Genomic DNA, 72,089 nt, shown 5'->3' on the forward strand with positions numbered 1-72,089 from the left:
GGTGGTGCCTTGAGACTCTCTGTGAGACTCACTGAGTCCAGTGTTTGGACGGGGCACCATCTGTTGTGAGTCGGATAGTATTTAACCTCTACGGGTGGAGCATGTTGATTGTTTTTGGAATGAGGTAGTGTCAGGATATAATAGTCCATGTGTTTGGTTAAGTGCGAATGGAGCAGTAGGTGAGTGGATTGTGTTGTATTGATGGCGGTAAATTCTCTAGGTCTCAGAAACCCATAAAAAGCCACGTAAATTGCTGTTTTGATGACTAGAGTTGTGTTGATGGAGAAGGGTTTTAGATCTAGTAGTTGTGATAATTCCTTAAAGATATGAAAATCTATAGGAAGCCTCTGTGCTGTATGCGGGGGTTCGGATCTTTGTATACCCCTAAGGATGTTCTTGATTTGGTATGATGACATGAAACTTGAGTTGTTGGGTTGTAATGTCAGCATGTGATGTTGGATGCCTGTAAGATATAGTTTGATTGTGTTGTAAGAAAGTTTGAGTTTGATGTGGCAAAAAGAGGCAAAACCTAAAAAAGATGTCATGATGAACGGTTGTAATATGTTGTGTTCCAAAAGGAATCTTTTGAATAAACTGAAAGCTCTGTTGTAGGTTTTCCGGGTATTTGTAGATAGAGCTAGTTGGGACAAAGTTCTGCAATGTTGCATGATAACGTCTAGTCCATTACTAGCTGATGGAACAGTGGAGTGGCCGTGGCTGTGAGCGTGGCTGATGGGAGAAGTTGATGAAAGGCCTGGAATTTAAAACGAGACAAATTATCAGCTGCCTCGTTACATATACCTGGAATATGAACACAATGCAAGAAGAAATTATGACATGCTGCCAACCAAGTGAGTTTCCTCAGAAATCTCATGATAGTAAGGGATTTGGAGCGACCTTTGTTAATAATGTAACAGGTTGCTTGGTTGTCTGAGTAACACCTTACTGATGAACCTGTCCATAGATGTCCCCATGCCACGGCAGCCGCCACGATGGGATATATCTCAAAAAGAGCTGAGGTAGAGGAAAAATGCTCCAGGTCCTGAACCTCTGAAGGCCAGCTGCCCCAAAGCCATTCGTTCCCAAATATCGCTGCAAAACCTGTGGTAGACGCCGCTTCTGTCCAAACAGTAGGAGAGGTGTCAGACAATTGAGGGAGGAACATGCTTTTACCATTCCAGGTGGTTAAAAAGTTTCTCCACATGAGAAGGTCTGCCGTGGCTTGGGTATCTAGGGATAATCTGTGTGCATCATGTAGAAACAGTGGGAACATGCTGAGGAGACGTGAGATGAAAGCACGGCCTTGAGGTATAATACGCATGGCAAAATTGAGTGACCCCAGTAAAGATTGTAATTCTTTGCGGTTACAAGTGTGTAGTTGTATATAGAGGTTGATGTTTGTCAGGATGTTTTCTACCTTAGTGCGTGGTAGGCTAGCTTGCATGTTGGCCGAGTCTAGCATGATGCCCAGGAAAGTGATGATGGTATCTGGGCCTTCGGTCTTGGTAGGGGAGACTGGGACCCCCAACTGGTTGAATAGGCTGACGGTTTCTTTGAGGCTACTGGGAGGGGAAGAATTCTCCTCAACCATTAGGAAATCGTCCAGATAATGTATGACTGTAGGGCATCTGGATATATTGAGTAGTAACCAGCATAGGGTTTCGGCAAATGTGTCAAATATGTCTGGACTACTTTTAGAACCAAAAGTTAGGCGTGAGAAGAAGTAGTAGTTCCCTGCCCACTTGATGCCATGTAGGTGCCACAGTGTGGGGTGGATTGGTAGTAGTTTGAATGCATTTGTTATGTCGGTCTTGCTGAGCCATGCACCGACTCCTGCCTGTATGATAGCCGTAATGGCGTGATCTATAGTGGAATATTGCAGGGAAAATTCCTCCGATGGTATTAGGGAGTTGAGGCTAGGAGTGGTAGAGGTGTGTGGTGCCGACAAATCGATAATAAGTCTCTGCTTGTTGGAAGATTTCCCTGTGACAACCCCGATAGGGTTTGTCCTCCATGTAGTGAAAGGAGGGGATTGAAAAGGTCCCAATAAGAAACCTTCTGTCACTTCTTTAGCTATGAGTGTGTCAACAGCTGTAGGGTTGTGTTGGGCGGATTGTAGATTTGGACATTCCAGGATTCCTGAAGGCATATGTATGATACCCATGTGGAATCCTTCTGATAGACCAGAGATTATGAAATCTACTAAATGTGTAGATGGATGCTGTGACAGAAATGTCGCAAGTAGGGATATGTTTATAGACGTTAGGTACTGTTTGGGATACATTTTATTGGGACACATGATTTTTGCATGTGCCCTGAAACATTTTGAGCATATATGCAATAAACGACAACCGCTGTAATTACATGTACCAACATTAAAGTTATTACATATCTGGGATTTGCCCAGAAACTTGATAGGTCTACCCAGTTTGTCTTTAGCTATTTTCTCCGTAGGACCAGCGGAGCTAGGTCCTTGCAAATGGGTATGCTCGTTAGCAGTGGTGGGACAAAAATGTGCCGAATGAGACATGGAGGAGCAGTATGCACAAGCCGGCTGTGAAGAAATGACTATATTGTTCGGTATTTTTTTTGCATAGTTCTTGCTTTTCTGTGTATTTTCATTCGGCAGATGGGACTGCCGAACAGAGAACACCCCTGGCTCACTTAACTTCAAAGCCGGCATCACTTTCACCCTCTATGTGTGCGGTCAGCGTTCGTACTGTCGAACGCCACGTGGCAGAGAAAACCGCGGCCATCTTTTTTTCGTCAAACAAAGGCAGCGGGACTTGGTCGTCGAGTGTCTGGAACTAAAATCAGACACTCGACTTCCCAAACACCGGTCTCAATCATACGAACGCTGGAACTAGTGATACCGATTAGCTAGGAGAGCGCTATTCGGTACAAATATGCACACGAATGAGGGGAACAATCGCTGCTAGGAGCCAGGGGAATTCATTCGGTACTTTTGTTCGTTTTTTCCCTTTTTCTAAAGTGACCGGCAAAACCTCACGAATCTCTGGAACTATTTTGGGCAGCCCACCCACAGTGAACCGGTCACAAAGGACTTCCATAGTTTTTGCGAACCCCTGAACCGATCTGGGTGAAATTTGGATATGTTGGTCACCCAGATCGGGGCTATCAGGGGACATAAGATTTGTGGGCATACCCCAGGTATAAAGGGGTGTTCCAGAAATGTCTGCTATCTTACTCCTGCAAAACAGTGCAGGCATCCCAACACACCGTCCACTATTTTAATTTTCAGAATAACGGTTTGAGGCTGCAGCTGCAACCCCATTTCCAGCCCTCCCATAATCGCCTGCGGTGCAACTAGCCCCTCGCCTGCCCTTTCTGGGCAACACAGCAGTATAGGTTCAAAATGAAAGTAATCATTGATATACTGTATGTAAATTGCTGGTCTTTCTCTGACTACCAGAAGGAGGCAGTATTATTGATCCTCCACTAGGGGGAGATCTTTTTCTATTTCTTTGGCTCAGAAAATCTTTTATTTTCTCTCAGTGAGAGACCTAGAATGGCGAAATGTAAAAGTTGACTAATATTCTTTATTTCCCCTGAGTATATCAAACACTTTCTTTACTGAACATTTGGCTGGCTGAATACAGAGTTCTTTTGGTGGCTGGCACGTATATGTATAATAAATAGTGGCAAAGCGTTGTTTTCATTCTGCGTTACATTATTGTACCTTACTGTAAACGAGTTTCGGATCCATTTGCTCTGCTTCGATGCTTATGATCCAATGCAGAGTGTGAGGTCAGCTCTATGGGCTCCGATAATGCATATTACAGGGACTCCGAACTCTGAATTGACGGAAGAAATGAAACATTTAACCATCTTATCCGAGTTGGAACAATTCCCTAACTTGTTTTTTTCTCCCCAACTTATCTGTTCTGTTTTCACCAATTTTCATAGCGAAAATGTCATTTGGACTGGATGGACACTAATGTCTGGCTAAACTGACTATTCTTTTTTATGCTATATTTTGATTTAGGGTAAATTGGCAAATTCTTGGTTTTATTTTGGGTAATGGGCAGAATCGCTGCGTGTAAAGGTAAATTGGTAGATCCTCATGATTTTAGGAGGAATTGACAGAATATTGGAGTGTTAGGATGAATTGGCAGATTCTGAGGTATTGGGGTAAAAGCTCCAGTTCTCAGGATTCAGTGTGAATAAGCAGGGTATATAATGGTGACTACATACCCCAAACTCCTGCTTTAAATCTAACCCAATTAAATATTTCTTCCAATCCAGTTAATTAAGAGTTTCCATGTGACAATAGTAAATTGTTGCAGATAATCTAACATTGGCTTTTAAAAGGGTTTTATTTGGAAGTTTTTTTTCTTATATATGTGTGTGTATATATATATATATATATTTGTGCTCGGAATTTAAATACGTAATGGATAGTAACTGTGAGCAAAGTTGGTTGTGGTGTGCCGAAACCAACGTACGAGTGGGCCTGTAAATAAAAGAGGGCCCACCAAGGAGAATGCAATTATAACAGGGTGTAGGTGGGTGGGAACAATCAGCTGAAAGGCAGAGGTGAGTAGGGGCTGGGAGTTTAAGTAGGGGACTTACTCCTCCCACAAATTCAGGCCTCCACAAGTTCAGGCCTTTTAACTTGTGCTCGGAATTTAAATACGTAATGGATAGTAACTGTGAGCAAAGTTGGTTGTGGTGTGCCGAAACCAACGTACGAGTGGGCCTGTAAATAAAAGAGGGCAAAAAGATAAATTCGAGAAATACACACTTTATTGCATTTTTTACAAAACCAAGTTCCTGAAAGCTTGGCGAAGCTCTTTCTCCGGCTGTGGAATATATGCAGTATATATGGAGGATTTCCACCGCCCCAGTCTCTTGATGATATGGACCGGTGTGTTAGTGCTAGAGGCTGCAGAGGCGGCTCCTATATGGAAGGAGTGCCCAGAGAATGCAGTTGGGTTGTGTCCGAGCTTAGATAACAGAATTCTGATATGAACCATCAATTTTGCTGTGGTTAACGGGTGCCCTTGTAGTGTTAAGAGCGGAGAGTCCAGTAGGTGACCGTGCAGAGTTGACCGTAGGTGGTCTAGTACTTTTACCGGACACCAGGCATTATCAGTAGGGAAGAGAGGAATTATAGTAGGGTGTAGTGACCGGTTGGTTTTAGTTGTAGGGATCGAAAGTTGGTAGTGATCCTCTATTTTAGTGAGGTGTGATATTTTAAGTCTTAGCTTCGTATCTCCTTGACAAATTACGGTGAACTCTCTAGGTCTGAGAAAAACCGTAGAAAGCGAGATATAAAGCAGATTTGATCACCGTATTTGTGCCGATGTCGAATGGGGCTGTGTCAAGGAGATTGCTAAGTGACCTGAAGATAGGCCCATCTATAGGTAATCTAATGGTAGAGAGTGGAGGTGAAACCTTTGATATTCCTTTCAAAACCTTTTTGACGGGGTATGAAGACAGGAAAGGTGTGTTGTTAGGAAAAAAGGTGAGGCTGTGGTGCTGGACCCCCGTGAGGTATAGTTTAATGGTGTTGTGAGATAGTTTAAGGTGTAGGTGGAAAAAAGAGGCAAAAGCCACCATAGTTTGAATAGAGAAGTCACCTTGTAAACCGAACTCTGCAGTGAATTTATTAAATATATTAAGAGCCCTATTGTAAGTGATAGCCGTGTTTGGTGATAATGCTTGGTACCCGGGATGTGAAAACAAACTAAGTGAAACTGGCCGGATGCTGCCAACCAGGTCAGCTTGCGAATCAGCCGCATGATGGTCAGGGAAGATGATTGCCCTTTGTTCACGATTTCGCAAGCTGCCGAGTTATCAGAGTAGCATTTGACTGTCTTGCCAGACCAGAGATGACCCCAGGTGTGTGCGGCCGCCACAATGGGATAAATTTCAAATAGTGCTGAGGTCTCTCTGAATCCTGGCAAGGCATCCGTATCAGTGGGCCAATGGCCCCTGAACCAGTGGTTCCTGAAAATGGCTGCAAAACCGGTATTGGCTGCTGCGTCTGTGTGGATGATGGGTGAAGAGGTGGAGAGAGGGGGAATAAACATGGAGATTCCATTCCAGTCCTTCAAAAACTTCCCCCACATAGCTAAGTCAGCCTTGGCGTGGGGGTCCAAAGAAACTGGGCCAGAGTCCGGAACTCCGTGCAGCAGGCAAAGGAGTCTGGATATGAAAGACCTTCCCTGCGGAATGATGCGCATCGCAAAGTTCAGGGATCCGAGAAGGGACTGAAGTTCTTTTCTAGTGCAAACATCATTCCGCAGGAACAAGTCATCTCCCCTCTCAAACATGACAGTTTGTCGTGGGGGAGGCTAGCTCTGAGGTTAACAGAGTCCAGTTCTATCCCCAGAAAGGTCAATTTAGTTGTGGGGCCTATAGTTTTGGCTGTGGACAAAGGGACTCCAAGTGTGGAAAATAGTGCAGTAGTGATTCTGATTGCTGTGGGTGAAGGTGACCCTGGCTCTATTAGTAAAAAGTCGTCGAGGTAGTGGATAACGGAGTGACACCTGGTGACGTTCAGAAGCAGCCAGCATAGTGACTCTGCAAAAATGTCGAACAGTTTGGGGCTGCTTCGAGAACCGAAAGTGAGTCGTGTAGAGAAGTAATATTTCCCTCACCATTTAACACCGTGTAAGTGCCAGAGTGAGGGGTGCATGGGTAGTAATTTAAACGCGTTTGTGATGTCCGTTTTGCTAAGCCAGGGTCGATTACCAGATGATATGATGGATTGTATGGCGTCGTCGATGGTTACGTACTGAAGTGAGAATTCGTCTGCTGGAATGAGTGCGTTTATGCTTGGAACAAAAGAGGAGTGCGGTGCCGATAAATCAATAGTTAGACGTTTTTTTTTTTGTTTTTTTTATTAGAATATTTGTGAATAGCAATACCAATGGGGTTAGTGCGCCAGGAGGAGAATGGTGAAGAGGTGAAGGGGCCGATCATGAAACCGTTGGTGATTTCAGAGGCAATGAGAGTGTCTATGGAGACTGGGTCTAAACGTGCTGACTGGAGATTAGGGCATTCTAGTGTACCTGGGGGAATGGCTACGATACCCGTGAGAAACCCTTTAGTGAACCCTGTGGTGAGATAATCCACCAGATGATTAAGCCTGGGATCCCTTGTCTTGAGCACCACAGAGATATCACCGTAATTGAATGCCTTGTTCTCAAGTACATCCTGTGAGGCTATGAGCAAGGACACCGGACACACATCCTTCCCGTCTATGATATCTTTCCTGATAGAGTCAGGGACGGAGTGTGCTGGTGACTCAAATGGTGTAATGGCTGTGCCCGTTGCTGGAGGGGGGAGTATAGGAGGGCATGTTGGTATAGTAGGTACAGCCGTGAAAGCGACTGGGACTACCGTGGTAGTACCTGGGGAGGAGATGGCGCTTTCCACCTTAGATAGCCTGCTATTGAGGGTCTGTAGATTGGCCAAGATCTCTGCCAGGGTATCCTGGGTGGCCGTGCTGTTGCTTGGCGGTTGTCCTTGAGAGCTAGTCCCTGGCCTGGGCTCGGGGGCTTGGTGAGTAAGTAGCCTATAAAGTTCAGCCTTCCTAGCTGTGGCCGGAAAGGGGATTCCCCTGAGCCTAAACTCGGCCGTAATTTTGGGAATAGTCCATGCTCTCAAGGACGTGGGGGTTGAAAGAGTGAGTGATTCGCCTGGAGACCCGGGTCTGGTAGGCGTGAATGGAGTTTCTTCTGTCAATTCTTTGGTTGGAATAGGTTCTTGGGACATTCTAAAAGGAATGATTATGTGAAAGATATATTAGAAGGGGCGTAAGGTAAGTAGGCGGGGTATGTGGGGTGGTGTATATGGAAGAACTGGACTGTAATGCTAGATGCCAAAGCGAAAAACTTAACTGTTGAATGTTTGGATAGGTGAGGCCCTGCTAATGCCAAGTGGCGGTGAGAGGCTCTACCTATGATTTGGCTTATGACGTAGTTGCCACAGACGTGGTGGCGGGATGTTGGCCTCTCGGTGACAGTAGAGAGAAATCAAAACGTGTGGCCGTGACAGGTGAGGCCCTGACTAGCGCCCTGTAGTAGGGCATGCGAGGCTTGTAACTATGATTTGGGCGTGGGGCCGTACCTCCGTGTTGAGGTGGGGCGGGATGGAAGGCCTCGCTGGGACGGGTTTTCTGATAGGGTGCGCTAAGGCATTAGCCTAGACCCTGTAGCCAGTTCGATTGTATATTTAAGGATAAGGTGAGAGGACTGGAATGTTATGTAGATACTAACCTTTACTTCTTGCGAATGGTATCTGGAACCTTCTGGTGGTAATAAGTGTGGTAAGTCTCGTCTTATGCTGTCCTTGAGGAAGAGTCCTGAGGCTTTAAGACAGATGTTGACGTATTTATGCGTATCGTGGTGGCGTATGATTTGAATTGGGAGTAGGTTGTTTGTTAGGGGCGCAACGTGAGATCCTGCATTGAGGGATCTGGAAGGTTTAAGTGTGTGACTGGGCTGAAATAGATATTTGTGAGAAGGCTGGATGAGGCCTTGGGGTGACGATTGGACGTATTTGGGTATAGACGTAAGTACCTGAAGGTATGGCTGAGTACCGGGTCAGGTTTTGGTGTTTTCCGGAGCCCGATGGCTGTATGACCGTAAGTCTGAGTAGAAATAATAGTAAAGAATTAACGTACCGTGGGTGTAAGCCTGTGGAAAAGTAGTAATGAACTTGAGACCGTGATAGGTTTTATATGAGGTGTAGTAACAAACGAGTTGTGAACTATACCTTGGTTTGACGTAAAGAAATTACGTTATGCGAAACGGTTTAACTGTGTAGAACCGGGGGAAGCCTAGAATAATACTGGAGCTAAGGGTTAACTGAAGAAAAAATTCCATAGTTAACGACAGGTGTGAAGGTAAGTAATAAAACCCAATATGTAAACATTTTAGGCCTATGGCTTTATAATGCAAAGTGATAAAATACAATACCTGTTCCTGTAATAAAAGACCTTGAAATAAACAACTTTAGCGCAGAAAAAGGGAGAAACCGATGCAGTCTGTAAAGCCAAAAATATGTGACAGCGTGATTATATGGAAAATGAATAGTACAGACTTTTATGTGCCGGATATTGTGTTTATAAACAGTATTTATTAGTATATGTGACAAAATGAAGTGTTTAATAGGTAAATATGTGTTGTGGCAAGGTCAGAGAGGCTTTCTATGTTAGTAATAGATTGGAGTGCTCTCTATTCCCAGCATGATGGGGTTAATTGGTGGGAGTCACCCCTTGAATGTTATATACCAGGTGAATGTAATTAACCAGCACTAGGGTTTTAAAAGGTTAGCCTCTGAAGATATCAGAGAGTCTAACAGCTGGGAGAGAGGAGGCAGTTAAGCCTGAGACAAAGGTACTGTGTGAAACCTGCTTAAAGTGCTGTATTTAATTTTGTTTAAAACTGGGAACCAGATTAGCTGGCCAGTTGGATAGTTAGTAACACTGTTGTTTAGTAAGTCTCCAAGTTGGAGTAGGATTTATTTCCTTTTTGTTTTATTTTGTGGGAGAGCACAACCTTGTATATATTGTGGAAAGTGACAAACTGCAGTACTATTTTATCCTGACTGTTGCATTTGAAGTTTATTGTGACGAGCCTGGCCATCCTGCCACAGTGTATAGAAACCGTACGTTTATGATAGACGTGGATATTTTAAAAAGTAGTAAAACAAATTAACTGGTTAACATAGAAAGAAAATCACAAGGCAGATTTTTAAACAAGCTAATTATATCCCCAAACTGACAAAAGGTATCAGTAGCAATATGACCGAACAGGGAATATACGTAAAGAAAAGTAGAATTCGTGAAATAGAACTTAGTGCATACTGTAGCCTATTTGAATAAGAACTAGCCGAATATGGATTTAGAGCAAGGTGTTTGTGTTTTAATCGTACGAAATAGATTGGTCCTGGGTGACCAAACGGAAATAAGAGAATGCCCGTAATAATATTACTGTGTATATAAATAATAATAGATTCGGTAGTTTCCGTATGAATATGTAAAAGCAGTGATAAAGTGCCGAGCGTTCGTCTGTTTTGGCGTGAACACTGAAATCGGTTAAAAAAGCGTGTATTTGTACGAATATGATAGAGGGAGCCTACCCCTACGTTTTTAGGCCCGAACGGCGGGAAATAGCGGGCGCTATTTCCTACGCCTAACTTACGTGAACGTGCCGGTCTCGTGACCGGAAACCGGGTACCTTGACCGGGAACCGAGTGGAAGGCCTCAAACGGACGGAGGACTGGTCAGGACGTCTGACTGCTGGAAACAGGAAAAAATTCTGGCGGGAAGCTGGACAGGAAGTGCTGGTTGCTATGGGGACAAAACAATCAGCTGAAAGGCAGAGGTGAGTAGGGGCTGGGAGTTTAAGTAGGGGACTTACTCCTCCCACAAATTCAGGCCTCCACAAGTTCAGGCCTTTTAACATGTGCAGTAACCCCACCACCACTATCACCACTTTGTACAATGGAATAAAACAGAGAGTTTGCGTTATGTTTTTCATTCATGACATCATCACACATGGGACCTGACATCATCACATCAGGGAATTGCATTACATTGGGGAAGTGATGTCATCCCTGGAAGTTACTAGTCCCGCCCCTCGCCCTCCATTTAACCCTTTACAACTTTTCCAGGCGTGATGATACAAAGCTTCTTAACTGCCTATGTGGGTGATAATAAGAGCTCTCTTCTGTCAGAGCTAATCAGAGAGCGGCGTTTTAAAGACAACCAGCCCATCGGAATCCTGAGTATCATGGTGTTAACTCTTCGCATACACTGTGCTGCTTCTACAATCATCTGAATCACAAAAATCTATAATATAAAGAACCATTTAGCTTGGTAATAAGCAGGAACATTAAACCAGAAATTATGCAAATGGTGTTGATGTCAAATAGATAAAATATTGTTTTTCAAAAATAGTAATTGTTATAACTCCGAGGTGTTTTTTGAATTTGGAAGAATTCAAAACTGAATGATAAATTTACTTGTGGAGTGGGGGGGAATTGTTTCTTCTCTGCTACTTTGGCCTGAATTGTGCAATTGGGTTACAATTCATTGCTTAGTGTATAAACTGTACACTGTATATCTCACAGGATCTGAAACTGTGTGAGTATATTGTACTGTCTATTTATCCTTTCTGTGTAAAACACACATTCACACTGTAATATACCGGGTAAGTAAAAAACAATGGACTTCTCAAATACCTGTACAATGTATAATGCTAGATAATGGTATTAAACCAGCATAATGCGCCTTACACGTTGTGTTCCTGACTAATGATTTACACTATATATAAGTTGAAGACCTATACCTACTTAAGGAAGAGATTTAGCAGCATATAAACCATGGTTCAAAAGCCAGCAGAGTCAGTTCCTCAGAAGGGAGCTTCATTAAGGGCTGACACATTGTATGGAGGGGACTTCATTAAGGGCTGATACACTGTATGGAGGGGACTTCATTAAGGACTGATACACTGTATGGAGGGGACTTCATTAAGGACTGATACACTGTATGGAGGGGCTTCATTAAGAGCTGAAACACTGTATGGAGGTGACTTCATTAAGGGCTGATACACTGTATGGAGGGGACTTCATTAAGGGCTGATACACTGTATGGAGGGGACTTCATTAAGGGCTGATACACTGTATGGAGGGGACTTCATTAAGGGCTGATACACTGTATGGAGGTGACTTCATTAAGGGCTGATACACTGTATGGAGGGGACTTCATTAAGGACTGATACACTGTATGGAGGGACTTCATTAAGGACTGATACACTGTATGGAGGGGACTTCATTAAGGGCTGATACACTGTATGGAGGGGACTTCATTAAGAGCTGAAACACTGTATGGAGGGGACTTCATTAAGGGCTGATACACTGTATGGAGGGGACTTCATTAAGGGCTGATACACTGTATGGAGGTGACTTCATTAAGGGCTGATACACTGTATGGAGGGGACTTCATTAAGGACTGATACACTGTATGGAGGGACTTCATTAAGGACTGATACACTGTATGGAGGGGACTTCATTAAGGGCTGATACACTGTATGGAGGGGACTTCATTAAGGGCTGATACACTGTATGGAGGGGACTTCATTAAGGGCTGATACACTGTATGGAGGGGACTTCATTAAGGGCTGATACACTGTATGGAGGGGACTTCATTAAGAGCTGAAACACTGTATGGAGGTGACTTCATTAAGGGCTGATACACTGTATGGAGGGGACTTCATTAAGGGCTGATACACTGTATGGAGGGGACTTCATTAAGGACTGATACACTGTATGGAGGGGACTTCATTAAGGGCTGATACACTGTATGGAGGGGACTTCATTAAGGACTGATACACTGTATGGAGGGACTTCATTAAGGACTGATACACTGTGTAACGGATCACCTGGCACCCCGACTTGGTACCTCCGTTAATGGATGCTCCTAGTGCTTCCTGAGGACTCCAAGCACTCTGGCAGACACCACAATCACCGAATCCGAGAAACCTTTTAAATTCTCCCAAGCATATGAATGCTGTAGACCATTGAATAGGAACCATACGAATAGGCTTGTACTCCTAGCAGTCAACTGGAACAGCATACAATAAATCCTTCCCCCCAATAATGAGACGACACATCACTTTGAGGGTAAAACAGGAACTCTCGACTGTCTGATCCAGCCTGGCTTTTATTACAATAATACACATACAGGCCACACCCAGGGGGAGGCATAAAATAACCAATCACATACATGGTTCAGCCCACACATCCTCTCCCCTCAGATAACATTAAACCCAATTATCCGGTACACTTTTCCAGCCAAGTTCTGGATGTACCCCAAAACCCGGGGGTACACCTTTAAATCCAGCATCACTGGATAGCCCTTATTCAGGGGGGAAACATATCCAAAATTCAAGTCATTCGGATGAATGGTTCGGGAGATATGGGGTTCCAAAGATTTGACCGACCGCATGGGTAAAGTATCCGAAAACAGTTCCATGCATTTTGGCCCTGCGGTCGGTCACAAACAAGGGAATGAAAACAGGCGAATTGCCTGTGTTATAGAGCCTGGAGAGGGTTTGAATGAATTCCCTTGTTTGAGGGGTTCTTTCTACCGAACGGCGGGCCATTCGGTAGTTTCTATACGAATTTCTGGAAGTATGGAGGTCTCAGCGGTGTTTGCCTAGTCAAGTGTCCGATTTTAGTTCCAGACACTCGACGGCAAAACACCGCTGTTCGGTAGTTTAAGATGGCCGCCGCCACGTGTTTGTTTCCCGAATGGCGGCCACCCAGAGGACAAAGAATACATTACACTGATTGCCAATTACCCGTTTGCAACATTGTTGCAAACTGTAATTGGAGGCACACTTATTCCTGGGTGGTCTGGTTGTTCGGTAGTTTCACTCAATATAATGAATGGAGTGATTCTACCGAACAATCAGATGAATGCTGCATACATATCCCAGGTTAAACTTAACACACAAATACACATATAATATTACAGGCAGTACACTAGAATATGTATCACAGTCTTAAAGGGACAGTAGTCCCAAAAGTCCCAATATGTCCATAGATGCTGTTAAAAGGGCCAGTAGCAGCAATATACAGTACAATATGCCCCAAATAACCCAGGGGCCATAGTCAGCAGGTAGGAGGCTAGCAAACAGGCTTCTCCAGGGCCCAGTGGCGAGGTTGGTTTCGCCACATTTCTCCCCTTTTCCAAACAGACTAACAGGGTACTTGACCTCCTGCCGGTCAGTGCCCTTGTTAGTCCAGCAGCCCACCCACAAGACAGAAACAGCAGAGCAGCCCACCCACAATAAACAGTTACTACACCTGGGTGAGGGAGAATCTTGTCCAGGTTCAGGTGCCTCACCACGGCTGTGTGGGGGACTGGTAGGCTGCCTTGGTAGGTTGCTGAGGGGGCAGAGACCAGCGGTACTCTGTCCTGTTGCCAGCACTACCACGGGAGTAGTCTGGTTGGAGCCTGGTTGCTGGAGACCGACTGTCTCCCCTTGAGTTACACCGCTCTGCTGCTGGAGACCGACTGTCTCCCCTTGAGTTACACAGCTCTGCTGCTGGAGACCGACTGTCTCCCCTTTAGTTACACAGCTCTGCTGCTGGAGACAGACTGTCTCCCCTTTAAATACACCGCTCTGCTGCTGGAGACCGACTGTCTCCCCTTGAGTTACACAACTCTGCTGCTGGAGACCGACTGTCTCCCCTTTAGTTACACAGCTCTGCTGCTGGAGACAGACTGTCTCCCCTTTGGCTAAACAGCCCTGTTGTGGGGGGGCAGGACCGACCGTCCCTACCCCCTGTGCTGGAAGTGCAGAGACCACGGTCCCATCTGCACAGGTGTGGGGCTTACAGTCTCCCCCTGGTACATTAAGCTGCCGCTGGGGAGAGGTGGTAACCAGCTCCTCTCCCATTAGAACACTCTGCCGCTGGGGAATGGAGACTGGGCTCTCTATTCCCTGTACATTAATGATCCGCCGCTGGGGAGAGGTGGTAACAATCTCCTCTCCCATGCATACTTCCCGTCTCTGCGGAGGGAGACCGACTGTCTCTCCTCCCAGCACAGAGTCCTGCTGTGGGGGAAAGGGGGCTGGGCTCTCTATTCCCTGCTGGATACTCTGCCGCTGGGGAATGGAGACCGGGCTCCCAATTGCCAACAAATCACACTGCCGCTGGGGAGGGAGGACGGCTCCTTCAGCTCCCTGTAACTTGGGCGCAGAGACCATGGTCCCATCTGCGCTGGTGTGGGGCTTACGGTCTCCCCTTGGTGAGCTGCGCTGCCACTGGGGAGAGGGAATAACAAACTCCTCTCCCTTACACACCTTCAGCCGCTGGGGAGAGGGGATAACAGGCTCCTCTCCCTGCACCGTAGACTGCCGCTGGGGAGCAAGAACGGCACCTTCAGCTCCCTGTAACGCACACTGCCGCTGGGGATCTGGGCCGACTGCCCAGCATCCCTGTAGGGCCGGTAGAGAGACCGCAGTCCCATCTCCACCTGCCATCTGTGGGTCTTCCCAGGACCAATCCGTGAGGCCCCTCAACATTTGTGAGTAAGGGCCACCTGCTTCCCCACCTGGCAACTCTGGCTGCTGCTGGGGATCTGGGCCGGCTGCCCAGCATCCCGGTGGGCCCGGTGGAGAGACCTTGGTCCCATCTCTACCTGCCTGTTGTGGTTCCTCACAGAACCAGTCTATGAGGACCCCCACTTCGGGTTCCTCCCGCCGCCTCAGGGAAAGGCGGCTAACCTCCTCGGATGCAGCCTCTACTCGGCTGCTGTAACGCTCCTGCTGCTGAGCATACTTCCTCTCTTTTGCCAACCGGAATTCTCGGTCCAGCCTTGTGTTTCGCTCAGCCATGACCTGGTTCCAGATCACCCGGCGTGTCTCCATGGGTATATCATCCCCATACTCGGCCACTCGCTGCCTCACCTCGGCCAGCCAATCATCTCCAGAGCCAGAACCTTCCATACTTGTCTGCTCCCAGGGGCGCTGCACGACTGCTAGCGTTGCCCTCAATTTGTAATCCAAACGAACTGTGTCTCCGAGCTGCTTTACCTCGCACTAGGACGCCATCCCACCGCTGCCACCAATGTAACGGATCACCTGGCACCCCGACTTGGTACCTCCGTTAATGGATGCTCCTAGTGCTTCCTGAGGACTCCAAGCACTCTGGCAGACACCACAATCACCGAATCCGAGAAACCTTTTAAATTCTCCCAAGCATATGAATGCTGTAGACCATTGAATAGGAACCATACGAATAGGCTTGTACTCCTAGCAGTCAACTGGAACAGCATACAATAAATCCTTCCCCCCAATAATGAGACGACACATCACTTTGAGGGTAAAACAGGAACTCTCGACTGTCTGATCCAGCCTGGCTTTTATTACAATAATACACATACAGGCCACACCCAGGGGGAGGCATAAAATAACCAATCACATACATGGTTCAGCCCACACATCCCCTCCCCTCAGATAACATTAAACCCAATTATCCGGTACACTTTTCCAGCCAAGTTCTGGATGTACCCCAAAACCCGGGGGTACACCTTTAAATCCAGCATCACTGGATAGCCCTTATTCAGGGGGGAAACATATCCAAAATTCAAGTCATTCGGATGAATGGTTCGGGAGATATGGGGTTCCAAAGATTTGACCGACCGCATGGGTAAAGTATCCGAAAACAGTTCCATGCATTTTGGCCCTGCGGTCGGTCACAAACAAGGGAATGAAAACAGGCGAATTGCCTGTGTTATAGAGCCTGGAGAGGGTTTGAATGAATTCCCTTGTTTGAGGGGTTCTTTCTACCGAACGGCGGGCCATTCGGTAGTTTCTATACGAATTTCTGGAAGTATGGAGGTCTCAGCGGTGTTTGCCTAGTCAAGTGTCCGATTTTAGTTCCAGACACTCGACGGCAAAACACCGCTGTTCGGTAGTTTAAGATGGCCGCCGCCACGTGTTTGTTTCCCGAATGGCGGCCACCCAGAGGACAAAGAATACATTACACTGATTGCCAATTACCCGTTTGCAACATTGTTGCAAACTGTAATTGGAGGCACACTTATTCCTGGGTGGTCTGGTTGTTCGGTAGTTTCACTCAATATAATGAATGGAGTGATTCTACCGAACAATCAGATGAATGCTGCATACATATCCCAGGTTAAACTTAACACACAGATACACATATAATATTACAGGCAGTACACTAGAATATGTATCACAGTCTTAAAGGGACAGTAGTCCCAAAATGTCCATAGATGCTGTTAAAAGGGCCAGTAGCAGCAATATACAGTACAATATGCCCCAAATAACCCAGGGGCCATAGTCAGCAGGTAGGAGGCTAGCAAACAGGCTTCTCCAGGGCCCAGTGGCGAGGTTGGTTTCGCCACACACTGTATGGAGGGGACTTCATTAAGGGCTGATACACTGTATGGAGGGGACTTCATTAAGGACTGATACACTGTATGGAGGGGACTTCATTAAGGGCTGATACACTGTATGGAGGGGACTTCATTAAGGACTGATACACTGTATGGAGGGGACTTCATTAAGGGCTGATACACTGTATGGAGGGGACTTCATTAAGGACTGATACACTGTATGGAGGGGACTTCATTAAGGGCTGATACACTGTATGGAGGGGACTTCATTAAGGGCTGATACACTGTATGGAGGGGACTTCATTAAGGGCTGATACACTGTATGGAGGGGACTTCATTAAGGGCTGATACACTGTATGGAGGGGACTTCATTAAGGGCTGATACACTGTATGGAGGGGACTTCATTAAGGGCTGATACACTGTATGGATGGGACTTCATTAAGGGCTGATACACTGTATGGAGGGGACTTCATTAAGGGCTGATACACTGTATGGAGGGGATTTCATTAAGGACTGATACACTGTATGGAGGGGACTTCATTAAGGGCTGATACACTGTATGGAGGTGACTTCATTGAGGGCTGATACACTGTATGGAGGGGACTTCATTAAGGACTGATACACTGTATGGAGGGGACTTCATTAAGGGCTGATACACTGTATGGAGGGGACTTCATTAAGGGCTGATACACTGTATGGAGGGGACTTCATTAAGGACTGATACACTGTATGGAGGGGACTTCATTAAGGGCTGATACACTGTATGGAGGGGAATTCATTAAGGACTGATACACTGTATGGAAGGGACTTCATTAAGGGCTGATACACTGTATGGAGGGGACTTCATTAAGGGCTGATACACTGTATGGAGGGGACTTCATTAAGGACTGATACACTGTATGGAGGGGACTTCATTAAGGGCTGATACACTGTATGGAGGGGACTTCATTAAGGACTAATATACTGTATGGAGGGGACTTCATTAAGGACTAATACACTGTATGGAGGGGACTTCATTAAGGGCTAATACACTGTATGGAGGGGACTTCATTAAGGGCTGATACACTGTATGGAGGGGACTTCATTAAGGGCTGATACACTGTATGGAGGGGACTTCATTAAGGGCTGATTGTCAGGGTACCTGAAGTCTCTACCTCTGGGAAAGGTAGAGACTTAGAAGTTTATCCGTCCGGACGGCATGTCTCCTCGGTCTCCCGCGGTTCACTCGGTCTTGCTAACGCCGGCCGCGAGGGAGTCACTTCCTTTTATAACAGGAGGACCGGAGGTAGACGTCATGACGCCAACCCGGAACGTCCTGTCACTCAAATCTCGGGAGACGAATCAGGACTCGCCGGAGGCGTGTCTTCTCTCCCTAGCCAGGATACTTAACAGTGGCTCTCTCATTCACTCATTGCCCTGTCGTGGTTCTAGTCCGCCTAGTCACACAGTGCTTTGTTATTCACTTGTCTTTTGGTTCTGACCCGGCTTTGTTGTTTACTCTCCTGCCTTTCTGTTATCCTTGACCTGGCTTGTCTCTCGCTTACCTGTCCTCTCGTTCCCTCGACCTCGGCTTGTCTCTGACCATTCTATTGTAGTTATACGTTAAGTCCGGCCATTCTAAGGACCGGTATACGTATCTGCTACTCTTTGTACTCTGCGTGTTGGATCCCTGACCCGATCCTGACATTACGACAGGGCCATGGATCCTGCAGGTACAAATTGTCAGCTTGGTTCTCCTGATCCTAGGTTTGACGCCATGGATCATAGGATCGATCAGATGGCTCTAGCACTACAGGCGTTGCTGTCTCGCCCTATTAATCCACCTGAGGAGATGTGTAATACGTCTGCTTCTTCTGTGGGTTCGGGGCTAGAGGTAGCTACTGTAGGTGCTTCTTCCCGAGTTACCCCACCTGTACGTTATGCTGGTTCTCCTGAGAGGTGTCGTGGCTTTTTGAACCAGATCAGTATTCATTTCGAGCTACAGCCCCGTTCATACCCTACTGATAGGGCAAAAGTGGGATTTATTATTACCTTACTCATTGAGAAAGCTCTGAGATGGGCTAATCCGTTGTGGGAGAATGATAATCCATTAGTCTATAACTATAATTCCTTTGTAGCTGCTTTTAAAAGAACTTTTGACCCTCCTGGCAGGAAGGCCAATGCAGCCAGATTACTGTTGCGCCTTAGACAAGACAACCAAACACTTGTGGATTATGCACTAGAGTTCAGGTCTTTGGCGGCAGAGGTAAAATGGAATGAACAGGCCTATATAGACGTATTCTTAAATGGATTATCTGATGTAATACTTGATGAGGTAGCGACAAGAGAGCTTCCCGAGAACCTGGAGGACTTAATTTCCTTTATCTCTCGTATTGACGAACGTCTAAGGGAGAGACAGAATACTCGAGATAGAACCGCTAAATCTTCCTCTAGACTAGCACCATCATTTCAAATTTCTGAAACCAAAAATCCACAGGTTTCAGAACCTATGCAGTTAGGCCTTACTCGTCTCTCAGAGGAGGAGAGACAGTACAGGAGAAGAGAGGGACTGTGTATGTATTGTGGGGCCAGAGGTCATGTACGTTTGAGCTGTCCCAGCCGTCCGGGAAACGCTCGCACCTAAGTTTCTCTAGAGGACAGACCTTGGGTGTTTCGATTTTGTCCTCTACTCATAACTACAAAGAACATAGACTCCTATTACCGGTCTCTTTAACTTGGGAGAAGGGAACTTTAGAGACTATGGCATTGATAGACTCCGGCGCTGCTGAGAGTTTTATCGACCAAAAGTTTCTCACCAAACACACTATCCCATCCCAGTTAAGGAAGACACCCTTGGCTGTTGAAGCCATTGATGGTAGACCTTTAGTTGAGCCTGTGATTTTCCGGGAGACCACACCTCTTTACTTAACTACTGGTATTCTACACAAGGAGGAAATATCCCTACTACTCATTTCATCCCCTTCTGTTCCCATAGTCCTGGGATACTCCTGGCTTAAGAGACATAACCCCGTTATAGATTGGAGATCAGGGGAAATAGTTTCGTGGGGTCAGAATTGTCAAGAGAATTGTTTAAAGAAAGTGTCACCTCTTTGTAGTGTCAACTCACTTAATAACGCTACCGACTCTACCAAAGTACAGATACCGTCCTTGTATCAAGATTTAAAGGCAGTATTTGACAAAAGAAAGGCTGATACCTTACCACCACATAGGCCTTTTGATTGCAAAATTAATTTACTTTCTGGTACCATGCCCCCCAGGGGTCATGTATACCCTTTGTCTACGAATGAAAACTTAGTTCTAGAAGAGTATATTCGTGAAAACCTAGACAAGGGGTTCATTAGAAGATCCTCCTCTCCTGCTGGGGCTGGATTATTTTTTGTTAAAAAGAAGGATGGTTCTTTAAGACCTTGCATTGACTACCGAGGCCTTAACAAGATAACCATCAGAAATGTATATCCGATTCCCTTGATCACCGAGCTTTTTGATCGATTAAAAAGTTCTAAAATTTTCACTAAGTTAGACCTTAGAGGTGCTTATAATTTGGTGAGAATCCACGACGGTGACGAGTGGAAAACTGCATTCAATACTCGATATGGGCACTATGAGTATACTGTAATGCCTTTTGGCCTCTGCAATGCCCCGGCGGTATTTCAGGACCTTATTAATGAGGTTCTTAGGGAGTTTCAAGATGACTGTGTGATTGTATACCTTGATGATATACTTATACATTCCAGGGATATTGAGACTCACCACGGACAAGTCAGAAGGGTTTTGCACAAACTTCTTCAGCATGGCTTATACTGCAAACTAGAGAAATGCAGCTTTGACCAATCCCAAACTACCTTTCTTGGTTATGTGATTTCTGGGGAAGGGTTTGAAATGGACCCGGAGAAGCTCCAATCCATATTAGAGTGGCCTTTACCTAAGGGTCTCAAGGCTATCCAGAGATTCATTGGTTTCTCTAATTACTACAGACGTTTCATTAAGGGATACTCCTCTATCATTGCTCCCATCACCAATATGACCAAACAAGGGGCTGAGACTAAGAATTGGTCTACTGAAGCACTTCTGGCTTTTAAGACACTCAAGGAGCTGTTTGCTTCCGCACCAATTTTAGTTCATCCTGATACTACTCTACCTTTCCTACTCGAAGTTGACGCTTCTGAGACAGGTATAGGTGCTGTTCTGTCCCAAAGGTTGGGTGTAGATAAACCATTACATCCTTGTGGATACTTTTCCAAAAAATTGTCAGGTACTGAAAGCAGATATGACATTGGTGACAGGGAACTACTAGCGGTTATAATGGCCTTGAAGGAGTGGAGACATTTATTGGAGGGTACTTTGCATCCTGTTACTATTTTGACAGATCATAAAAACTTATCCTATATTGGAGAGGCTAAACGACTATCATCTAGACAGGTTCGTTGGTCCATATTTCTCACTCACTTCAACTACGTACTCACATATAGGCCAGGTTCTAAGAATTCTAAAGCCGACGCCTTATCTCGCCAATATGAACCTGCTGCCGTATCTGAGCCGGTTTTGTCCTCTATAGTACCCAAGTGTAACATTATCGCTAACACTACTCTCAAAGTTCATTCTCCGCTACTTGATCAGATAAGGAACTTGCAGCATCTGGCACCTAGACTGACTCCGGCTTCCAGACTTTTCGTCCCTCCTGAACTCCAATTGGAGCTCTTACAGTGTCTTCACGAGAGTAAGGTGGCTGGTCATCCGGGTGTTCGCAAGACGTATTCTTTGATCTCCAAGGATTTCTGGTGGCCGTCGTTACGGAAGGATATTAAGGATTTTATCGGGGTTTGTGTGGTCTGTACTAAAACTAAACTACCGCATTCGCTTCCTTGTGGCCTTCTACAACCTCTGGAAATTCCTGACAAACCTTGGTCCTGTGTGGCAATGGACTTTATTGTGGATCTGCCTGTTTCTAAAAAGCACACTGTTATCCTCACCGTAGTCGATAGGTTTACCAAGATGGCACATTTCGTACCTTTGCCTAAACTCCCGACTTCCCCTGAATTGGCGGAAGTCTTTGCTAAAGAGATTTTTCGCTTGCATGGGATTCCTTCGGAGATCACTTCTGATAGAGGCTCCCAATTTGTTTCACGTTTTTGGAGGTCGTTCTGTTCTCAATTAGGCATCAAATTGAATTTTTCGTCCGCCTATCATCCTCAGTCTAACGGAGCTGCTGAACGAACCAACCAGAAGATTGAGCAATACTTACGTTGTTTTGTTTCCGAACACCAGGACGATTGGGTCGGTTTGATTCCTTGGGCGGAGTTTGCGCACAACAATCTCGTTTGTGACTCTACGCATTCAAGCCCCTTCTTCATGAACTATGGCTTTCATCCATCTATTCTTCCCCTGGTTTCTCCTTCCCAAGGAGTGCCATCGGTTGATGTCCATGTGGCCAATTTGAGGAAGTTGTGGGATCAGACTCGACAGATTCTTCTACACAATTCTGTACTGGTTAAGAAACATGCTGACAAACGTAGAAGGGCGGCTCCGAATTTTGTTCCAGGCGATAGAGTGTGGTTGAGTACTAGGAATATTCGTCTTAAAGTTCCTTCCATGAAATTCGCTCCTCGTTATATTGGTCCCTACAGGATCTTGACTCGAATTAACCCAGTGGCATATCGTCTAGCTCTCCCAGCTACTTTACGCATCCCGAATTCCTTTCACGTGTCATTGCTGAAACCTCTAATCTGTAACAGATTCTCCTCCACAATCGCCCCTCCGCGCCCTGTTCAGGTGGAGGGTCAGGAGGAATATGAGGTTAACTCCATTATTGATTCTCGTGTCTCCCGGGGGCGAGTACAATATTTAGTTGACTGGAAGGGTTATGGTCCTGAGGAGAGGAGTTGGGTACCACAAGAGGATGTTCATGCTCCTCGTCTTCGCAGGGCATTTCACTCCCGCTTTCCATCTCGCCCCGGCTCCTTCCGCCCGGTGGGCGTATCTGAGAGGGGGGGGTACTGTCAGGGTACCTGAAGTCTCTACCTCTGGGAGAGGTAGAGACTTAGAAGTTTATCCGTCCGGACGGCATGTCTCCTCGGTCTCCCGCGGTTCACTCGGTCTTGCTAACGCCGGCCGCGAGGGAGTCACTTCCTTTTATAACAGGAGGACCGGAGGTAGACGTCATGACGCCAACCCGGAACGTCCTGTCACTCAAATCTCGGGAGACGAATCAGGACTCGCCGGAGGCGTGTCTTCTCTCCCTAGCCAGGATACTTAACAGTGGCTCTCTCATTCACTCATTGCCCTGTCGTGGTTCTAGTCCGCCTAGTCACACAGTGCTTTGTTATTCACTTGTCTTTTGGTTCTGACCCGGCTTTGTTGTTTACTCTCCTGCCTTTCTGTTATCCTTGACCTGGCTTGTCTCTCGCTTACCTGTCCTCTCGTTCCCTCGACCTCGGCTTGTCTCTGACCATTCTATTGTAGTTATACGTTAAGTCCGGCCATTCTAAGGACCGGTATACGTATCTGCTACTCTTTGTACTCTGCGTGTTGGATCCCTGACCCGATCCTGACACTGATACACTGTATGGAGGGGACTTCATTAAGGGCTGATACACTGTATGGAGGGGACTTCATTAAGGACTGATACACTGTATGGAGGGGACTTTATTAAGGGCTGATACACTGTATGGAGGGGATTTCATTAAGATCTGATACACTGTATGGAGAGGACTTCATTAAGGACTGATACACTGTATGGAGGGGACTTCATTAAGGGCTGATACACTGTATGGAGGGGACTTCATTAAGGACTAATATACTGTATGGAGGGGACTTCATTAAGGACTAATACACTGTATGGAGGGGACTTCATTAAGGGCTAATACACTGTATGGAGAGGACTTCATTAAGGGCTGATACACTGTATGGAGGGGACTTCATTAAGGGCTGATACACTGTATGGAGGGGACTTCATTAAGGGCTGATACACTGTATGGAGGGGACTTCATTAAGGGCTGATACACTGTATGGAGGGGACTTCATTAAGGGCTGATACACTGTATGGAGGGGACTTCATTAAGGACTGATACACTGTATCGAGGGGACTTTATTAAGGGCTGATACACTGTATGGAGGGGATTTCATTAAGATCTGATACACTGTATGGAGAGGACTTCATTAAGGGCTGATACACTGTATGGAGAAGACAGGCAGAGGCAGACAAGATCACAGATACAATAATATTGAACTGACAGAAATCTCCTCCATTATTTATTGGACCGATATTGTACAACAGTTTTTTTGTGCATTTGGTAGCATTTTGGAAATAAACAGCAGTTATGAGATTGTTACTCTGTTCATTAAAACAATTCTTGCCTAACAAAGAGAGAGAGGAAGTCAAGCCACCTAAATCCTGTACTGTTGCTGGATAATGAGGACTGGATTGGGAACCAGTGACTTAAAGGAACTGCTACATCGAAGGACAAAGGGGCTCTCACACTTAAATAATACACAGATCATTTCTAATGTGCAGCTTCATTCTTCTCTGGATTCAAAATAAAGTGGATATTCCTGGAAAGCTTCCCCAGATTGGCAGGTAACTGCACTGTCTTCATGTTTCATGATCTACAGGGACTTTTAACTTTGCTTCTGCCTTTTTTGACACACTGACAGGTTGATAGACAGGTTGGAGATGGTATTTAGTGAACCCATACTTACCGATAGGTGATATGCAAGTCTAGTCAAAACGTTTGTGTTGGTTCAGCTATTTCATATATGAAAGTATAGCGCCTGTCAGGGGGTGGGATATATTAGGCAGCAAGGGAACAGTCAGTTCTTGAATTTGTGTTGGAAGCAGGAAAAATGGGCAAGTGAAACGATCTGAATGACTTTGACAAGGGGCAATTAGTGATGGCTGGTCTGGGTCAGAATATCTCCAAAAGAGCAAGTTTTGTGGGGTTTTCCCAGGATGCAGTGGTTAGTACCAAAATGAGTGGAAGGAAGGACAACCTGTGAACCAGCATCATGCTCATTGATGCACGTGGGGAGTGAAGGCTAGCCTGTCTGATCCGATTATACAGAAGATCTACTTAAAGGGACACTCCAGTGCCAGGAAAACAAACCGCGTGCACGCGCATAAGACCTCCCCATAGGAAAGCATTGAAAATGCTTTCAATGCTTTCCTATGGGGATTTTAGCAATGCTGGAGGTCCTGACATAGCATGAGGACGTCCAGCGACGCTATAGCACAGACAGCCTGTGCTATAGACCAGGAAGTGCCCTCTAGTGGCTGTCTAGTAGACAGCCACTAGAGGAGGAGTTAACCCTGCAAGGTAAATATTGCAGTTTATGAAAACTGAAATATTTACAGTTGCAGGGTTAAGGGTAGTGGGAGTTGGCACCCAGACCACTACAATGGGCAGAAGTGGTCTGGGTGCCTGGAGTGTCCCTTTCAGCTCAAATTGATGAAAACGTAATGGTGACAATGAAACGTTGCTGTGTATGGGGCTTGCGTAGCCATATACCGTAGATGTATACAAGATAGGGGTTTTAGGGATTTAGCTGATGTGCCTAAAATAAAGGACAAAAAAACATAGTGCAATATTGTCTGGAACCAGTTATAAAACAAGATATTCCATTGCACTCACAAATTCCAAGTGTTAGAGGTGCATAGAAATCCTCCTTCAATGATGACCGCAGGGTGCCCCGGTTGCTAGGATGATCCAATGATCCAGCCACACCAAACAGCTCCCAAAAAATGGTTTAATTGATAAGTAGAATTTATGGAGGATTACAGAATGCATAAAAACTTTAAATAAATGAAATATAAAAGTCCACAGGTCCTACGCGTTTTGTTCTACATACGAACTTCCTCAGGGACCAATCTGAATAAAATCACAATAAAAGACAATCTAACATCTCGCTCTAACAAACTGCTATAAGTAGGGCTAGTCCTTTGTAGTCCATTGGTAGAAATAATGGGCGTCTCCTCTTCAGATCTTCGTTATTTGCACGTGTGTTCTCTTTCACGCGTAGATCGTTAACCGGCTTGATGAACGCTCCGGTCGTATTTTCTACCAACACTTCCGTGTTCGTACACGTGTCCCACTTGCGTTCCATCTAATATGGCCGTGCGTTTCACACGGCGTAGGTATATGAGAACTTACAGTTTCTCTCTCTGGTCGCCAAGGAGAATTGTCGCTAGTACATCTAGATAAGAAGACTATTAGTACGCAGTTATCAATATGCTTACACAAATTCGTCCTTTCAATCAATATATACAAAAAAATCTAAATCATTATAAACAAGAAGGGGCTCCCTATCTCAGCATCCCTCTTGTTAATATAAAACTTGTTGAACAAACACAATCAAAAAATGTTTAATTTAATCAAATTTACTGTGAAACTGTGACAAAAGTGCCAAGTGTGTAATAAGTGTGTTAGTAATCTATGCTATATGGTTACTAACTGGGAGGTAACCGTGGGATGCTGTGTACCTAGAAGTTAAGTTGTTTTTTGTTTGCATCACTTTAACACTGGTGGTTTGCAAATTTGTTATTTGTAGCCATATACCGGTCAGAGTGTACATCATGATCCCTGTCCACCACCGAAAATGCCTTAAATGGGGACGTGGGCATCAGAACTGGACCATGCAGCAATGGGTTGCCTAATCTGATCACATTTTCCTTTAGATCAGGTGGATGGCCGGGTGCGTGAGCGTTGTTTACCTGGGGAAGAGATGTCAACAGGATGCACTATGGGAAAAAGAAATGCCAGCGTAGGCAGTGTTACGCTCCGGCAATCATTGGGTCGTGGCATTCATGTGGATGTTAATTTGACATATACCACCTGCCTACAGATTGTTGCAGACCACGTACACCCCTTCATGGCAAAGTACGTTTCAAATGTAAAGTCAAAATAGCTTAACTTGTCCTAATTTCTCACTTAGCTATGTTTCAGTTCAGCTACTCTGCCTTTAAATTTGAAATTCACTTTGAATTCTCACTTGAATGAATTACCCTGCTAGCAATGGACGGCCTGCCAACAAATAGATCTCTGCTACTGTGAAACTACAGATACCATAATGCTTTGCACTTGACTGGCAAATCATCAGGGCAGCTAAAGTTCCATAACAGTTGGAGAACTACTTGCACATGTTGCTGTCAAGAACCATCAGAATCCTTTCTAATCATGATGTAATACTAGTTAATATTTTGTATCAGAAAGTCATAGCTTTGTGTGCCTCCGCTATGAGCTAGGCACTTTTACTGACTCACTTTGAATCCTCATTTTTAGTAAATAGCCGTGTAGGTATACAAGTATCTCACAACACTGGCTGAAATGATTATTCGTTTTTATGATAAACACATAGTGATGGTGTTGAAGGATCATTATTTACATCTGGTTCTGGGAATGCTAGATCACGTTTTCTAAGATTATTGCCTTATAGTGTTAAAGTAATAACTGCACTGCACATTGGGTGACATTGTTAATATATGCTGCGTTCTGCAGATTAAGAACCATACCGACCAAATCAAGCCTTCTGTATCTTTCACTTCATAGAGAAACACAACAGGCCACTCATGAAAATAAAACTTTAATAATTCAACGTGTAACATAAAATATTACATTCATTATCTACATTAAAATAGCAATTTATGTTCATAACTGATTCATTTATTCACAGACTAAATGAAGCTCGGTTTTAATGAGGCTTACAAATAATATTAAACTTTCTAAATTCATGTGTGCATTATCCTCTTCATCACCTCTTCTAAGAGGTTGTGTGCCCGTCGGAAACATTATTTAATCTATGTACGATGAGTGGCGACAAAAGACATCACCTTACGGATTGACTCCATTGAGGATTATTCAGTAAAGCAGGATTTTTAGAGAATAAACGATGCACATATAGGTTCAAAAGAGACAGAATTTAAAATTGTCCTAATGGCTTTGAGCATTTATACAAAGCAGGTGTGAAACTTATAGATGCATTGTGGGAGTTGCGAACCATGTGCCCTGCCTCCCAATGCTTCCTTGAATATAAATGAAAAATGGAGCATTCTAGCATTACAAATAAATGTAAATATATGTATTTATAACATTGGAAGTGTTCCGTTAAATTAAACCATTTATTCTAAATTGTTGAGTTGCAGATGGGGACAAATTGATTGGATATTATTCCCAAAGCGCAGTTTTAGTTTCAGTCCCTTTTGCAGTTAGTGGGCTTTTTGGGAAGTATTTTGAACTTTGCGCCAAGTCTATAGCTAATGGCCAGGAGAGCCCCAGAACAGCAGTCCATGATCAAATACGTGAGGGCCACGTCTGCCTCAGGCTGGAGAATTTTTCGAAACAAGTTATTTTAGTCTAAAATGTGCATTTCCTTTGTCAATTTTTCACAGTATCTGGTGAAGCGTATAAACTGCTGTGTATTATTTGGGTGACTTTCTCCCAATGTGGCAAATGGGATAAGTGTGGCAACTTAAAGGGTCCCTCCAGACTCCTAAAGCACTTTATCTTGCTGGAAAGCTTTCTGTGTAAAGGGTGTGTTCTCTTTTTTTTTTCATTTTGCAAAAAGTTCAGATTTCAATAGAAATTGGCACTTTTATAAATGAAAGACCAAGAAAAAAAGTTACTTGTGTTCTATTCCAAGTCCCTATGGATATTTAAATAAATAGAGGTTTTTAGTTCCAATCCAATGGCCATTATATTCCATGTTTTCCCTATTAAGGGTTAATAAGTATGTAGGGGTTTAAAAAAAAAAAATACCCCTCTCTGTCTAATTAGAGATTTATTCTTACCTGAAGCTCAAGGAAGCAAGGTGAATTGCTAGTGTAGGACCTACCTAAGAAGTTTGCCTTGACGTGGCAGGTAGGCTTACTCCTAATGAACTTTGGAGTGGTCCTGATTTGGAAGAGAGCGCAAGTAACTTTTTTTTTTTTTATTATTGGGTATTTGTATTTACTTTTTATAAATTAACCTTGTTACTCTCCCTTGGCTTTCAAGCAGACAACAGGCCCGGTTACGTCCTGGTTTTGTTAGTTCAGTGGAGCTAAACTCAAGAAGCAGCAATTGCCCAGAGCTCCTGCCTTGCAAAGACTTATCATTGAGCTGCATTGGGAAGTCTGTGATTGGACAGTCACAGAAAGTATGGGCGGGGTTTCAAGGGGAGGGCTTGCAAAGGCAGCAGACAAAAGATCTGCAGCTTTTGAAATCTGATTTTAGATATAACTCCAATGAAAAAAAACGCATAATTAAATACATGCAAGTTTTCGTTTGGGGTATATCTACTAAACAGCGATTTTTATTTATTGTGTATTTGGGCACTGGAGTGTCACATTAACAGATCTTTCACTTGAGATAAATGATACTTTAATGCCTGCAGCATAACATCAATGTTATGTTAGCTTTTTTAATTTAAATGGTTTAATAATTACAAAAAAGATATTCTTAATAAAAGATATTTAATGCACCCGCTGGGAAACTCTTTATGCTGGTGCATTCTGGGTATTCAACAAAACTCCCTCCCATTTTCTGATGTGTGCACCACTTATAGAATATCCTACGTTTTAAAACAATGGTCATTCTACGAGGAGGGGGTGGAGTGCATGCTGGGAAGTATTATGTACTGTGCTCAGGAGAAGGAAAATGTAACTACAAACTTGTTATTAAAATAACACTGCTGAACTGTTAACATAATGTATGAACATTTCCTGTGTTCTGCTGCGTAATGTACAGATGCCTATATGTCGCTGAGATGGGTAAAGCTCTAAGTTCTGATATGCTTTGCAAAAAAGCATTTGAGAATTTACATCAGCTGTGGGCCGGCAACTGGGCACACCTGGCAGAACATGCAACTTGCATTTGACTGGCAAAAAAGGCTATTTTTGACCCAATTGGTTTTAAAGTCATTTGTACAAACCACACAAATGAGCGCAGTATTGTTATGCTTCGCACTGCATCTGTGTTTAAAAAGGCAAAACAAAACTAGCAGCACATCCCTTTACTCCCTACATTCAATGCACATACATTTAATTATTTAAAGGGATACTATGGGCACCAAAACAACCTCAGCGTCATGGAGTGCTTGAGGTGTATAAAGGTGTATAAAGGTGTATACAGCTCAATTTTCTGCCATTTAGGAGTTAAATAATTTTGTATATGTAGCCCTAGTCACACTTCCCTGCATGTGATTTACACAGCCTTCCTATACACTTCCTGTAAAGATAGATCTAATGTTTAAACTTCCTTTATTACACAGTCTGTTTAATTTAAAATGTCTTATCTCATGCTCTGTTAATAGCATTCTAAACCCTACAGGAGCCTCTTGTGTGTGATTAAAGTTCAATTTGCAGAGCAGTAGATTAAAAAACTCTAAAGCAAGTTAAGATCGGATAGAAAATGAGACCATTTTTTTCATGACAGTCACATCCAGGGGAGGTGTAGCTAGGGCTACAGAAACAAAACAAATGTAACTCCTCGATGAGTATTGAGCAGTGAGACTGCAGGGGCATGGTTTATACACCAAAATGGCTTCAGTAAACTAAAGTTGTGTTGATCCCTGCAGTATCCCTTTAACATAAATGCCTACTTGTTTTTTATCTTTGCTAAGTGTGGTCGATTGTAAGTTGTATCAATTAATGTAAGTTGTTTTCCCTTAAATTTACTGCACATGCATCACCTCTATAGATGTTGCTTTTAAATATTTATCAAATTCTATAACTGGAATGATGAACTAATGCTTTCTCTAAGCCTTCTTCTTAGACCTAGCGTGTTATATTGTTACAAAACAGTGTCGAAAGCGGCTTATGTCTCTATAAAGAGTGTTTCTGACTGACATAGAACTCTACTTGTTAAGCTGAACACAAGAGATATTGACTTCTGTGAAAATCGCTCAATTAGCATAGTTTATTGGAGTACATAAATAGTGGGGGTTGGTGTGGCTACCTTTACCTGCCAGCTCATTTAAATTAAAAAACTAAATCACACACTGTGAATAAGAGGTAGCTTTGTCTTGTGCTGGTTTGTTGATGTGCAAATACCAGTATATTTAAAGAAAACAATACCACAAATTCTTCATTAACTTTAGCGATGATCGTTACACGAAAATGACATTTGTTGTTATTAGCAAAACAGTCTTATAAGTGTGGCATTGGTTGTGGGTTTTCAGGAACTTGCAGTATGTTGGGTGTGTCAACAAAACGGCTAAATTCAAAATGAGTGTTGCTGTTTTTCTTTGCCAATTTGTAGACCATTTTTACAAAGTAACATATTACAAAGCCTAGTATTAACGACAGGATTACAATAAATATTACCAGTAAAACCAACGAAGCCTTCTTGTTCGGAGAGTTAGATGGCATGTTATTTGGTAGAACTGCACTAGAGTTTGTGATTACAGACAATCTTGTGATGGCAACCGCTGACCCTTCGCTGTTAGTAGCCACACAGGCATAGACACCAGAGTCACTGGCTTTCACTCTTGATATATTTAACTTTCCATAGTCTGCTGAGAAAAAAGGGTATCCTGACATAACATCTAAACCATTAGGGAGTAACCAAGTCGAAGTAGGCTTTGGTATACCATTTGCGGAGCAGTATATTATTACTGAGGACAATTCCTTTATGTATATATTTTGGTAGTTATTATTGATTATTGGTATGGAGCAGGCCGGGAGTTTTATATCGGCCTGCGTTAATGAATCATTAGGTTTTATGGACTTTGTAAACCACTGGTTGTCTACTAGTTCCATTCCCCTGTAATTACACTCTCTGGTTAGATTATTGCCCTTGACACGAATTTCTAAAAAGGAATAATGGCTAAGTGCTTTGAACCAGTTGGGGGTGACCGTTTTTAACTTATTATTTTCCAGGTTAAGCACAGACAGCTGTTGTAGACTTTCAAATGCCCGGTCCTGAATGATACCGATCTTGTTCACTGAAAGATCCAACACCCTAAGATTTTGAAGACCGCTAAACATTTGATGTTGAATAATTATCAAGTTGTTGTTACCTAAGTTCAGTTCCTGAACTGAAAGATTATTAAATGCAGATGGGTGAATGGTGTTAGCACTGAGATTCAACCCATTTAGAAACAAACTTTTCAATCTGGGAAAGTTAGCAAATGCATTGGCATCGATGTAGGTGATTGGGGTACTTTTAACAATCAGTTCTTCCAGAAAGGGGAAATTCCGCACGCTTCGACTTGAAAGTTCAAAACTTGGACAGCTAGTCAATTGTAATTTGGTGATATTGTCAGCACCGATGACTGGGATTTGTAAATATTGATCAGATCTGCAGCAATGAATAGAAAGTAAGTTGCAATTGCATCCTACGGGGCACGAAGTGTCCGAGTCAATGCTCACTGGTCGTCCCAGATTTGCTAGTGACAGAAGAAACACTAAACGCAGAATTTTGAGATCCATTCAGTCTGAAAGATAAAACATATGATTAGTAAACTAAAATGTTTAATGGCCAGTTAAACAAAACAATGTGGGGTTAAAAAAAAAGTGTATTTTTTAATATCACTTGTTGATTTGTTTAGAATTTGAAAACATGCACTAATGCGATATGACCCCCTTTATGAAGAAAAGCACTATATAAAAATAGATACATTGTCAGTATTATTATAATTCAATGTAGAGTGAAGCAGTGAAGACCAGACCATTGAGACTAACTATCGGTTATCAAACAATGTTAGAGATGAGTTATTCTCTCTTTTTTTTGTTTTTTCCCATTTATATTAAAATACAGTGTTCAAGTAACAATTTTGGCATTTGTCCACCATAATTTCATTATATTCTTATTTTAAAATAATATTACAGCCCCCTAACCACTATAGCATGCTGGAGGGCCCTGGTGCTCCTCATTGTCAGTTATCAAACCATTTTAAGAACGGTTTGATTTCTTGCTGGGTCTGCTGAGTGCCACTTCACTGCCTTAACTACCTAATTTGCAAAGCTGGAAGCTTCTAAGAAGGAGCTCTGGGTGAAGCCCTGTTATGTTTTAAAGGACATTCTAAGCACCAAAACAACTTTGGTGTAATGAAGCAGTTTTAATATAGATTGTGCCTCTGCATTCTCATTTCTGAAATGAGGTCTACAGCCCCCCCCCCGCCCCATGGCCATTCCCCCACTGTATTACAGCCTATCGGCACCATGACCAGCTTCCTCCTCACTGTATTACAGCCTATCAGTACCATGGCCAGCTCCCCCCACTGTATTACAGCCTATCCGTACCATGGCCAGCTCCCCTCACTGTATTACAGCCTATCAGTACCATGGCCAGCTCCCCTCACTGTATTACAGCCTATCCGTACCATGGCCAGATCCCCTCACTGTATTACAGCCTATCAGTGCCATGGCCATCTCCCCTCACTGTATTACAGCCTATCAGTACCATGGCCAGCTCCCCTCACTGTATTACAGCCTATCAGTGTCATGGCCAGCTCCCCTCACTGTATTACAGCCTATCCGTACCATGGCCATATCCCCTCACTGTATTACAGCTTATCAGTACCATGGCCAGCTCCCCTCACTGCATTACAGCCTATCAGTACCATGGCCATATCCCCTCACTGTATTACAGCCTATCAGTACCATGGCCAGATCCCCTCACTGTATTACAGCCTATCAGTACCATGGCCATATCCCCTCACTGTATTACAGCCTATCAGTACCATGGCCAGATCCCCTCACTGTATTACAGCCTATCAGTACCATGGCCAGCTCCCCTCACTGTATTACAGCCTATCCGTACCATGGCCAGCTCCCCTCACTGTATTACAGCCTATCAGTACCATGGCCAGATCCCCTCACTGTATTACAGCCTATCAGTACCATGGCCAGCTCCCCTCACTGTATTACAGCCTATCCGTACCATGGCCAGCTCCCCTCACTGTATTACAGCCTATCAGTACCATGGCCAGATCCCCTCACTGTATTACAGCCTATAAGTACCATGGTCAGCCCCCCAGTACTATGGTCAGCCTCCCCACACTGTATTACAGCCTATCAGTACCATGGTCAGCTTCCCCCCACTGTATTACAGCCTATCAGTACCATGGCCAGCTCCCCCTCACTACAGCTCCCCCCATGGCCAGCCCCCACTGTATTACAGTAACATGGCCAGCCCCCCACCTCCCATTAAGCCTATCAGTACTATGGCCAGCTTCCCCCCCACTGTATTACATCATACCAGCACCATGGTCAGCTTCCCCATATTACAGCCTATCAGTACCATGGCCAGCTTCCCCATATTACATAGTATCAGCACCATGGCCTGCCCCCCCTCATCCCGATATTACATCCTACCAGTACCATGGCTAACTCCCCTCATATTACATCCTATCAGTACCATGGCCAGCACCACTAGTATTACATCCTATCAGTACCATGGCTAACTCCCCTCATATTACATCCTATGAATACCATGACCAACTCCCCTCATATTATATCCTATCTGTACCATGGCCAACTTCCCCTCATATTATATCCTATCTGTACCATGGCCAGCACCCCTCGTAATATATCCTATAAATACCATGGCCAGCACCATCGTATTATATCCGATTAGTACCATGGCCAGCACCCCTCATATTATATCCTATAAATACCATGGCCAGCACCATCGTATTATATCCGATCAGTACCATGGCCAGCACCACTAGTATTACATCCTATCAGTACCATGGCTAACTCCCCTCATATTACATCCTATGAATACCATGACCAACTCCCCTCATATTATATCCTATCAGTACCATGGCCAGCACCCCTCATAATATATCCTATAAATACCATGGCCAGCACCATCGTATTATATCCGATTAGTACCATGGCCAGCACCCCTCATATTATATCCTATAAATACCATGGCCAGCACCATCGTATTATATCCGATCAGTACCATGGCCAGCTCCACTAGTATTGCATCCTATAAATACCATGACCAGCTCCCCTCATATTAAATCCTATCAGTACCATGGCCAACTTCCCCTCACTCTATCATATCCTATCAGTACCACGGCCAGCTCCTCTCCTAATACATCCTTTCAATACCATGGCCAGCTCCACACATATTAGATCCTATCAGTGCCATGGACAGCCTCCCCCCGCACCCCCACTGTATTACATCCTATCAGTACCATGGACAGCCTCCCCCCACTGTATTACATCCTATCAGTACCATGGACAGCCTCCCCCCACTGTATTACATCCTATCAGTACCATGGACAGCTCCCCCTTCTCCCCCCATATTAGTCTATCTGACCTCTGGACAGTTATCTCCTACTGTCTTTTAGCCAGCACTTTTCCTTTGTATGCAATCCAGTACTGGAAGAAGCAAAAATTTGTCTCAAGTTGTTACTTGTTTGTCAACTCCAAACCTGACTGCCTTTAACCATGTAATTTAGATACCATCTCCGTAAAGGTAAATACTTGGTTGGAATTAACATTTTTAGGCCAAAATAGCCAAATAATTCGGCACTCCTCTTTTTTTATGGCTGGGCTATTTTGTTTCCCAAACTTGCAATTCCCTGGTCAAATGCTGGTTTATGGGTTCAATTAAGTCCATGCTAAGAATGTGCAATGTCTAGGATCCCTTTCGGATCCGTTATCCAAGTCTTCCTCCATTGAGTTAACTTGTGATGTAGGATGCAACAATGTACCTTTCAAGAGCATGTCAGATCGTAAAGACAATAATTCGTTTTTAGAAAAAATGTTTTGTTTTTTTTTAAATTCAAGTCTACAGAAAGGAACTGTATAATGACAGCACCCTTCGCTTCTCTAAAGCCAAGCAGGCAAAGCTGACAGATCAAAGGATCATGGGAACAGTTTTAAGAACAGTGTATATGATTTAAGGCTTTTACATTCTGTGTGTAATGTCAAAATAAAACTAAATAATAGATCTTGTGAATATTTTCTATACAAGCCAACAATGGTACGTCTGCTGTGAATGTGATCTCTCGCTTACCTGTGAATGAGTGCGACTGAAAAACCAGTGTCTTATTTACAGTGTGATATCGCATGGGAGATTATAGCTTCTTAAAGCATAAAAGAACATAAAAGGCAACTTTAACAGCTCCCATTGTTGAGCATATCCGCAGATTAAACTCGGGAACGCTGAAGTGATTTGTGGTTTAATTTAATTTTTTCACAGCTTAGGGTTTATGGCTGAGATGTTGTAAGATTAACACTTTTTTTTTTAAACCCACTATACCATTAAATTGGAATTTAAAAAAAAAAAATCAGTCACAAAAAGAGGCGAGAAGTCCATCATAGTGCAATATACTAATGGAAAAGAATAACGGACTAGTGAAGCCATACCAGTTTTTAAACTGACAGAAATCAGTCTCCAAAAAGACAGAAGATTTTCTTTGCCATGCAGGCACAATATGGTTTATAAGACCATACCACTGGCATCGCTGGGAAATGATCCATGTCTATTGCTCTATTCAATCCTAACAGTAGAAGCCCCTTTATCAGCCCTTAAAAGCAAAAGTGTGTTATAAAAAACAAAAAGTGGGGTGGACAGATTTCAGTAGCAAGCTTAAAACGGAACTATGATATAACCCCTTACTATGCAGTTATCTGTGATGAGACCTGGATTATTAAAGAAAAAATTAGAATTCTGTAGGTTGGAGGTAGGGACAAAGAAGGCTCGGGCAATGGAGCAAATTTTATTAAATACCAAAACTATTAAAGCAAATTAATAGGGAAATAATAGCTAACTAAACTAACCTTTTCTAAACTTCGGACCTAACATTTGACATTTAGCTGCCTGGAATGCTCTTTAAATAAATTAAATATGTAATTTGGAATCGCTAGATTCGATTTACTACGTTTGACAGTGACCATACTGGCTCCAACCCATCTTAAAGATGGAAATGTAGTTCAATTTAGATGCCAAGATTTTTTTATCACCTAACGTAACTAACAGAACCCTGCTCTTTAACATCATTTTGACACGTTGTAACCACCAGGAGAACCTTTTTAATCTGTAATTGCCAAGTTAGAAATTGAGGTTGATCTCCATATCTTTTGCCCACTTAATTTCCTCATTCCTTTCTTCCCCTTAATCTATTACCTTCACTTCATCAGCTTTTACCTTTCAAAACTTCCAGCCCCTTTACCACCTAATCCTTCTATCATTCCTTAAACCTCTTCATCCACACCATCTCAGTTCTTTCCCCCTCATGCTAGACCTCAGAGAAGGTCCAGTTCCTGAATCACCTCTATAAAGGACCTTGTCATATTGACCATACACATAATTTATAAATAACATAGTAATATAATATAAGGTATAACTAGCGTCACAAATAACAAAACCATGTGGACAACCCTGCCTAAACATGTAAAAAATTACTAGAGCGGTTTAAATGTCTACAACGGGCCAGATTTTCCACCAATTTTTGTAATGTATTGTATAGATTTTATGCGTAGCAGTGGTAAAAACTCCATCTTGCAGGTGACTTTTCCATCTTCCAACGTTATTAGTCCCTACGGCTGGCTGTTCAGAGATTCAACCCCCAAGATGAACAAACAAGTCTTCGAATTTTCTTCAAATCCTGGGCTCCAAGACACAATTACATATATCGCGAGAATCTTTTAAAATCTTTTAAAATCATTAACGTTCTATTATTTTTAGGTCAGCCCCATGTGTCACCTGTTGAATAAGATTTGCATGTTTATATTTGTAGCCTATCAATGGTACTAAACATCACCCCAGGCCAGCTTCAGGCTCTTTCCATGTAGCAAGCTGATGTGCAGACCAGTGTCCTTTTGCCGTAAGCATTTTGTCCCCCAGGGGAGAGACTTATTGTAAAGTAGGAAGCAGTGGTTTTATATAAGGACTGTGAATTTGGACAAGCATAAAAACTTTTCTGTATTGTATAGCCTTAAAGGAGCAATCTAGGATGAAGGTTAACCGTCTCTTTAAAAAACATGCAAAACATGCAAAATATGCAAAGAAAATTAATGTAAAATCTGGAAAATGTCTGTGACGACTGTGTTGAATAAAGATATTGGGGGGGGGGGAAATTCTGAAAATTAAAATTATTAGTTAGTGGATACTCTCAGGCCAATTATTGCAAGTAATTGTGATCTCTGAGAAAAGACAAGAATGATAACTTTTCAGACAGTTTATAGAACGTACAGCGTATTCGTAATAGAACACAGTCTACAATGCCTGACCAGAGTGCGTATGGCAATGAGCCCTGCAATGAATTCCAGACAATTGATATGGAGGGACAATTCCTCCAGGGCCACACTCCTTCCACCAGTTGACTTGCGCATGTTGCACCCCAACCCCCCAAACTGGTGTCCAATTCTACAACAAAGTCTGGAGCGGGTCTGAAAATTGGTCAGCCATTCCAGACCTGTATGTTTGTCAGCCACAAAAGAAGTTCTCCACAAACATCTAGGGTAAGAGGAAGCAATTGATCACAAGATAGAGAGGTCCTTAATAATTTGGCCTTGAGATGTGGCATCACTAATTAGTGTAATGAGCGTGGAAATATCACCTGTATAAAGGCGAAAAGAAGACCTATGACATGAGACAACAAACACAGAAGAATAATTTCCAGTTGTAGGATCTGTCGAAGTTCCTTCCGGATGGCTCTGACCTTTTATAGTTGTTACTCCAGAAGGCACACATTTTCATCAATCTCGAATCTTAAGAATTGGACATCATGGCCTGGAACAACATTTTAAAGACATTGTTTACATACAGAGTCTGAAGCCAAAGGTGAGAAGACTTGAAGCAGAAAATCAGTATGTCTGATGCTATCATTGGCGTAAATAATTTGGTGAAGCACCATGGGTCGACACCAAAAGGGAGGCAGGTGACCTACCATTGAAGCATAGGAATTATTGGCTATGCACTGCAACAGAGCATTCAACTGCATGATCATGAGCAGGTTGTATCGCCTCTTTGTGAAGTTCCTGCATGTCAGCATTGATCAGATGGAGTCTCAGGCAGTGGTTGGTATGGCCAAGGGTCTGTAAACCAAAGTCGGCTGGTGGCAGGACCCCGTTGCTGACCAGCCCTGAAAAAAACACCACTTTTTTTGTGGTCGACAGATCTTTCTCAGTAAGGTCTGAGCCTTGTTGAGCGATGAAAATATGTTCACATGTTTCTGCAATTCTTTTAGAAGTACATAGCCAAAAGGCATGCCTCTTGCCTTAGGGACAAGTTTCCTTGTACTTAATTCAGCCAACTTAGCGTCAGTAGATAATAAGATGTCCGTTCGCAGGAGAGTACCACATCTTGGTGCCCATTCTCTGACAGCATTGGGGTCAAAGGCTGCACCTTTGGCAAAGGCCTTGTCAGTCATGAACATATTTGTGCCATAGGGCCAGTGGTATTTAGCAACTTATCTTGTACCAGTTGAATAAGATATTGCATGTTTATATTTGTAGCCTATCAATGGTACTAAACATCATGTTTATAGCAACGGAATGTGCCATGAACGTGATGATAAGCTAATTGAAATCAGGTGCCAATGCCACTTTACCAGGCAAAGTGAGACATTTAGAGATTTCTGGAGCCAAATTTTTTAAAATGTGTTAACAGGGACATAAACTAACAGAGAATCTCCCACTAAATATTTGTGGACATATTTGGTGCCTGAATTTTGTTGAGTAAAATAATCCTCCTCCTGAGCTGATCCCAATTGGTCAGCCTGACATTAATCAACCATCTCTATTGTAGGCGGTAAATATTCCTTATCTGATGAGCGTACATGAACCTTTAAATCTTAGGGGCGGAGGTCACTTTTGCCTTCTTAGCTGGAGCTTTGACTTTAAATTTACCTGGTCTGCTAAGCACAAGCTTCCAATGCTTACTTGCCAGCTACTCGGAGATCCGAATGGAGCGATCTGACTTTGCAGAGTTGTCAGAACACCCTTCTCTTGTTGGGCATTAGAGGCGGTTGGTGACCTGATGAAAGAAGCCATGGACAATGCCCTCTCAACCAATGCCATAACAGTGGCATTAAGAATCCTGTGGTATGCATCAGAGAGTCATCCATGGTAATCAGTACAATTACTAGTACTCAGTATGCAAACTTAAAAAAACAGTTTAAAATTATATAAGTATTTGTGAACTGGGGCTCACCCGGAGTAAATTTAAAATGAAAGTCTTGCACCCACTAGTAGTGGGGTATACACAAGCATTGGAATATATGGCAGCTTATTCAGAGCTCATCCAAGTATATATGGGCAGCCGTTGCTCACCCAGCAATGTGAGTGTCTGTGGATAGACAAATATGGGACTCACCCACACAAAAAAAACAAATATAGGCCCAGTTTCACAAAAATATATACATTGAAGGGGCTCACCCTTGATAAACTGTTAAAACCTATTGGAGGAGAAATGTAGAACTCCTTAACATGGTGCTCTGGTCAAGCACTCCATGTGCAATTCGCAAATAAAATGGACGCTGGCGATAGGTGCAAACCTTGATGGCCGGTGGAGTAAGGTAAAAAAGGGGAGGGAAGTCCAGAGAAACAGCAGATATCCTGTCATGTAATAAAATAACAGTTGGGGCTATTTGTGTGCCAAATGGGTGGACTGTATTCTAAACTTCTTCCTGGGGACCTTCTCAAAGAAAAGTACTTTAATCCTTTTTATTGCGTTTCATAAACCAATCAAAGCTCCTGGAAAGTGTGTGGATCTCCATCCCACTTCAAAGTAACAATTAAAAATGCAGATGTACTCAGTGCTTGGTCAGAATGTCGTTTGTGTCAACATAAGGCTGCCTTCACAGATGTGCAGGGTACCACATTTGTGTGATGACACAGTCACTGCTTTCATAGATACCTTTGGTTATGACTGGAACCTGTTGTTGAGGTGAAGTTTGCTTGCGGACACTAAAACTTTGTCTATGAAAGTTGGTAGTGGAAGCTCATGAAGAGTAGCACAGGCACTGTTAGGGTTCTGTACCAACATGGATAAGAGAAGGTTTAAGATTCAGGGGATCGGAAGGTCAGGGCAGGTACCTAGAGCACTGGTAATGGGAGTCTTACGCTTAATAGCATTAAAACCACCGAGCAATGAACAGGTTCAAACAAAGTTTTATATCCTGTAGTATGGCCGAATAGAGAGACATTGTACGCAACGACGTGCAAACAAAAAGACTAGTTGAAATTATTTACTTGTGGTGAATCTTAAAAAAAATATTTAAAAAAATAAAAAATAACTATTTTGTAATTTAGCGGTTAAAGAACAATGGTTGTTATCAGGAGTCCAGAAAATGTTCAACTGCTAAACCATTAACAAATGTGGAACTCATCATCTAGACCAACACTTTATGTCCTTGATTTTATGTGACTTTTATTAAGTGTACAGATTCATTTTGTTTATTATTTACTCCAATATCAGTTTAACACAGCCAATTAAAATAATTTATTATATCTGAGAGGCATTTGTTTTCAAATAAATCCCTGATGGTTTATGTAGTGTGATATATATCTTTAGTAAATTATCTCAAATAGATTTGTGCATCATCTCCTAGGTTATTTGACCGTGTCTAGTCAATTTATTACTATGCTTAATAGTGTTACATTACCGGAACAGTATTTACATTATGAAAATGATCCAAGGACGTGTCATCAACACATCAACTCCCCATTAGTCTGAATGGGTTTGGTGGGCCTTTAAAGATATTGTGACCAAATTCTGTTTGCCCTTACATTGCACACACATAGCGTAAAAACAATATAGATACACATACAAAAATTGCACCCACATAAAGACAGTGCAAAAACACACACGCAGTACATGGACATGCACACAAATGTGCACAGAAAGCAGCACTGGTATACATTTACTGACAGTGCACACACAGTAGCTCCAACACATATGTCACTGTTCAGACAATGACAGTACACCCATATGCACTAATACTGCACAAACAATATATATTTTTTTAATTTATTTGAAAACCAACTTATGATGTTAACAGTTATGCACACAGATAATCTCACATATGTGTATCCGTGAAAGATTTACTGTTTTATGTGAAGTTTAGCTTTTAAATGTCCATGAAATGATGACAATCAGTAACGATGGTCGGGTGGACACTGAGGGGAGTTACTTCTACCTTTTCACCCGAGGAGTCTGACTCTATCGATTGCATAGGAAGCTGTATGTTTAAATCTGTGTAGTGTTCTTTAACACCTACCCCGGCATCCCCCCTAACATAATGTAATGTGTAAATGTAATTCTAATCCATTATATAGAAAACTTGTAAATGGTCTTAACCAGTGTCGCATCCTTCCGTATCCTTTCCCAATAATGTCTTTTAGAATGCTCGTGAAAGAGGCTGACTTACTTGTTTCTGTATTATCAAGCGAACGTCCAACAGGTTAACAGGGCCAACACCGCGACCTTGGTACAGAATCCCACAGAGAGCCACTGAGTACTATAGCAATACGTGCAATGCTGCATGGTCTACTTTTTATGCGATGAATTCGATTATATCTACATTTCATATCATTTTGTATTATAATAAAAGGGATTACGCAGTGAGACTAAAGGAAATGCGTTTAATGTTCTAGAAAGGTGCCGATCTCTACGGGGACGTAGATACTCCCTTCCTAACCTATTTACTGTGGGTGAAGCCAGTTATAAAAACACCTGCTGTGTCAAGGCAGTTAACGAGAGCTTAATTAATCCCCTTGGGACATTCATTGTGATGGTGATAGATGTAAGCTCTCCTTAACCCTTTTGAAGAAAGAATGGCCTGCAGCAAACTTACTGCTCCTATAAATCCATATAAACGGATCAGTTTCCCCGGAATTACTTATGTACTGGAATGTATGGCCTTCTGGTTTGGGATGGGTTAAAGGGACAGACCTGGAAGTCTTCCAAAATCTTGTTAACCCCTTAAGGACACATGACATGTGTGACATGTCATGATTCCCTTTTATTCCAGAAGTTTGGTCCTTAAGGGGTTAAACATGCTTGTTTAGTAACATTTTCTTTCCTTTCATTTTTTTGGGGGGTTTTAAAAAAATATATATATATTTTTTATTATTGACTTTTTGTAAATGTTTTATTGTGAGCTCGGTTCTGCCTACCTAATCATTGCCTTGTTCGATAGCTTCATAACACACGAACTGTAGGACTTAAAATGTATATATTTTAATGAGCGTGACATTAACTACCTACAAAATGCAATTTACATCACTGTGCAATAGAGGTGAAATCAATGGCAGCCGCCAGACAATATTAATCAATTTTATTCAACATCTATTGGCAGTGTCAAACTGCGGCATCTCTAGGTATTAAAGGTCATAAAAAAAGATTTAGGGTCCCAGAACATGTGATAGACTTAATTGCAAGCAAACTAAGGAATACAGTATTCACACATTAGATTTATTTAAAAATATACTTAAATGCCATAACAACGGGGCCATAAAATATTGTAGTATTATCTGTGATTACTATTAACAAAAATTATGGGGAAAAAAATACATAAAATGTTGACCTATGTGACAGCTGTACTTGTTGGTGTTTCTAATAAACTATATTTAGACATTTGCTCTCTCTGTACTTACCTGACCAGAACTTAAACCAACAACAACTGTGATTTATGTCCACAGAGCGCATGTTCTCTGTATTGTGTAACTTACAGCCATGTAGGGGAAGTAGGCGGTTACATTTACACACATCATGGCTGCCTCCACAGAATGTCACTGATATTTTCTTTTACAAGTTTCATCAGTTCCATATTTTGTTTATATGTTCTGATTTAAATTTTGGATGCAATTTTGGATTTTGAAATTAAATTGGATATATATCCCTCAATTTATAAATGTAAAACAGTTTAAGAAATATGAGTTAAGTGCATTTTTCCCCCCGCCGAAAGACCTGTGAGATTTACTAGTCTATGTTTGTCCAGTTTACTAGTCTAACCTGCTGCGAGAAATAAGATTGTAACTTAACAGCCGCAGAGTAAATGAATTCCTGGCGTAAAAGCCTTTAAACTCGCAGCGCAATTAGATATGCCAGTTTAAAGTGTTGCTAGTCCGTCTCTACAAAACAATTCCGTCACTCCACAAGTAAATTTTCCTTTGTTAGATTTTGCGGGCGAGATATTATTACTGTATAAATATTATTGAATGTCGTAGATACCACCAAGTTACTATATTACAGTGATTATAACTCACAATACTTTTGCAAGTACAGTAAAACAATCTAACTGAGCAAAATGAACTCACATTTACAGTTCTTTATGTAAATGGTCCGTTTTTAAGCTGACAATGATTTAAAGGCATAAACTTGGACATCCCCAAATCATAAACCCTGGACAATCGGGATGTACATAAACATGTGAAGTAAACTCAAAGCCAACGCCTCTCACTGAACACCTTCTACATGCAACACCGACTCCGGGGGATGTAGTTACAGCTTCCGTGAGTGATGACGTATTCTGCTGACACGTCAGCTTGCCCCCATCCCTCCTCTTGCCCTCATAAATGTAGCAAAATCTTACCTTAACTCCAGTCTGCTGCTGCTTGCTCTGCCCCTTCAGAAGTGATTCTCAAAGCCAATCACAGTGCTTTCCCATAGGATTGCCTGAGACTGTCAAAGAGGCAGATCAGGGACAGAGCCAGCACAAACCAAACACAGCCCTGGCCAATCAGCATCTCCTCATAGAGATGAATTGCATCAATGCACCTCTATGAGGAAAGTTCAGTGTCTCCATGCACAGGGTGGAGACACTGAATGGCAGTCACAATGGAGGTGTCCCTAGGCTGTCTGAAAAGACAGTGTTTACAGCAAAAAGCCTGAAGGTAATGATTCTACTCACCAGAACAAATTCAATAAGCTGTAGTTGTTCTGATGACTATAGTGTCCCTTTAAACCCTGTGGTTCCAATGTGTGCAATACATTGATCAATTTAATCTCTTTAGAGTTTGTGTCTTTGTGGTGTTAGAATAAAGTTTTTTACTTACCTGCCCAACGCTCATGTGGATTTGATGCCCGTACCTCATCATTGCCTTTTGGATAAGCTGCCAGGAAGTGCCTCCTAATTGAGCCTGAATGTTTCGAACAGTACTCTATGTTTGTGAGTGACCATATTTCTTTCTCACTTTTTACTCGTTAAAATTTTTTCTGACATGTTTGCTATTTTCTCTCTATATATATAATATATGCTGCTGTGGAATTTATTTCAAGATATTATAAGTGCATTTTCCATTTTGTGTGCGAACACGTTCTCATAGTATTTTTTTTAAAGTAACACTTTTGGACCTTATACATTTAGTTTTATATTGTTAGTTTTTTGGAGTCTTGGCACCTATAAGGTTACTGCTATTTGTTCAGTTTACTATATTACTATTGACTTATTTGCACATTAACATGGCCTTTACATATTAAAAACTCCAGAAAATAATTTTTTAGAATCATCAAAAGTAAAATGTAGCTAAACTTTTATTTTTTTAAAGTTACCAGCTGAATGATTATAATACAAAAATTAAAATATATATCGTTTCCATCTTTTAATAAGCATCATTTAAAAAGATCCATTATATTTAACCAAAAATTGACCTGTTTAACCCAAATGCAAGTAGGGACAGGGAAGAACAATTTAGCCCTGCGTTGGGTACATCTATACACACACCTGGCATACCCCAATAATCTTGCGGATTATTAATCAATTATTCCCCAAATTATTTTTCTCATTCAGGTTTTAATTCTCTTAATTGCCCTCGCCCCAAATCATATATTCCCTCTCCTCATCCTTAAACACTAAAGATTAATCCAAGTGATCTCACCCCCACTCCCTGATTTCCTTCTGCCTGCTCACAAACCCCCCATGCACTCCCTCTGTGTTTCCCCCATGTCCCCCTTTTCCTGCCTGTTCCCCCAGCTCTGTGGTACCTCTCCATCTCCTGCCCAGTCATTCGCCTTCACTCTGGTCTGTTTCCATGGCAACAGCAATCTGCAATTCCAATCTTTTTGCTACTGAAAGCCTGCCTCTCCATCCCAGCGGATTTGAACTCAGTTACAAAAAAAAAAACAGAGCCTATTAAAAAAAAATGCATATTATTAAGTTCCTAATGAGTGGGAATGTGACCGTGAACTACTTGGGACAGAATATCTAGGAGAGCACTGCATGTAGCCTTATTTATGGTTTGGCATGTAGAGTTGTAACATTATTTCTTTAGAATTTGTCCCACGAAATATGCCAGACACATGTTTAATCCCATCTTCTCATCATTACATGCATGTGATAAATAAAACTTCATTTGATTCAGGCTCCTGTGATATTTATGTGCCGTGTAGAACTGCTAGTCCAATCACAGCTCCCACAGTGGAAGGAAGGCCACGGGTGGCCTTGCCACATCTTCAAGGCTAATCCATTCTCTCACGTCATGTTTTCGTCACTTTCGTCCTTTGATCTTTTACCTACAGAATATGTTTTATTTTATACAGAAAACTGATATTCTTGCATACAGCAGACCTCCTGTAATATGGGAATAAGAAAAAAAGAAAAAAAAACAATAAATAACACGAAATTCTGACTGAATGTCAGAATCATAACAGGGTTTATTCACTAAAAAGTTAATTGTAGTAAACCAAAAACCATATTGTAAAATGTGCCAAATTAGGAAAAATTATCCAGCTAAACCGTTTAGGCCAAAATGGCGGCATGGCTAAATTCTATGATTGGTTTTCATTCAATTCACTACAATCTGGTTGTAGAAATCGTTTTTAGTAATACCCTACTTTTGGCCATACCGTCACTCATACCCCTAAAATTAGCGGGTTCTTCTTTGTCCATTTGAAATGTTGGGATGGTTATTTATAAACGGATAGGGGACACTACAATAAAAATAGCCATGATTATTTGCCTGCTAAATGCCAGGGTGGAGAAAAGTACAATTATGCTATAAAAGAAAATTTGTTTTTTTTTTCATAGAAATTGAAAATGTTTACATAAGGATAAATATTTCTCCCACAGTAATTAGTCAAACAGTTTTTTAAAGAATTGACTCTTTTATCTGGGTTCCCTAGACATTTGCGGTCTGCCCAAATTGATTAAACTAATGTGGAAGAAGACCTGAAGAGGGACTGTGCCACGGGCACCCCCAGCATTTTATCTGAAGAGGGATTGGGCTGTGGGCACTTTAGCGATATCTGAAGAGGCACCTTGAAAATACAGGTAATTTCCAAACTTTTAGAAAATGTTTTTACTACTTATCATGTGATGTTGCCTAGTGAGTCCCAGCACCATAACCACTACAGAGTGCCCCTTTATAATTATTTGATAATTAATATGGTGTATCAAGATTTTACATTAAAAATATCTGAAGTGTAACTTTATTACCTCGTGCCAATTAATCCCCTCAAGACCAGAGATAGGCAAATATTATGTTATTGGTAGTGGGAGGGATACATAGTGAGTAGTGGGAGGGATACATAGTCATTCTGGAGTTCTATAAGCACATACAAAGGGCCAAACCCCAGGCCCAGTGGAATGGGGCAGGCGAAACAGAACTGAGTCACATTTGACCCACCCCATTGGACCACAAGTCACCGTTCACAACTATATTTTTAATATGTAAACACAACGCTCCCCTGTATAGCTAGCCTTATAATTGTATAATATTTTGTGACAGATCTAAATCTCAGAGCAGAAATAACTTCGAACGATTAAATTAATTAATCTGATTATGTTAACGTGTGATTGAAACATTCTTTTCCTTGTTTGTTTGATCTCACATAAAATCGTATGGGAGGGGGAACAGAAAATAGCCAGTGCAACACCACCAGCTGCTGGGCTAATCGAGGTTTGAAACAGCTAGCTTAATGCTCGAAAGAATCCGCCCCGATTTAATCCCCTATGACATCACAAGATAGCACTAATATAACCTGCTCAGTGCTGCCTCCGACAGTGGAAAAGGGCAGCTTTTGGTTTCAAAACTAAAAGTAAATGCGAAATATGAATTTAAACCTAAAGAAAACTGTTCTTAGCTCCATATTTGAAGTGAAAAAAAATTGGTGTAAAGCATCGGGAAGGCAAAACACACAGTTTGTTCATTTAAAAATAAATGAGGGCGACTTGTACCAGTAAATGGACAATAGTCATATCTTCTCATTACTGTGTTAAAAGAACGAGCAGTTGTGAGCAGTGTATTCTACACAGGTGAATATTCCACTCATTTGTATTAAAGGGCCACTCCAGACCCCTAAGGCACTTTAGCTTGCTGAAATGCTTTATGTGTGAAGATGGTGTCCTCTTTCTTTGATTTTGCAAAAAGTGCAGATTTTAGTAGTAAACGTCACTTTTAAAAATTAACCTGGTAACACCCCCTTAACTCTCAAGCAGGCAACATGTCCTGTTACTTCTTAGTTTAGTGGGATCAGTGCACCTGAACTCAAGAGGCAACAATTGCCCAGAGCACCTGGCTTGCAAAGACTTCTAGTTTAGCTGGTGTGGGAAGTCTGTGATTGGACAGCCACGGAAAGTCTGGGCAGGGTTACAAGGGGAGGGCTTACAAACTCAGCAGACAAGAGATCTGCAGCTTTTGCAAGCTTATTTTATATATAGCAGCAATTAAAAAAATGCATACTTAGATGAATGCACGTTTTATTTTGGGGTATCTATTAAACAGTGATTTTTATTTATCTTGTATTTTGGCAGTGGAGTGTCCATTTAAGAATTACCTAGCATACGTAAGATTGAACATATCAGGGGCTGGCTGAAACATCAACTTACACAGGTTCATTCACTACAGTGGGACTTGTCTGGAATTCAAGTGAACAGCAAATTTTAAACCAAAATAGTTCAACTGTAATCATAAATGTTTTTAGCAAACCTTTTTTGTAAATCCCCCTAACCCCCCAAAATTTAAAAAAAAAAAAATTCTGACTATTCAAACTTTAATGAACGAGACTGTCTGGAAGTAATGAAGGTCTGGAGAGAGTCCGGAGGAACGATGTTCCACATAAAATATTCTCTAATAAAATAATGTTGAATAAACGATTAGGTTTAGCTGAGTAATTGTGATTTTAAAACCATATTAAACCTCATTAAAACATCAGACTATGCCAGTCACAAAATGTAATTTCCTGACAGAGGGATTTGCTGGGGCGACGGGTAGAATGAAGTCAATTACTAAATGCGTTTGCAAGGTTACAGTTTATAACACTGTAAATATTTAGCTTTCCCCTGAACCAAAGGGGCATTTAACAGTGTTTAGGGTTCAGTACAATGAAGACAACATGGATAAAATTATAATTTCAGTTATGTATGACAGTAGGGGAAGAGGGCAGAGTAAATCCACCATAAATAAGCAAGCATTAATGTGGGGTTTCACTTTAAATGCAATAAGTAATGGCTTTGACCTACTTTCCAGACTCTTGTAGTCATTAGCCAATATGATTATAGAGTGTTCTATCTGCCAAGCTCACAACTGACTAAACAAATTAAATGGATATACTTTGTAGGAAATTTTATAAGATCACCAGTTAAAAGGAACCTCCCTGTCAAAAATAACAGTGTCACATTTCGGGGGTGTTGATTTTAGCTATACAATTTATTAGCAAATGTGTAGGTTAGCAGCTATTTTAGGAAACGTCTACCCCTTTTCCAGTTGCAAATTAGTTATACATGTGTGCTTTAAGCATTTGTCCTTACCTCTAATCAAGGGGTAGGCAACCTTCGGCACTTCAGATGCTGTGGACTTCATCTCCCTTGATGCTTTGCCAGCATTAGGGCTGTACAAGCATTATGGGAGATGTAGTCCACATCTACCCAAATAATGATTACAGAATTAACTTCCCAACAAAATAAGTCCTGTATTAGACTCTTCCAAGTGTAAATGAAGCCTCCACTGGACAGTTACAAATCTTGTATTTGTAACTGTAACTGGAAGGGTTGCCACCTATATTGAAAAAAATAAAAATAAATGCTGATTTGCATAATCAACAATATATGTATATATGCATACAAATATTTAATGTTAAAAACATAAAGACACAATCCTCCCAACAGTCACACTTTAGGAGGGGCAGTCCCTATTTCAGGACTGTCAAGTGACCACGCTGTGCAGCAGGGAGTAGAACCAGGAGAGTTTTTAGCAGTATGGTTCCGCTGGTGAGGGGTGGTGGGTCCGCCACTTCCAGGCACACTTGCCCAATATAGGTATCACCAGTGATACAAATCTTGTATTTGTAACTGTAACTGGAAGGGTTGCCACCTTTCTTGAAAAAAATAAATAAATGCTGATTTGCATAATCAACAATATATGTATATATGTATACAAATATTTTTGGAAGGAGAGAATTCTGTAATTCACACAAAAAAAAAATCTACATACAGTTTGGCTCTACTGTACATAGGGATTGCACTGCAGTTTGGGGAGATTGGCTTGCTCTTCTGAGTGCTCACTCAATGGACCCAGCAGCAGGCTGCCTTGTCACCTGCCTATTTGCATCATAGACAATATAAACATGTACAAATACACAGGCTTAATTCACTAGACACCAAATTGTAATGAATTACAACCCAAACCCCAACTTGTGTCTCTCTCCCTGTACAAACCCGAAAACTGTGTCTCTCCTCCTGTCCAAATCCCCATCTGTGTATCTCCTCCTCCGGCAACCCCCATCTTTGTCAATCCACCTCCAGTATCTCCCATCTCTGTCTCTCTTCCTCCAATATTCCCCAATCTGTCTCTCCTCCTGTGCAAACCCCCTAATCTGGGTGTCTTGTCCTGTGTAAACCCCCATCTGTGTCTCTTCTCCTGTGGAAACCCCCAATATGTGCCTCTCCTCCTTTCTAATCCCCCATCTGTGTCTCTTCTCCTGTGGAAACCCCCAATATGTGCCTCTCCTCCTTTCCAAACCTCCATCTGTGTGCTTCTAAAACCATCTATGCTTTAGTTACGCCTGTATGTATAGTAGTCAACATCAATATATTTGCAAGAGTCTTAAAGGGACACTATAGTCACCCAGACCACTTCAGCTCAATGAAGTGGTCTGGGAGCCAGGTCCCCCAGATTTTAACCCTTCAGATGTAAACATAGTAGTTACATTGCAGGGTTAAACCAACCTCTAATGGCTGTCTTGATGACAGCCGCTAGAGGCGCTTCTGCGACGCTGGATGCGAAATTTGCATCCAGCGTACATTCCTATGGACTGTTTGAATGCGCGAGCGCGGCTTTTGCCACGCATGCGCATTCCGCTCCACTCAGGGGGATGACGTCGGCGGGGGGGAGATGTCACCAGCGCAGAGGGAGCCCGGTGCTGGATAAAGGTAAGTGGCTGAAGGGGTTTTAACCCCTTCAGCACCAAGGGAGGGGGACCCTGAGGGTGGGGGGGTCCTAAGGATTCTATAGTGTCAGGAAAACGAGTTTGTTTTCCTGACACTATAGTGATCCTTTAAACAGTTACATTTCAAACTGCTTTTGCGATGTTACAATTTTTGCAGGAGTCTAATTCTTGCAAAAAACTCTTGTACAGATTGTTAATGTGTTTAAGCAGAGACCATGAAGAAACGGAGGTAAAAAACGGTGTATTTGTTATTTTTTACTGTTTAGTAAGCAAACTTGGAATTTCTTACATTTAAAAACTGCTTTAGTGATTAGTTTACTTTCACCCTTTAAGGACAACACGGCTGTTCTCATATCAGCAAAAAGGAAACAAGCCAAACACTATAAGCAGTTATACCTGTGGGGGGGGGGGGGGGGGGGGGGGAGAGATGGGTTCCAGCCTGTCTAATGGACAACGATAGCATGTCCCATTATTGGGTACCACCCAAACCTAGCCACTTATGGAAAGTTGAATAAAAGCTTTAGATGTCTTTATCTTTGCTTGAGCTCCTTGCTGCTATTAAAAAGCCCCAAAGAACGTGTGCTTTTGTGTTTTGAAAATAGTTTTTCCATTTGAAAGCCCTTAGCCAGTAATCTCTGGACTTTCCTTTGGGGTCTGATGAGTCTATAAGAAACACATTTTATTGCAAACCGCAATCAAAGGGTCTAATAGTTGCTCCTTCCCTCGGCAGGCTGTTATTCTGAGAGCTTTCTATCTATGTCTTGCGTTAATGTGGCTATAACTATGGGACCTCTTACTAGATCTCAGAGTAGGAGCAGACATAATTGTATCCGTCCTTAACATAGGAGAGAAGAGAGCATGTTACTCTCGCTACTAAAAAAAGCATATAGATATAGTGATGCTGTTATCCATCCATCCGAAGGATCCGTTGCACTCCCAATTCACATGATGCTCCGTTAACATTTAAAATTCGAAGGAGTTTACTATTAATTCAAACATATCAACATTTTATCCTGATTTTTATTTTAGTTAAAATTGATTAAGAATATTAAAGGAACACTCCAATATTAAATAAAAATACATATATTTTTGTAGTGGTTTTGTTGCTACAAATGTCCCTTTATGGGTAGTAGATCCGTTTACTATCCTACCAGAAAGAATAGTACTAATAAGTAAGGACATTTAAACTGGCTGCTCTATACAGAAGAATGACTACACACTACTAGATATATAACGTGTATTTAAAAGAACTAAACAACTTATTTCATTTTACCATGACGCACGTTGCACTGGATGTGGGAGGGTGCAATTAGAGATGGGGATTGCCATTTTTATACTCTCTCTGGTCAGAAGCACCACTAATATGCCAAGACAAGGATCAATTGAAACAGCTGAAAATGTAACAGATGCCCAGAATTTGCACATCATGCTGAATTCATGAACGTGCATGAGGATGCCAAAGGACATACACTGAAGAGATATTTACTTATATGTACACTTTATAGTTAATATACTTATAGACAGTAAAATATTGTTTTTTACTTAAAGGGCACCTGTCATACCCAAAACTAATTTTGCTCTTTTAAAACCCGCATAAAATTTCATCTATACATTGTGCTAGTAGTTTTTCTACAAAATGTATAGATTGGGAGAAAACCCTATTTAAAAATAGATTTTTCTCCCACCAGTAAGTACGTTCTTCAGTATAGACTCTATGCCGAAGAATTGACAGGCAGAGCAGAAGAGACCTACCACAGGTGGTCCTTTTGTTCTACACCCATAGCAACCACAGAGTATGCTCTGTGGTTGCTATGATAACTCCCTAGCTGGTGCTGCTAGTGGTTGCTAGGAAGCACGGGAACGGACAGACTGATGTCACTCCGTTCAGACAACGCAATGAAGAAAGCGTGTCAGAGTCATGGAGGAGCCAGGTTTGATCGTAACACTATCCTGGATTACTGGTAACTTTTTCCTGTGTATATCAGACAAGTACTTTTGACAATACGTCGCAACAACATGGAGAGAAAAAAGAACCATGATTTAAGAACAAAAATAAAAATAGAACTTTCACTTATTTAACTGCACTTCTCTGAGCCTTCGTAAGATTTTCACAGTTGAAACACAAGCGTTTCCAGATAGACGTGGCCTCACAGAGTCCTTAATTGCCGTGTAAAGTAGGTCTCAGCCAATTTCCAGTACAGATGGTACTTTCAGTTCTATAAATTGCTTTTCAGTACATTTGATTGAGTGCCAGTTCTGTCAAGTCACTGCAAATTTTGGCAACAGGCAGCCTTTTAGATAATGTTTTCTACTGGCGTCTTGTGTTGTCTAGTGAATAGTACAATGTTTTAGATTTTCCGAACTGCATCGTTACTGCTCTACAAAAACAGTGGATTTCTCAATGGCCAATACAAGTCTACATCATCCATCTTTCTTATCATGGTAACTACTGCACATGGTCCCTAACGTAGAACTTCTTCTGCTGCCATTTTTTAAACCATGGGCAAAATAGAGTATCAAGATTAAATGCAAGAACGTAAGACGCGGCAAGCTCAGAGATCTGAAAATGATGCTATAAGGAACTATAAGAGTTTGGTGAAATGGTTTGAGGTGATAAATGAAGAATGTGCTACTAATGTTAGTACCCCAGTGCATTCTGGGAGTGCGGAAAGTGAATGTATGTTTATCTTATTAATAATAATTATTTCAAAAACGTCAGCGAGAGTAGCATAGAAATTTTTTTGCTTACTTAAAATTCCTTGGCATGAAAACACACGTGTTTTATATAGTGTACACTTTCTAAAACTAGTGCATCATGAAGACCAGCTCATTCCCAAAACTCCTGAATTGATATGATGGCTCCTTTGCCACGTGTGCTGCAAAGTGGATTTTGTGTTGGAATTATGGTGTGGTATTTAAATGGGCCAATAAGGGATTAAGAATACAGTTTCATGCTGCTCTCACTGAGATATTTGAAGTTTACATTTCCAACGGACCATCACTGGGTGACATCTGGCAGAGTAGATACGAAGTATGCTATAACCACCACCATACATCCATCCTTTCAATGTGCTTTTACCGCAGACATGGCATTATTTAGACTGGAAGGAATAATACAATTTCTTAGTTATGAAAATAAATTGCCAAAGGATGGGCAAAGGCTGAAGACTCGAATCGGGACCTGTATTATAGAATAATAAATGGTATGTATAATGGAGCTGGTTTTACTTTTATTGCTCCAGATCAAGGGTGGAGGTGCAGGACTTATCGGATCTGGATAATCTGTTCACTGACCACGATTTCAATAATAACTACACGCCGATTGGTTAAACATATCCTCCCACCATTAGAAAACATGCTGCAAGGTCATAAAAAGGCAGGTTAGTAGGAGCTATATCAGGGACACAATGTAAGTCACTAGCAATGGGCACTCCAGGAACCAGGTCATGGCAGCCCCAAATGTTTACCTTTGTAGAGTTCATTTAATTATTTTAATGATGCACTTGCACAGCGTTTCTTTGTGACAGAGGGATAGTGGTCTGAAATCAGAACTTTAATGGTGGACCCAAGACATTCGGGGAAAAGGTCAATTGTATGGATTGTAATAAAATAAAAAGCCTATTTAAATAAAATGCATTATTATTATAATGTATAATTTATAGATTTTAACTCCAAAGGTTTAATGAAAAAGTTAAATTAGTTTTGCCTTGAGTTAATAAAGGAAACATAATGAAGAATTTTCCCAGAATTTAAGCTATTAATAATATGACTGTCGATGTATTGTGAATACATACACAGCACTATATACTATTATTATAAAGAACTTTAAATAGACTATGAACTCCTTTCTTTTATGTAGATAATGAATAGGATACATAAATGTTTCTGCTGCATTACCTTGACATCAAAGTTCAGTATTCGGATTTTGTCTATAATGTTGAATGAATATATATATATAATAAAGTACTACAGTGCATACATGCTGATACACATTTACACACAGTTACACACACGCACACTACAGAAAAAAGCCCCCCCAAATTAGACAAATCCAATGTAGAGGGGCAGGGCTGAGGATTTCTGTGAGCCACTGAGATCAGAGGGAGCAAAGACTTACAATTGCACCGTCGCGATCTGACAGACTCACAGAAGTCTCCAACCCCTCTACTTTACCTGCGGCCAGGTAATTGTATTATGATATAAAAATACATATTACAGCATGGCAGCTGGGCTGTGGCCAGCCCCATGACAGACCAAACCACCAAGAAATCTTCTGATTGGCCTGCCCAGCCTTGTACATGGCTGTTTGAAGTTGTTTTACCTTAAAGGGGAGCTATCACAAAAAGTTAACTTTTGTTAAACGCTGTAAAAGCCCTCCCTCCAGTGTACGCTGCTGTGTTCACGCAGTATTCTACAGCAGTTGGTCTCTATGGATGGGCAGCGAAATGATATGCACTGCTTAGAGGAGGGGCACAGACCTGCACTCACTGCCAGTGATGTATGGTACACCGACAGCGAAATTATATGCACTGCTTAGAGGAGGGGCACAGACCTGCGCTCACTGCCAGTGATGTATGGTACACCGGCAGCAGAATGATATGCACTGCTTAGAGGAGGGGCACAGACCTGCACTCACTGCCAGTGATGTATGGTACACCGACAGCGAAATTATATGCACTGCTTAGAGGAGGGGCACAGACCTGCGCTCACTGCCAGTGATGTATGGTACACCGGCAGCAGAATGATATGCACTGCTTAGAGGAGGGCACAGACCTGCGGGCACTGTCAGTGATGTATGGTACACCGACAGCGAAATTATATGCACTGCTTAGAGGAGGGCACAGACCTGCGCTCACTGCCAGTGATGTATGGTACACCGGCAGCAGAATGATATGCACTGCTTAGAGGAGGGGCACAGACCTGCGCTCACTGCCAGTGATGTATGGTACACCGGCAGCAGAATGATATGCACTGCTTAGAGGAGGGCACAGACTTGCGCTCACTGCCAGTGATGTATGGTACACCGACAGGGAAATGATATGCACTGCTTAGAGGAGGGGCACAGACCTGCGGGCACTGTCAGTGATGTATGGTACACCGACAGGGAAATGATATGCACTGCTTAGAGGAGGGCACAGACCTGCGGGCACTGCCAGTGATGTATGGTACACCGGCAGCAGAATGATATGCACTGCTTAGAGGAGGCGCACAGACCTGCACTCACTGCCAGTGATGTATGGTACACTGGCAGCAGAATGATATGCACTGCTTAGAGGAGGGGCACAGACCTGCGCTCACTGCCAGTGATGTATGGTACACCGACAGGGAAATGATATGCACTGCTTAGAGGGGGCGCACAGACCTGCGCTCACTGCCAGTGATGTATGATACACCGACAGGGAAATGATATGCACTGCTTAGAGGAGGGCACAGACCTGCGGGCACTGTCAGTGATGTCATAAAGATAGACTGGAGCAGGGAATAAAAACTCTAATATTTTTTTTTTTATCTAAAGACCAACACTGTTCCAACACTGCAAACGTATATGTTGCAAGGCATCTTGTGTATTAATGCCAGTGTTAGCAAAGCCAAAACAAAAGGGTATCAACTTAATCTGTTTTTAAATTTATTTTATATGTCTTTATTGTTGATTTTTACATATGTATATATAAATAACAAAACGTAATCTGTTAATCTTATAGTTACTTAGTAATCTGGGTTTAAAAAAACAAAAACATTTAAGTAGATCAGTGTCAACATTTTATACATCTCTCCGTTTTTTTGTTGTTGGTCCGAAAGAAGGTAAAACAAAACAAACAAACCGACCCAATTTAAAATATTCTTGTTAACTTCGAAATGGCAGCTACTTCATGTATTAAATATTATAATCCTGAATATTCAATTAAAAAAAATAAAAATAAAAAAAGTTATCCAGACCTTATTTAAAAAGTTTAGCAGTATCTGATAAAACGACATCTCATCAGTAAGATCGCATGACGCAAATGTAGCATTGCCCTGGAGAGGCTGCTAGTATCCTAGACACAAACTATGCAAGTCTAACGCCATTAAAATAACGCAGTAAAATGTGATCTTTTAATGATCAAATATATTTATAAAGGAAGAGCCAGTTGTTTAACACCTTTCTTTTTAACTGGTTCCATGGATCACTCTTAATGAATTTTCCCGGTGGTATCCACTTACCTAAGCAAATAATACAAAAAGCTCATTGCACCCACAGGGCCGTCTGCTGATAGTTCAGGAACCTGCCTCCTTAGGGGGTCCGTATGAAAGCCAGGCATTGCAAACTGACTTTTCCCTAATTATACTCGATGGGAAGAAAAATATTCTTCTTCGAGCCCAGCTATAGAAGATTTTAGAGAAAAAAAAAAAAAAGAGAGAAGGTTTTCAAACGTTTTTATCAGTGTGATGTGCAAATTACTGCAGACTATATTGGGAAACCAGGTAATTATCTAACCCCTCGTGACTCAATGTAAGTGGTGAATTTTCTTTTAGGCTCACCGAGATGCGCTATGTCGGGCTGTTTTTACAAAACCTGGAGGACGTTTCTGACTGATCCTATTGGCGATGTCTAGGTTTCACATAAAGGAAATGGTTTTACAATGTCTTCAAGGCTTGCTTTAGTCGTGTTGTTTTTTCCTTTTTCTTTTTTTTTATTATAACGCCAATTAATGGTATATAACAGACGACATTTAAATGTCGAATAAAGATCAATACATTCATTAAAATTATGCAACAATATTTGTGTAGACTTTAAGGGTGAAACTTTGAAGGGTTGATCCAACCAAAAAACACTGGTTTTGGTTAGAGTAATCTTTTGTGTATCCACCCCCCCCCCCCCCGCCCCCCCAAAAAGAGAAAATAAAACAGCTAACACTTACCTTGGTTCCAATGTTAAAACTTAAGTTATCCTTACAGCCAAATCTTCCTCATCTTCACCAGAAAAGGAGTGAAAACAGGGAGGACAGAGGACACAAGAGAGCCAGATTTACATTTCAGATGCTTGTAGGTGCAGATTTCAAAACTGCCCAAAACAACAAGTAAAGGGAGTTTGATGAATTTATTAACTGGACATTGCGGGAATAAAAATCCCACATTTGGGGTCAGAGGTCGGAGACAGTCAATTACAGCCAAAGGAGGGATATTTAAACCCAAATTACCTTTCTGTCAGTGCCCTGTCATGGTTTCCCTTTGATGGTTATCCGAGAGTTTGTTCCTGATCGTGTATATCTGATTTTTGACTTTGGCTTCGTTCTGACTTCCCTGATTTCTGGTACCCTTGACTTTTGGCTCCTCCTGTGTGAGAGGCTGTTCATGGGCAGACAGGAAGTGATACCTTCCACTTCCTGTCCAGACTCACAAAGAGACACTGGAGGAGCTGGGACAGCACTGAGTTTTACACCCACTATAACTGTTCCTGCAGGTCTGGTATGAAGCATAGGAAGGTGACTGGACTACTGAATACACTGTCTAAGGCACCAGGCACTTATCTCTCCCATCAGTCTACTTGTGCTCTGCCTAATGGAAACTTCAGCCCTGTGTCTGGCACCAGTATGCTGCGTGTTCTGGCATTAAATGCCAATTTTGCACAGAATTGACATTAGCCACCCATTGCTCTTATTCTGGGCTGGCCAATGACCCTACCGGAGGAATTACACCTCTGGCAGCAGAGAGGTTAATCTCCGTCGGTGCAGCGTTTCATAGGGGAAAAAAAAAACACTGCACATACGGAACCCAGGCAACATTGGCCACTTCAAATCACTGAAGTGGTAATGGTGCTTGGAATAATCTTTTAAGAAAAAACAACAACTTTCAAGCACCATAAGATATGATTTAAGCACAGCTTAAATGTATACCCCAAACAAAAACAAAAATGTTACCCTTGCTGGCACAGTCCCTAACTTAAAAAAAATCAAATTAAAAATGCAAGTTTACCTGCGATCCGACACTGGAAAGCATTGAAGTGGTCATAGTGTGTTAAGTAACCCTTTAAGATGCATGGAAGACCTCTAGACCCGTCTCCCATCTCTTAGATCAGGCATAGGCAACCTTCGACACTCCAGATGTTTTGGACTACACCTCCCATGATGCTTTGCCAGCATTATGGATGTAAGAGCATTATAGGAATGGAGTCCACAACATCTGGAGTGCCTAAAGTTGCCTATCTCTGTCTTAGATAGTCATAACTGCAGTGTTTTATGGGATATGCTACAGCTACAAGCCCACTACTTCACTCAAATACATCATCTTTGCCTTTACAAGTATTTGTATAGCTTGGGCCTGTCCAGTGCAGACACACCATATTGGTCTCCAGGTATCTGAGCCGTTTCTTTGCAGCTTTCTTTCAAGAGCTGTTTCACAAAAGAAAAAGAGCGATCAGTTAGCTCATAGCAGTCACTTGGTCAGAGGTCTCCATCTCAGTTCTACAAGCATATGAACAGTCCAGGGTTTCAACATTTTCCAATTCGTCTCCAATGAGAATATTAATACAATCTAGCACCACTGATTTCCTTGGGGAATGGGTTGGAACCATTGCACTTAGTAATTCTTGTCGAATGGCGTACCAGATATCCCAGAGCAGCTACTTCCTGTTCTGAGCAGATCTCACTGCAGAACTTGCAAATCTTGGGTATTTGCAGCATTAGAGGAAAGTTAATTTATTACAAGAATTTTTAAACCCTGCATTTCTTATGGCAGGAAACAGTGAACAATTGTCGGTGACAAGAGCGACCTGCATTCTTAAAATGTAACCGTGGAATCTCCCTGGAAGGGCTAAAATGTAATTTATCTTAAAAAGTACATACCATTCCTACCAAACCAAGTGCATATTGTAACATTTGGTTCTATTAAAAAGGCTAGTGTCTCTTTAATAACTTGCGCGAGTCTAGTGTGGAGATACAGTTAAATAGAAAAGTATGGCAATGAACAATTGCTGTTCTAAGGGAATTACTAAATATAGAATTAGAAGTATTTACTAATGAGTCAGTGCATTTATCTTGTCTGTTTATACAGATACAAATTAGGGCAGCGGCTTGAAGAAAGCCAACATGGTTAAAACAAAGTCAAATAGAATGACATAACGAAATCGATTCCTCTCTAAAGCTGTATTTAATCTAGATAACCCCCAAACAGTCACCAAGATGCTTCGAGTTCAACGTTTAATGACGTGGCTGAATCAATAGCCTTTGCTCAATAGATACAGCAGCAATTACTTGGATGCATGGAGTAAACCTGATACGAAATAAACACACCTGAGAAAAACATTATAAAAGAACAAATACAAAAGAAACCTATAAAATATACTCAGCATGTCAACAGCGCTAGTGCTGAATGGTTGATTTGCACAAAAATTAGTTTTGCCCGTAAACGAATCAATTCGTAAAGATCAAAATCCTTCTCATCCATACCCAAATGAAATGATTTGTTCAGGAAATGAATTATTATTAGTTGCTTCATTTCTGAACCAAACCAAGCCAACTCGGAGGACATTCAGCGTCTTCAAACTGATTCAATCCTTTCCTATGGGGAAGGCCTAATGCATGCGCGGTACTCGCTGAGGAGTCAGAGAAGGAGCCAGCACCGAAGGACTTCTGCGCTGAAATTACGTGAGTATTTTAAAGGATGTAAAACTTTAATTGCTCCAGCAGGGCGTGAGGGTTTGTGTGGAGTTTTTAAAAAATATTTTTTATCATAGACATCTAATATAATTTTTTTGTGTTGTTTTACGTGTGTTGTTTTAACTGCCCTTTGAACGGCACTGTGCATTTTTCTGTGTTTGGCAATTGACGATACTATTAGAACAAACAAACAATTGTCAAGTGAACCAGGGCTGGAATGGCTGATGGAAGTAAGAGATGAAGGCCGAGCATTTCCACCGCATGCATTCTGGGATGCTAGCAGCTGCGAAGTTTGTCCCGCTAACTCTGCCAAGAAACCAGAGGCAAAGACATAATTTAAATGCTAAACAATTTAACGAGGATTCATAAATTCTTTGAAAATTTTAATATTGTAATTGCAAAACTCTGCCAGCTGTTTGATTGTCATAAATATCTCCTCGGTTCTTGTTTCATAAAACTGGATGCAAAATAATGCGAGGAGGCTTTGCAGACGTCCCAGTTTGAGAGATTAGAATATGCTGACTAAGGGAGAAGATCACACTTCAATTAATTTAATTAGCTCATTTGCTTGACTTTGCAAACGCTTCTGACACTCCTCGATGACAGGAGACCTGTCAGCTGTCAAGCTTGAAACATGTGGAGTGCTGTGTGCAGTGTACTCAAACAAATTAAAGGGACAGAAACGCCTGTGATTACTTCCTTGAAGCGATAGGAGAATTGCGCAAGCTGCAGATCGTTAAAGCGGAACTGTCTCTTCTCTGAATGTGATAGTTGCTCATTCTCTCACCCCAGTAAACAGTGTTAAAGCTCTTGCAGGGGCGAATTGTGCGGTGGCAGTAAGGAAAATACAAACAAACCGCACATACAGTTCAGGGCGAAACTCCCCCAAGATGGTGCAGATGATCTCGTATGCACTCCAGAGTGCAATGATGCTCTCTCAGGCATTAGTGAATTTGCACGGTATGCTCGACTCTACCAAAAATTAAGTCATATTTTCACAAGTCACAGTCCTGCGTTAAAGGTTTTAAAGTGCTAGACCAACCGCTGTCTGAAATGCACGATTTAATTAAAGTGGCTCTGTTTTCTTAGTATTGTTGTGTATTTAAAAAACATTTTTTCTTTGTTTTTATGTCTCTTTTTTTTCCTCTACACAATTTTTATATTAAAATAAATGGTTGTCTATTTACACGTGTGGATCTTTTGTATTCTACACTGGAAAATCATACCAGCCTGAGAAGGGGGAATCAGAATATGCTATTCGTTGAGCTTGGTTACAGCTCTAAGTGGGCAAAACTAATGCTCCATGCTATTTCTCTTAATTAATTTGTTACGCTATGATTGCTTGTCAGGGTATTATCACATTTGTATAGCATAAATATATATATATATATATATATATATATATATATTCTTTATTTTTGTTGTGCAATGATGACAAAGAAAGGTTTGTCATGACATTTAGGGAAACTAAAAAATTGTATATACTTGCCATGTCCATGATCAAGGTGTTGCAGCTCATACACGAGTTTCCCCTTAGCCCACACCTGCTCAGTAGCTGATATCGCAATTTATTGAACCCGAGGATCCCTGTTGCCACAGACTCGCCTGTCAGGGTCCCCATGTGCTGACTTTAAGGCCCACCCAGCTGGACGTCGCTTCCTGTGTTGAGACCAGGGCCCAGGTGCAGGTCCCTCTTCGGACCGAGGTCCAGGAAGCCTGCAACACGCATCAGGACCATGCTTTTGGCATGTGTATGCCCTTCCGAGCCGCATTGCTCCGTTTTCTCACCGTAGGCGCAGCACCAGGGCATCTCGTAGCAGGGAGTAAGTCATCTTGGTTTCGCAAAGTGCCAGATTGAGCTCCAGATGTTGGTGCAGGGTTCTGTGCGGATCGGTTTATTGTGTTTCAAAGTTGTGACCACATGCGGTCAAAGGCTTGGGCAATTCGATCTTCGCTGGGAGTCCATGCTGTAGGATTCCCTCCGACAGCCACCATAGGTCCCACGAGGCAGCGGGTCCGCTCAGCTGGCCCAGCAGGGTCTTCAGGCAATTATCAAGCTGTACTCCAGTGGGGACCGGGATAACCCCCGACGGTCCAGAGAAGTGGTTTATGGGGCTGTGCCGAGGCGTCAAAGCGTTGCGCTCACTGGTTCGGGAGATCGGCCACTTCTCCAGTCGCCAGGCCCAACCGGCCGCAGAATCAGGACCAGATAAGAACCCGTCAGGGGATACAATTCAGGCGTTAAACAGTGCAGCTATAGTGAGCATCGGTCTGCAGCTTAAACTAGGTGGTTTCTGCGTCACGTTTATGCAATTTTGCCTCAGTTTAAGGTTTAGAAGACCAGAGCTAAAAATAAACACATCTGGCCATTGCTTGTCAGGCCCTGCCCCCTGTGTAGAGGTGCAGCATGCACACTGTGCTACAATTTTCAAAAAATTATTTTTCTTTAAGAAAGATAGCTAACCTAGACTATCTTATGGCACATACAAGCTTATTCACTGCAAATGTAATTAATATGGCACTGTCACCTTCTAATTCACAAAGTCCCCTGACCGTGACATCGCCACTGGGACTCTAGTGGCCAGGGGGGCATATTAAGAAGAGATTTACTTGCCTGAACGCCTTGTGGGCGTGGCCATCTTGATCCAGCTTGGCCTCTTCGGAGCCGATGTCACTTCTGTACTCTCGCAAAAAGGTGTTTCGGGGTTCTCCATAGACACATCCAATTTCCTGCAGCCGTCACCGGTGACCACTTTTAGGACTGACACTGAGTCTCTTGACTGGGTTTGAATTTCAGTGACGGCGCTGATTTATATCCAAATGACCAAATATAAGTAAAAATAGCAGACTTGTCCAATTTTGCTGTCGCAGCTACAGTCACAGTTTGACATTGTGCAAACCAGGTGAGTGGATCCTGGGACACCCCTAGTACACGTCCTCCACATTGTATACCGCACGGCATCGCTGGGCTCTGTGTAATAAAAGCAAGTCACCGAGCATTGACATTTCCTTATTTATGAATTTCATGTACTTGTTTAGTGTGCCTCTGTACCAGAAAGGTTACCTTAACCGGCTACTTGTTCTAGAGCCAGCAGTTAAAGGTTAAATCAATATTTATCTGTTAGCTGACAGTCAGAATGCAGGAGAAAGTCCCCCTGTCAGGTAGAAGAAGGTATTTCCGTCTAAAGTTCATTATTTACATCTCTATTCTGCCAGCTACCTATTGACACATGCACACTCATTACACCAGCAGCACATCGACAATGCAAACAGCGAGATTTCGAGTGTCGTGTTTCGTGATGAGCACAAGGTGCATTGTAGGTGTTCCACAGGGCTAAATATCTTTAGAAAAAAAAATGTTTTAATCTATGCATTAGCTTGCAATTGTATATATCAGAAATTACACTCTACTATCTAATAGGTCCCATTTAAAGAGGTCACTTCTAGAATTACCTAACTAAATGTTAACAATAGTCAGGATCGCAGGGGCTCTCTCACATGGCCCAGACGCATTCCCGCACCCAGTGCGCGTCCGTTTATGCGTGCACAAATACATGTCTTTGTTCGTGTCCGCCGGATTGAATCATTACGTATAAGGTTATCTGCGCAAACAAGTTGTCAATAAGATATATTTTAATACCTCTTTTAAATAAAGGATTGTTTTAAAAGCAATAAAAAGATAAAACATAGAAAATGAATGCTGAGTACAAAATGGCGGGTTGGTTATATGATTTTATCCTACCAGTAATGTAAACATTTATGAAATCATAAAATCTAATTACAGTCCATGGAAGCAGTTTCACACTGTGTGTGTGTTTGTTTGTGTGTGTGTCTTTGTGTGTGTGTGTGTAAAGGTTACATAAAGATTAAGCTGTGTTGGGGGTTTATAACAAAGAGGAGAAGAAACAGCTGTGATGAAACAAATACACAACTGTCTGTGTACTCCAGATGATAGGGGATTAATTATTAATAAGTAATTAACCATGTTTTCTGATATGATTTACACATGGATCCAATCCTATATGCTGCTTCTGGAATTTTCATTAGAAATTATTTTACCACTGCCTTAGAATGCAGTGTTAAGAAAACAGAAAAGAGGTTTAAACGGCACATGTTGCTCAGACTCAACCTCTACTCAAACGAACTTGCCCGCTGCTGTGAATGCTGTGTGTTAAAGTGCAACAGAGGACAAGTTAGGTTGCGAAGCAGTTGGTCAGATAACAGTAGAGTCTGATCCAACATCTCATCCATCTCAGACAAATAAAAAAGTGAAATTAAAAAAAAAAAAAATCAATACACATAGTTACATAGACTGAAAAGAGACACACGTGTCCATCAAGTTCAGTCTTTCTCACATTTGCTTTTGCTGCTGATGCAAAAGAAGGAAAAAAACCCAGTTTGAAGCACTTCCAATTTTGCAACAAACTAGGAAAAAAGTCCTTCCTTACCCCTGAATGGCAGATTTAATCTTGGATCAAGAAGCTATAACCCCACAATTGAAAAATTATATCCTTGAATATTATGTTTTTGCAAGTATGCATCCAGTTGCTGTTTAAAGATCTGTACAGACTCTGATAAAACCACTTCTTCAGGCAGAGATTCCACATCCTTATTGTTCTTACAGTAAAAAAAACATTTCCTTTGCCTTAGACTAAATCTTCTTTCTTTCAGTCTAAACACATGACCTCATGACCTATGTATAGTCCTGTTCGTGAATTGATTTTCAGACAATGTTTTGTATTGGCCCCAGATATACTTGTACAATATTATCATATCCCCTCTGAGGTGCCATTTTTCTAAACTAAAGAGGTTTCTATTTGTTAACCTTTTTTCATAATTAAAATCCATTCCTTTTATTAATTTTGTAGCCCATATCTGCACTTTTTCTAGAGCCATCCTATCCTTCTTTAGAACAGGTGCCCAAAATTGTGCAGCACATTCAAGATGTGGTCTTACCAGTGATTTATTAAGAGGCAAAATGATATTCTCATCCCGAGAATTGATGCCCCTTTTTATACAAGACAATATCTTACTGGCCTTAGCCACTGCTGATTGACATTGCATATTGTTGCCTAGTTTGTTGCCTATTACAATTCCCAAATCCTTCTCATGTGTTGTTATCCCTAATTCACTACCATTTAGAGTATACGTTACTTGTGCAGAACTTTTCATTTTTCCACATTAAATTTCATCTGCCATTTGAGTGCCCAGTCCCCCAGTCTATTTAAATCCCTCTGCAGCAAAGTAATATCCTGCTCACATTGTATTACTTTACAGAGGTTTATGTCATCTGCAAACAATGAAACATGGCTTGCAATGTTTATTTCAAGATCATTTATAAACATGTTAAATAGAAGCGTTACCAGAATAGAACCCCAAAGGGGCACCTTTTACCACTTTTGTCCAGCTCGCAGATTTGCCATTAATGACAACTCTCTGTACTCTACTTTTATGCTGATGTTCTAGCCAAGAGCAAGAAATTTCATCTAGACCGATTTCTTTGAGTTTGAACTCTAATCTATTGTGTGGAACTGTATCAAACACCTTGGTGAAATCCAAGTAGATCACATCCACTGCAACATTCTGATCTATACTTTTATTTACTTATTCGTAGAATGTAAGTAAGTTAGTTTGACATTAACCTATGTTTCATAAAACTATGTTGATTTTTGCTGATAACAATGTTCTTCTGAATGAATTATTGAATATGATCCCTAAATAACCTTTCAAATACTTTCCTAGCTACAGAAGTTAAGCTCACAGGTCTATAATTTCCAGACAACGATTTTGAACTATTTTTGCATATTGGAACCACTTCTGCTTTCCTCCAATCCCCCGGTACAATTCCTAAAAGAAATTAATCTCGAGAGGTTCAAAACAGAGGTTCACTTATTTCCACACTTAGTTCCTTAAGTACTTGTGGGTGAATACCGTGAGGCCCTGGAGCTTTGCTTATATAAACTTTCTTTAGTTGCTGCAGCACTTTGTCGTAAATTATCCAATCACAATTTTTCTGCTAGTTTTTTGCGGCAATCATTTGCATATCTCTAGGCATAGGTTTTTCCTTTATAAATACCGAGGAGAAATAGTTATTTAGAATTTCTGCCTTTCCCTGGTCTTCATTAACTTACACTCCCATCCCAGTTTTCAGTGTACCTACACGTTCAATTTTTGTTTTTTTAGAATTTATGTACTTAAAAAATGCTTTGGGGTTGGTTTTGCTCTTTTTGGCTATCAATTTCTCATTTTGTAGTTCAGCGAATCTAATCGCCTTTCTCCATGCATTATTGGCTTCCTTATACAGGGAGTGCAGAATTATTAGGCAAGTTGTATTTTTGAGGATTAATTTTATTATTGAACAACAACCATGTTCTCAATGAACCCAAAAAACTCATTAATATCAAAGCTGAATATTTTTGGAAGTAGTTTTTAGTTTGTTTTTAGTTATAGCTATTTTAGGGGGATATCTGTGTGTGCAGGTGACTATTACTGTGCATAATTATTAGGCAACTTAACAAAAAACAAATATATACCCATTTCAATTATTTATTTTTACCAGTGAAACCAATATAACATCTCAACATTGACAAATATACATTTCTGACATTCAAAAACATAACAAAAACAAATCAGTGACCAATATAGCCACCTTTCTTTGCAAGGACACTCAAAAGCCTGCCATCCATGGATTCTGTCAGTGTTTTGATCTGTTCACCATCAACATTGCGTGCAGCAGCAACCACAGCCTCCCAGACACTGTTCAGAGAGGTGTACTGTTTTCCCTCCTTGTAAATCTAACATTTGATGATGGACCACAGGTTCTCAATGGGGTTCAGATCAGGTGAACAAGGAGGCCATGTCATTAGATTTTCTTCTTTTATACCCTTTCTTGACAGCCACGCTGTGGAGTACTTGGACGCGTGTGATGGAGCATTGTCCTGCATGAAAATCATGTTTTTCTTGAAGGATGCAGACTTCTTCCTGTACCACTGCTTGAAGAAGGTGTCTTCCAGAAACTGGCAGTAGGACTGGGAGTTGAGCTTGACTCCATCCTCAACCCGAAAAGGCCCTACAAGCTCATCTTTGATGATACCAGCCCAAACCAGTACTCCACCTCCACCTTGCTGGCGTCTGAGTCGGACTGGAGCTCTCTGCCCTTTACCAATCCATCCATCTGGCCCATCAAGACTCACTCTCATTTCATCAGTCCATAAAACCTTAGAAAAATCAGTCTTGAGATATTTCTTGGCCCAGTCTTGACGTTTCAGCTTGTGTGTCTTGTTCAGTGGTGGTCGTCTTTCAGCCTTTCTTACCTTGGCCATGTCTCTGAGTATTGCACACCTTGTGCTTTTGGGCACTCCAGTGCAGCTCTGAAATATGGCCAAACTGGTGGCAAGTGGCATCTTGGCAGCTACACGCTTGACTTTTCTCAGTTCATGGGCAGTTATTTTGCGCCTTGGTTTCTCCACACGCTTCTTGCGACCCTGTTGACTATTTTGAATGAAATGCTTGATTGTTCGATGATCACGCTTCAGAAGCTTTGCAATTTTAAGAGTGCTGCATCCCTCTGCAAGATATCTCACTATTTTTGACTTTTCTGAGCCTGTCAAGTCCTTCTTTTGACCCATTTTGCCAAAGGAAAGGAAGTTGCCTAATAATTATGCACACCTGATATAGGGTGTTGATGTCATTAGACCACACCCCTTTTCATTACAGAGATGCACATCACCTAATATGCTTAATTGGTAGTAGGCTTTCGAGCCTATACAGCTTGGAGTAAGACAACATGCATAAAGAGGATGATGTGGTCAAAATACTCATTTGCCTAATAATTCTGCACTCCCTGTATGTCCGATTTAAATGCTTTAAATGTCCTTTTCTTATTTCTTATTTCTAAATTTACTTTCTCATTAAGCCACATTGGTTTTAATTTGTTCCTTTTATATTTATTACCCAATGGTACATGTTTGAAGATATTCCATTTATCTGCAGTATTTTTTTCACTAAAGAGTTTGTGCCAGTCAATATATTGTAAAGCTGCCCTTATCCTTTTGAAATTGTCCTTTTAAAAATTATATGTTTGAGTATACCCCATGTGCTTTTTTTTTTAGTTTATTTCAAAGGACATTATATTGTGAGCACCATTTCCCAAGTGCTCATCTACTTAAAAGATCAACATTGTTTGTTAGAGATCTAGACAATCATCTTTTCTAGTTGGTGCTTGTACCAGTTGTGACATGTAGGTGTCATTTAACAAGTTCAAAAACCTTATTCCCCTTGCTGAACTGCTAGTCCCTCTATCCCAATTTATATCCGGGTAATTAAAATCTCCATTAATTAACGTGTTACCCAGATTTGTAGTTTTCCCAATTTGCTCTAACAGCTGTTCTTCCTCATCAATATTAACATTAGGTGGTTTATAACATATCCCAACCAATAATTGATTTCCATTCTATTGCCCCAAGCAGATATTTACCCATAAAGCTTCCAGATGTTCCTCGTCACATTCCACTTGCCTGAGATTTGGCTTTAATTCATGGTTGACATGCAAAGATACCCCACCACCTTTCCTGTTTTTTTCAATCCTTCCTAAATAGTGTGTACCCATTTAAGTCAGCTGTCCAGTCATGTGTCTCATCCCACAATGTTTCTGTTATGCCCAGTAGTTCCCAAACTTTTTAGGTTCAAGGCGCCCTTAATATTTCAATATTTTTCCAAGGCACCACAAGTCAAAATTTCTAAGTTGTATATCTGTACAGCGCTGCGGCATTTACTGGCGCTATAGTGTAATGTACAGTGTTGGCGCTTGAAGGGGTGCTTGTATATAGTTTTAGTGTTTTAATACAGGAGTGTGTATGTAATGTTTGTGTTAGATTGCAGGAGTGTGTTTCTATGTTGCGCCGGTGTATGACTGCTTGGATGTATGCACATACACACATATATACTTACACAGATATGAATATAAACAAATTCGTATAGACACTGACACATACAAACACCCCTTAACACATGCATACACTGACCTATACACGCACCCTGACACACAGATGCACATACAGAGGTGTTATCCAGGCACAAAGATGTGTGTGCACAGACACACACACACACAACATGACACACACAGAGATGCACACCCTGACACACACACACACACACTCAAGTGATATTTGTAATAATTAGTGTGTGTATCTGAGTATATGTGTCAGTGTGTGTGTATCTGTATGTCAGTGTGTGTATCTGAGTGTATGTGCCAGTGTGTGTGTATCTGAGTGTTTGTGTCAGTGTGAGGCACCACCTCCCTGAAATGCATTTTTGCAAGTTGGGATGCCTGTCCTCTGTTCTGACCATTAAAAAAATAAAAAAATAAAAAATATGAATACGCGTGAATCAAAGTGAAAACTTGATGGCAGTTGCCCTGTAACATGTGCCAGAGAGGATACTATTGACATGGAATTATTTTGTAGAGAATAGATTGTATAATACAAAGTGCAGTTAAACTGACAGCAAATAATTTATTTATACATTTATTGTCTAACCAATACAAATATCCCCACTATAGTGGCTTGCATATGTACACTAGATCCCAAATGCTATGTGAGGTATTGCATAATACCTGGGGGGTTATGTATATCTGGTTGTGCATGATCTCTATGGCAATATTTTTACCTTTGTACCCGTACAATATGATTAAAGGTGCTAAAAGGGCTTCATGCAATATGACAAATTGAGACACATTTGCATTTTTTGTGACTTTCGTGCAGTGCAAATGAGACTGATTACAGTAGGGAAAAGAACATGAGCCCAATAAAGTGATGTAAAAATGCAGCAATTTAGCATCTACTTTTATACAGAATCTGTAACAAAACAGATAATTAATCATTAGCTAATTTTTCCATTTTCTGCTGTTGTACCGATATTTACACCACTTGTGTAGTAATTGCATCAAGCATGTTTGATATGGGGAGTTGGATAAGGTGAAACTACATAGCAACCGGATTGCAATAATTGCAGTGCAGCAAAAAGGAGCAATTTTAGGACAAGACTACCATAAATTAAGGAGAGACCCAGTGTCCTGACCACACAGTCGGAAGAGGTCATAATGGGTCCGCGACATAGTGTGTAAAAGTTTAGGAGTTCAATACCAGCCGACAATAATTTTCAATTTGCCTTTTGAAACTTAGAGCACCCAGTGGTCTTTCTTAAGATTCTTTTAATTATAAAATGCAAAAGTGTTATAGAAAAATTCACACTTTACGGAATAACCCGGTTGATTATCAAAGCATACATCGATTTGTAATTCAGTTGTCAGTTTGTCGAATCTCTTTAGTTCACTATTTAGTGAATACCCTATTTAGATTAATGTAATCGCACTAACTTACACAGGCTGTAAAGGATATATTGAGTGAGAAACTGCCTTTTTAAAAGCATTTATTTACAGGATTGAAGTATCTCTAAGCTAAAGGAGAAAGTGTTTTGTTGGATTTTCAAAGTGGAGTTACCTGCTCTGTCAAGGCACTGCAAAGAAAATAAAACATACAAAGGCATTGCCTGTGAATGGAGGAGGCTCAAAGTCTACCCCTGGAGCTAATCTAAATGAGGACACAGAGGCCAGCTGTGAATTCATCCGAAAAATAAACTCTCAAAACAAAATGAAAACAGAGATGGCTCGTTCCAGAGACTGAGACTTTGGACAATAAATTCAAAGCACTTGGTATAGTTTTTTTTTTTTTTCCTTTTCATTCGGCCCATGACATAATACAGACTTAAATTATTATTGTTATTAAAAACAATTCTGTATGAATGTAGACTAGATGGGCCAAATGGTTCTTATCATTCTATGTCTCATTCTATGTCCTATAAAACATTTGGCTAACATAACCCCCTGTGGTATTCCTGGGCATTTCCACATTTCTGTTTTGGATAATACAAAAATATATTCACAGGAAAAAATATAAGTATGTATTGAGCAGGTGAGTTCCCATACGTTTGCTCCACAGGTGAGTTGTCAAGCTTTTGACTGCGTTGACCCAGGATAAATTTTCCTGAATAAAATGATATCCTATTTAGTGATAAAGCAAACTCATGGCTATTCTCATGATAATCAGGCCCTTTGTGCTGGTAGTATTCAAGACATTTTTTTTATAAACATTGGCTAGTATTGTGTGTTTTCAAGGCGATCACAATTCTAAAGTAATGCAGGCGAAGTTAAAAAACATTATTGGCTTCAAGATGCACGATAGGCACATTGTCCACCACACCTCAATGAAGTGGTTTTGGTG

The 72,089-nt window shown here is 41.7% G+C and overlaps 1 protein-coding gene across 1 annotated transcript; it reads right to left on the reverse strand.

Annotated features, from left to right (window-relative positions):
* Nucleotides 1–30,706: 30,706 nt before the first annotated feature.
* Nucleotides 30,707–42,482, reverse strand: LOC134610418 (leucine-rich repeat and immunoglobulin-like domain-containing nogo receptor-interacting protein 3). The gene is made up of 2 exons (XM_063453377.1): nt 42,219–42,482; nt 30,707–32,315 (listed from the first exon to the last, which is right to left on the reverse strand). Exon 2 carries the CDS (start codon nt 32,308–32,310, stop codon nt 31,027–31,029), a length of 1,284 nt encoding a protein of 427 aa, XP_063309447.1. The 5' UTR covers nt 32,311–32,315; nt 42,219–42,482; the 3' UTR covers nt 30,707–31,026.
* Between the last annotated feature and the right edge of the window lie 29,607 nt (nt 42,483–72,089).

This window comes from Pelobates fuscus, chromosome 5 (genome assembly GCF_036172605.1).
Source record: "Pelobates fuscus isolate aPelFus1 chromosome 5, aPelFus1.pri, whole genome shotgun sequence".
NCBI classification, from domain to species: domain Eukaryota; kingdom Metazoa; phylum Chordata; class Amphibia; order Anura; family Pelobatidae; genus Pelobates; species Pelobates fuscus.

What these genes read in the sequence shown, in the direction of transcription:
- LOC134610418 (XM_063453377.1), bottom strand. Translation starts at nt 32,310, where the DNA reads ATGGATCTCAAAATTCTGCGTTTAGTGTTTCTTCTGTCACTAGCAAAT.